The following is a 71,334-nucleotide window of genomic DNA, read 5'->3' on the forward strand; positions in this document are numbered from 1 at the left end:
TTATAGGCTATTTTATGCAACCATAGGAATCTTTTTTTTCTTTTCTATTTTATTCAATTATTTAACGTAGTTGATCATTGAGTTTTTACTCTTTCATATACTCTTTTCCATTATTTTTCCACATTATGCCCTTTGACTAGAATCAAAAGAAAAAACTCTCTAATTATCTCCCTCAAATTAATCAAATCCACAAAAGTGATCGAATCCGTCAAATTATACAATTATAGATGCTAATAATTCTCGTATCGATCAAGTAATAATCATTCTAATTCTTAATTTTTATTAATTATATTATATCAAATTGAGGAATTGCTTTACACTAATTAAATTAGGGTTTGTTTAAACTGTCGCCGGTAAATTAAATTTACCGGTATCATAAAGTATATACTACAATCTACAGTAAGGATTTTGAGTTACAAATCAGCAATACATTAAACCATAAAGGTATATCCAAGAGTAGTGTTCAGCCATTGTAGTTCAACGGATTCGTTTCTTTTTTCTTTTTCTTTTTTCAATTTTGTTACAGGTTTTGTGGTGGCATCGGAGGAGATGGACGATGAGTACACTGTCCGGGGTGGTCCGGTGGTGTTATTTATGTCGCCGTCTCGATGGTGGCAGAGGGTGTTTGGGTTGTGTTAGGGAAGGGGATATATGTGACGGGAAGTGGATCTGTGAGATTGTTTGATGGCCGGTTTGAGGAGGTCATTAAGACCCACCAATGGTACAAGGGAGGTGGCGGTGAGGGTGGTGGATGGTGGTTGACGGGTAGTGGTGGTTGGTTGGTGATAGTTGGAGTGAGAAAAGAGTAGACGAAAAAGATAGAGAGAGAAGGAAAGAAGGGTAAAATGAAAATCATTAAAATAAAAGGAGTATTATGGTCATTTACGTCCATGAAATAGAAAAACTCGTCCATGAATGAGCACCACCCTTATTTAAAGTCATGCAAATAGCAACTGAATATTGGGAATTAAATAAATCTGAAGACCAGTCATGGCATTCACACATTCACATAAGGCATGAAAAACAGAGCTTCTCCACCTGGAAAACATTCTTCAAAATGTTCTCTTGTTTCTTCGTCGGTTACCGGCTAAGCTAGCTGACATCTGCTCATTCTTCAAAATGTAAAAGTGATGAAACAGATTATTTTGCACTCGTTTCATATTACGAGAAAACGTTGCTCAAATTGGACAATGGAGACCAACTGATTACCGAAAGTTAGAGAAGGTCAATATATTTCAAAGGCGTCTTTCTCAGTGATAACCTATATATTATATGATATGCTAACTTTCACTAGACATGCAGTTCACAGGAAACTTCAGTCACACATATTTCAAAATCAAAACAACAAAATCGTCAAGACGGTTGTTATCTGCACAGGAAGCTTTAAATATAAAGCTTCTGCTCAGTAAGGTGTCGCCATGTTCTACGCTGTACAAGAGTGTAAGACTATCTTTCAAAAAGTAAAAAAAAAAAAAGTCCATTTAGTTAGAACCTTTTTTCAAGTAGGACGACCACTGATGGGTAGATGATCAATGGAAGAGCTGGAGGACGCAGGTTTCTTCGGCTGAACCAAGATCATGGTCATGTTGTCGCAACCTTCTCCACCAGATGAAGGAGCCAAGCACTTGTCAAAAACCATCTCACATATGGAAGAAAGCTTACTTTGCTGAAAAATTTGAATAGCTTATTGATTAATTAAGACGTAATCCAATACCCACCCAAAAAAAAAAAAAAAAAAACAATAGTTAACTCACTGATTTCAGTTGTTCTCCCACAAAGTCTACCAGTTGTTGGCTTGACATACAGTCCCTGCAAGAGATTAGACATGATTTTCAATCTTCATCAATTAAAAAAAAAAAAAAAAAAACTCGAGAAACATGAAATAGAACTATGAGGGGGCTTATGTGTAAGTTTGGGCTATATTGGTGTCTTTTCAGTAGCAAATTGCAATACTCCTCGAAACAACAATAACCAAACCTGACAGTGAGTTAAAGCACTGATGAGGCGTACCATCAAGATGATAATAAAATATAGCCCGAACTTACAGAAAGGAAGAACTGTTCTAAAAATGATTTACACAATAGGGAGTTAGAGCACTGATGAGGCGTACCAAATACCATCACATGCTATTGCAATGAACTCCACGTCATCTGAGAGCTCAACCTGAAGAGGTGTACCATCAAGATTATAATATCAGATTTAAGAAAGATATACACACTCCTACGCAGCCAACTAACAAGTTTTCAAACTATCTAGTTCAAATGAGCAACAAAACCATCCATACAAGGGCCAAAGATATGACTGTTTGAATAGACTATACCGTGGTTATGTCCGGATTCGCAGTCACTATCTGCTCCTCTGCAGGTAATACTTTGTTGCGCTTAAACTCCATATCTCCTGCTCACAACATGATCACATTAACGTACATGACACTGTAGTAAGGTGCTTGATAAAAAATACGTAAACAACATAAACATTATACTAGTAGCTAGCCCTCGAATGTTCCAGCTTATGGTGGGTAACAGAGAGTCAGACATACACAATCTTTCCCTGTCTAGTGATCGTTTATGAATTATGCAATATTGGGTTGTAGATATTTGTAGATTGACTGCTACTTCATAGAATAACAGGCCCGGACAATTTAGTGAACCATTTATCTGTCGTAAACCGTAGGCAAGGTCAGAGAATAGTGTATATTTGGCTTCACTGGAGATGAAAATCAGAAACAGGCATATTTACAAAAATTACTCGGGCAGGATAATTTATAATACCTATTGCTCTTGCCAAGTTAAGACATCCATTCACACGTCCACCATGAATGAAACCGCCTGCTTTTAGAATTCTTTCTTGTTCAACCTCGAGTTCAGGCTTGTGATCCTTGGATAATTCAAGGGCCTGCATAATATCACGGAAGTGAAGCAAGCATTTTAAGGTGTACTTTTACCTCCATATGCAGAGCCAAAGTTGTTTTCGCTGAATATTGAGAAGCAAAGTACAAACAACCAAAGCACAGCAGAATGTTCTTCAATGTACGACAGATTGAAACACAAACTACTTTCAGTGTAACAGCTATCAAAACCTATGCTGTGTGTGTGTGAGGAGGGGAGAGAGAGAGAGAGGACTGACTACCTGTCCACCTTTGGACATTACACAACGAGAATCACCAGCATTAGCTACAAGTAATTTGTTCTCACGAATTAATAAAGCGCAAGCTGTGCATCCCGAGGATGGCTCCTCTGAATCAGAATCAGCTTCCTGGTTCAAACATAAAAGCAAAATATAAGTTGCCTAATTTCACAGAATAGATGCAGCTGTGAAAATAAGTGATGACACCGCTGATGAAAGATCTTTGCATGTTTTCACATTTAGAGTTGATACTTTCAGGGATTAGTTAGCTTCATTCATGGATAGATTCGACAGCCATAGTAGGTGAATTTGCTTATGTAGCTACAACATGATAGGTTCAAAATGGGGAAAGAAAAAACATTCCAGATTCGGCAATTAAACCTTTAGTTAGTCTAGGTTGAACATATGTCTTCGGGTGCAGACTATTTTGATTCAGCAATTAAATCTTTCGTGGTACTACGAGAAAAACTTGAATATTTGCATAAGCACAGAAGCACAATCACGGCCAAATTAATTTTAATCAACAATTTAAGTTAGATGTAACTTAACATCTCTTTGATTAGCGTTCAAAGAGATAAGAGTTTCACCGAAACAGTAAGTTGAATCTTCCGAGTCTTTGAAATAAAATTTAAATTCTCTCCATTACATTGCTCCCTTTGGCTTTGGCAATAAAATTTGACAGCTATTTCTAAATATTTGGAAAGATTTAACCGTCATAGTTGACTATGAAAGTCAAATGGGTACAATATAAGCTAGCGTATACTTATCATTCATTGCTAAAAGGGTACAGTATTAGTAGCAACAATATGGAGGAGACTGAGACTCTTGTAGAAAGAGAAGTTTGACCAGAATTCTAAAATTGTCACAATAGTACGAGAACACCTGTATATTTTTAACTAGTAGTCATGTAAATTTGAAGCCTCTACGAGTATACGACCTATATTTAGCTACAAAAACCCAGTCAGATTGCACGTCCAAGGGTACGATCCTTGAAATTTTAAGAAAACTAGGGTTTTCATTAGATCCATAATGAACCTGTAGAATCTCCATTACCAAGACACCATGTGAAGTTCAGACTTATGTAGCTAAACGAAAATGAATGCAGTACCTAGTAGGTTAGTAACCGAGCAGCAGTTTGTGGGAAGAAGAGGTTATTAACCAACAATGCATAGAGATCAGTATTACCCTATATGCATATCTGCTCCATACATAAGCAGCTAAAATCAGACAACACTAGCACATGGTACAGGATTTTGGTTTTATACTTGAGTTTGAAATCAGGCTTCGCGTTCTGATCTTGATCGATGCACTATAAATACTCCCGATAATGCCGCAAAAAGCAGTCCCAGGAACGTGATTGTTTTAAAACAGTCTTGAAAATTACCAGGATCGCATTTTATCATATTTAGAGACTATATTGGCCACAATTTACGATATTGGGCCGCAATAGCTGATAGTGCGACCATGACCAAAACTAGGACTTAATACTATGGGCGAGCAAGTGCCGAATACCAACAGTTGTATTTTTTTTTTTTTTAATTTATAGTAGAACGTTGTACTCTTCAAGAACTAAAATAGAAAATTAGACATGCAAAGAGCGCTAAAAATCACTACTTTCTAGTCATCTAGTTATCTCAATAAAACGAAAAAGTTAGGAAGCCAACAGTCAGAAACCAGGATACTCACACGGTAACACCACCTCCAAATTCCAAAAACTTTAAAAATCTGCATTGATAGCAACAACTTCACAGTTCATGAACATGCGACGACACAAGTGAGAAGTCTTTGTACAACACATTGCATTTTGTAGAGAGCCTTTCAAGAGATTATATGGCCAAAAAATTGAGTCAACCCCATACAGAGCATCACAATGATAACAGATTTAAAAGGAGAGATGGGGGCGTTAAAGCCTAGCTATCAAGTATGACAAGATACTGAGAAAAGTTTCCAAAAAGTGGAGGTTTATAATAATTGCCAATTGCCATCTCCTACAACAACAACAAAAACAGTAACTCATTGCCTCAAACAGCTCCCGCAAATGAATGATTGTTCACAGAAAAAGAAATGTAAAAAGTTTGGTGAATGTGAATCATTTTGTTTTATTACCTCATATGCAGAACCAAAAGACAATGAGTCTTTAACTTCATTAAAAATAGAAACTAACTAAGCTAGAAAAGGTCAGAAAGCACACTTGATTTTCTGAAGGTTAATTGCATTCCAACGATGCCGAGATTTACAAAATTCGATTTAGATCTTATGAGATCAATGATTTTAACAAAAGGTCAATTTAGTGGGGTGGTTAGTGACTATGTAGTTGTTCACTTGTTCTAGTTGGAACGCTGTAGAAGGACATAGAGACTGAGATGAAGTAATATATAAACAGAGGTCACACAAACGAAAATCATCAGTGATTCCCTTAGAGCAAAGCTAAAAACAGAATGCATAAAATATTGAGCTATATCAAAACATCAAGTAGCTGGTGCTTCCACAACATGGTTTGAACAAATAGAGCTAGTGTTTAAGAAGATACCAAGACGCTAGTTGGGCCCATTACAGGTTACAAAGAAATTTCTATGCATTATCTAAGGCCCCATATTTTATGAACCTATGAGGCTCACAATTGACCGCTTCCAATGCGAGAAGGCCTTCAAAATATACTCCCTCCCAGAGTCCTATCCAAAAAGACGACCTCATTTTGACTTTACTCAGTCTTTAAGACAACACATTGATTGTATTTATTTGCACATCTAAATTGATTATTTTATTAAAAAATGATTTTACGAAAGATTTATGATGACAAATTTATTTTATTATCATATAATTTATTTTACAGCTTTGACCTTAAAAAATGAAAGAATTCTGCTTGGACTGAGGACAGCCGAAGTACCTCTTTTGATGATCCATTTGGCGTACCCTCTCTTCCACCACTCTTGAAATGTAATTCATCATCAGTCCTGGCACCTTTTCCATCATCCTTAAGTAATTTTTTCCAATTTGTATTGGAACGCATCATCTCATCCATTCTGCCGAAAAACCAAAACCAGAGATATTAGCTGAAATCATCCATTGAAGACATTTGAAATTCAAAACGTCAAGATTGATCCCAAAAATATTTCAGAGAAGTTAAGAGACACTAGACATGACTAAAAAGTAAATTCAAAATATATCAAAGAAAAGTATTCCACCATGGTAATAGGCCACAGACATTGAACTTACATATTCATCACAACAATTTTTCAGAAATAAAAAAGAAAATGAACATGACAAAAACATTGATTTCAAAATTTGGAACTCGACATGGTAATAGGATCCTAGGCATAATATATATGATCACTGCCATTTGCCAGCATAATCCACCAATATACTCTGTCAGTCTCACTAAAGATATGTTTTCACACATTTCAGATACCAAAGTTGCCGGTTTGCCATTCCATCAAAAGCAGTAACCAGATAATAGTACTTACACCCTTGTGCATCCATTTTTATATGAACTAACTAAATTTCATTTGTGCGATATACTACGTACCTCAACAATTTCTACACCTTTATGGCTTCGCCCAAAAAAAAAAAAAAAAAAAAAAAATCATCACCCAACAGAGATCCGATACATGATCTTTCAAGAATACAATAAATTATCTTGCTAAATGTACCCAAAATTCCGAGGTCTGAAATATGAAATACCAATATAATAATTGATATTTACAAAAGTGCACCCTAAGGCAGTGCCTATATCAAGAATCTATTAGACATTATTGCATAAACTAGACGAAAAATTGTCAATAGACCTATTCCCTAATATGTAACGCTTTTACAAATTAGTACCTATCTAAAAAGAAACTTCAAAAAATAAATACCTAAAACAAGTTTGTTTAACTGATTGCTTTTTTCGGTCCACTTTTTCCCACTTTCCAACAATTTTGTTCACTTCTCAAGCATTATTTTCCCTTTCTTCCCAAAATATCCCTCCACAAAATCCACTTTTTTTCCCCTCCATTGAAACACACAAATAGTGCCCATTCAACTTCGTTTCTTCTCTCCATTAGAATACAAACTTCAACTCTATTCATTTCTTTGATCCTATTTTAAACCTCATCGTCTCCATTCTCCATTACAACCAGAAATTAAGTTGTCTCCTTTGTCTCTACTTCCTATTACTCACATTTTTTCTCATCTACTTTAACTTTACATTTGAAATCTAAAATTCACCCCCAAAGTTCATCTAAACCCTCAATTTGTACCGTCAATTTGTATAAATCCACAAAAACCAAAGATTTACAATCTTAATCGAGAAAATAGAGAATGGAATTGTCAAACCCAGTTAATGCAAGTCTGCAACTAATTCAGCTTACTATGGTGAGAACCTTATGAAATTGTGTTGTAACTCTTCTCACCTGATTTTTATTCTTAGTCTACATTAGTGACTAGGCTCACCAAATCCTTAAAAGAGGAGAAGACATGGAGAGAGGGCAGAGAAGAAGAAAGATGAAATACTTTTTATGCATTATTACCTTCATTTTGCTGATCTTAGTCTACATTTCAACTAATTACCTTCATTTTACTCAATATGAAGTAGTTTGGTAAAATGAAGATGAAATGGAGAAAGAGAGGGAGGGGGGAGGGAGGGAATGGGAAAATGGTTACATGGTTAGAGATGAAAATGGGAAAGTTCCATTTTTTTCGCTCGAAATTCTGACTTGGTATCGACTGTAAACAAAGGACACTTTATAGGTGTTAAGTTTTAAATGTTTTTCAATTAGGTACTTATTTGTAAAAAAGTGTTATATATGAGGTAATAACTGACAATTTATCCTAAAATTAACCTGAATACGCTCTAAAGGTTGAGGAACCAGATTGAGCATCTTCCACATTCGCAGTTTGTAAAACCCATTAGCCAAAATGGTTGTTGCTATAGGAAGTAAGATAAATCTATGATATCAGCACAAAAAAGTTCTGCAAAACATGACTAGCTTAACGATAATAAGTGCTGAGTGTCACTTGGGGAAATCTAAAGATTGTATAGCTACATAAATAAACAGCTGGAATTGAACTACAGTAACAAAGCGTCCAGTAACCTGAGAAATACTCTTCGAATAGAATTACTTAAATCTCCAGCTTTGTATGCTTCATCAGTAAGTAGCTCTTTGTGAAGAAACTTTGCACAGAACTTGGCAACTGCTTTACCTGCAAACACCGTAACATAAATTTAACTTTATCACAAGATCCCCTCCATTAGCTTTGAATAATAATAATATTAAAAATTAAAAATTAAAAAAAAAAAATCTCTGCATTAAATTCGTTATTATTCCTAATTATTTCACATTTCCACAACAGAGAGCAGCATAGTAAGTCATCATAAGTTCATTAACCCCACCTCATCACCCTTATTTATTTAGAAAGCAACACACTGAAATTAGATTGGTGTAGTCCTGTAGACACAACTAGAAAAACAGCCACAATAAAAGAATGATTAAAATACCTCCATGGCCATCATATACAGCAAAGAAAGATGTGGAACTGTCCAAATCCGTAATGGCAGCATGCTGTGAACCAAGTTGAAAACAGAATACTAATCAGATTTCAAATTAGCAAGGAATTACATGCTTCTAAACAGTGACCTAACAATCTAGAGAAAAAAAAAAAAAAAAAAAGAGCACTCTCTTTCATATTAGTGGCAAGAAGCAAAAACAAAATTTGCAGTAGAGCAAGAAGAGCAATTAACTTTTGGTCGTAAGGATGAGGGATAAACTATGTGATTCCATTTAATCACAATCTAGGCAAACATATCAATCTCTCACGTGACTAACGTATTCAGTGTCCTTTTTCAGCATCTGATCACCTTTGAAGATTACTTGGTGATGATAAGCTCTTCCTCCATCACATGGGGTAAAGATATATGATACTATTAAATATGCATCTGTGAACTTCTCCAAAACAACTAGATTGAATCCCTTTTTTATCAGCTCCTGGCCTTGTGACTGAAGGTTAGCATTTCATAACCTTCTCAGCATATGCATAGACAGTAAGTTAACGACCATTCAGAAATGATAGAGATTATGGTTACTGATGATGATCCCTTTTCTAAAGTCTGGTGATCAAGACAGTTATTAGTAATCAAAAAATAGTTTGCATGATGTCACTTTATGTTACTTCTATGTGTTTTTATCTTCGTTTACTCTGGCCGTCTCATCTACTTATTCCAATATAACAGAACAACAATTGAGCATCACAAAAAACTGAAAATACCACTTGATAATTGGCATTAAATCATTCAAAGAGTGAGGAAATATATTATATTCGTATGAAATAACTCTACTAACCGCATCTTCCATAGACGAACGCCATCCTTGCATGGAAGATAATCCATATCTCAGTCTGCAATTGTCACCATCTTCAGACACCTTCTCGGTTTTAGGTTTACTGAGATATGTACCCATTACGTCAAACTGAACCAAAAAAATAGCCATAGATCAGCATACAAGAAATAAAAGGAGCTCATCGAAACTCAGCAAGCTACTAAAAGTAATAACCCACTCCGTAATACATTCATCTGAAACTTAATCCCATCACTCTTTTCACTCTATGTTGTGTATAGCCAGTTAGCCACCCCATTCCAACACCTAAGCAAGCCAAAAACGACAATATTGCAATATTTGCAGTGTTTAGAACATTTCACTACTCGTTCATCAACCGTCAACATACTCTCCAACCACAGGCACAACTTCAACTGAACCTTAATCTCCTCACTCTTTCCCCTACGCTGTGCAAAGCCACCCAATCCCAACACCTAGGCATACCAAAAGCGACAATATAGCAACACTTGAAGTGTTTAAAACGTTTCACTGCTCGCTCATCCACCTTCAACATACTCTCCAACCACAATCACAACTTCCTAAGCATTCATCAACTCAGCTAAATACTCTTACCACAGCCTACGCCCCTAAAAGTTCGTCAATAGAGCAGCCTAATAATATCTACACAAACACAATATTCCCTGTCTTCTAAATTCAATACTCCGTAATATACAAGTACAAATTAGCAACGTCAATGAACAATCTAAGTATCAGAAATGCTTCATTTTCAAAATTGCGCGACTTCGTCAATCATTTGTACCTCTCGTAATGAATATAAAAGGTAAACAAATGACTGAGACGGAAAGCATAGTTAGACTTAAATCAATCCAACACAAACAATTAGACTAATTTAACTTGCCTAATTCGATTCGTAACTGCATCATCAAAAATAAAACATCAAAGAAAAAGAATAAAATAAGAGAAGAGAAGACATTATACATTATTATGAAGAATATAACAGTTGTTGAAATGCTGATGCTTGTGATTTGGAGCTTGAATTCTTCAATTAAAAGTTGAATTTGAAATTTTTAGGGTTTTGGTGTTAATTTTTCCGGCGATTTCTGTGGGTAGAGAATCTGGAGATAAAGAGAGCCGATAGCGAAGAGCGGTTATCGCACAAAAGAAAGAGGTGAAAACTTTTCTTCTTTCCGTTTCCTTTCTGAAAGGGACGACAAAATTACATACGTGGCAGCCAATATTTAATTCACAAGCTGTTAAAAATCCACTGTTACAAAAACCAGGTTTTAAATTAAAAAAACTCATCTTAAATCAGTGTGCTACGTGGACGATGTCGTAGTAACTTGGTTGTTTTAAGAGTTGGTCACTCTTCGTACCATTTGGCCTGAAATAATAAGACGGAATTTTGTCAATGTTCCGGGTGTAATTCCAGAGCAGATATTCGTTACCACTCGTAGCTTGTAGAATGTCGTCTTTGGTTGAATCCTTCTTTCCTTAATTGTTCTCCGGCTCTCTCGCAACAATGAAGAGGCGAGGGCTTGGCTTTGTGCCAAGCGTCTTTCACTCCGACGCCTTTCAAGTCGGTAAACTTAAGGGATAAGTTGTTCTTGGTTGAACGTATATTGTAGAGAGATAAGGAAGATAATACAGGATGAATAGTGTTTTTAGGTTAAGTTGTGGATCCTTTCCTCAATGAAGGTTGAGGAGTATTTTATGCACTTTCACCTTTTGTCACGTAGTGGCCAAGTGGCCAAGTGGCTAGCGGTGGAAAGATCGATCTACCCCTACCGAGGGACCTATGGTAGGCGGCGGGCCTGTTGACTCACCGCCGAGGGGTCTTGGATATGAGTACGCGGGTATGCGTCCCGGTGGCAAAGGTTGCCATGCCGAGACCAGCCGACAAAGCCGATGGGTCACGGCCAGGCCGCCTAAGTCGTTGACTTCTTGTGGATATCTTTGACCTTGCTCGATATGTTGACTTGGTCCGTGGTGCGAGAATATGCCCCATCAATTTGCCCCAGCCGTAGTCTATGCCGTGGTATGGGCTCCGATGTACGTTGAGCGTATATTCTGCGCAAGTAATTTGTAAAAAAATTTCTGCATCGGCTTCTTCTGCGGCGGCTTCTTCTACCTCGGCCTGGTCTTTCTTAGGCCGTACCATATCCCCCCTCCACATGGATGTGTAAAGGGCATCCGATGTGGAAAAGAAAATGACGCTGGCCGAGACCAGGGTTGAGCGTGCCGGTTGTTTTTGACTGCCCCCGGCCGGCGCTACCTACCTTGGTTGATCGTGTGGCCGGCGGAGAACAGATGCTTGGGAATTTGTTGAGGAAGGTGAATAGGCGGAGAGATATGAATGGGCGTGTTGAAGACGCTTGGTCACTGTTGCATTGATTGACGTCTAACTGTTGCAACGATTGACATCCCGTGGTTGCATGTCCGACACGTGTCCGCACGATTGATTGGTTAACGCTTCACGGGTCGTTTCTCGATTGGTCCTTCTTCATGGGCTTTTCCTATAAATAGGGCAGTTATCCCGTGAAATTGGCCACCAATTTCATTCTCCAAAATTTTCTTCTCTCTAAACTTTCAAGGGCTTCTTTGTCTTCTAATTTTTAGAGTTGTTACTCGTGGTGTTTTTCTTCAAGGTAAACAAACAAACTTTCCAATTTCTTAACTTTGTAAGTTTTTATTGTAAACATGTCTTCGCTGATGTCGGCCTAGTAAACCGGCGCGGGGGGTTCCCGTCGCGTCTTGATGAGGAGGAGAAGTTGGACGCCCTCCCGATAAGGCACGGGGGCCCTAGGTCACCTTCTCCCGAAGTTGATCCTCGAATTTTGGAGGAATGGGAGGATGACGATGATGTTGATGATGACGCAGACGATTTTGGTGATGATGCTGAAGAGGCTCGTCCCAAAGAGGGGAGGCAGTACGTTATGGATCACGGTGACGCTTGTAAGGTACGCGTTGACCGAGCTTGGACCCATAAGTTAGCCAGTTGTTCCGGTGAGACATTTTTCGAGGGTCATTTCTTCTTTGGCAGGGGATACAAGATTGTTATCCCTGAGGAGGGTCAGGCCGTCTGTTGCCCTCCACCGGGCCATACCGGCGTATATATGCGACACTTGGAGTACGGGCTCCGGTTTCCGCTGAATGAGTACGTCATGGCCATCATCAAAGCTATGAACGTCGCTGTGGCCCAACTGCATCCGTTGGCCATGAGGACGATAGTCGGCTTTGTGTGGCTTTGTCTCTTCAAGGGGGAGGCCCCGACGGTGAATTTATTCCGCCGGCTTCATTATCTCCAGCCGTCAATCTCTGGCGCGTCATTCGGTTGGTACGGTGTGCACATGGAGAAGGGTTATGTCTCTGTTGACAAACTTACTTCTTGCAAAGACTGGAGAGATCGGTGGGTGTACGTTAAGGTCTTGGGATGACTATCCGCCGCCCTCATTGCTTTCAAAGCACCAAGTTAACTTGCGGTGTGAGACTAAGGCGGAACATGACAGATGGGTCACCCGGAAAAAGCTCAAGATGGATGCCAGCAAGGTACTTCTTAAAGAGGATGAGAAGTCGCGATGAGGCTTTTGAGGCGGACAAGAGTGGGGTGCCGAAAAAGATGGATTCCCCAACGCAGATCATTCTTCATGATGAGTCTTTCTGCCATGTCGGCCTCATACCGCCTTAGCACAGGTGAGTGGGGTCGGTATGAGGCCCATCACCGCCGATCAATGTTCTGTTTTTCGAACTTCGATTTATTTCTTCTACTTAATTCTTGCTTTATTTCCTTCGCAGACTACTTTGGACCGGATTTGTCCGAGGATATCCTCGGAGAACGGGCCGCACAAAGACAAAACCGTTGCTAACTTGCATCCCAAGGCTCGACCCATGACCGGGGACGTCGCCGAATGATCTTATGGACCAAAGGTGAAAAGCTTGAATGCGGTGAAGGCCTGTGCGAAGGTTGTTAGTAACATGCCGCGCCATACGCGAAAAACAAAGCCTTCGGCGGTGATGGCGTCGACATCGGCTCCGCCTTCCATCCCCCTGTTCAGAAGGAGACGGTGGAGATCGTTTATATCTCTAATGGGGATGACTCGAGTGAGGAGGAGGGGTCGCCCCTTGTCCGTAAAAGAAAGCAGACGGCCTTTACTGCTGCCGTTGCTTCGCCTGCCGACGAGGAAATGCGCCCTTGCCAAGAAGGCCAAGCACGGTATTGATCTATTCGGTGGCTTTTATTTAGCCGGTTCATCAGCGCCGCCGATGACAAAGCTTTTCGGCATGGCTATGTATGTTGATACGATGCTCTTTTTTTTTTTTTTTTTTCTTTTATTTTGTAGATCGCCGCTGCCGACCGCCGCTCTTGTTGAAAGCAAAAGTGGAGGAGAACCCCGCGCAGCCGGGTGATCATAACGTCGCCATTGACTCTTCATCCCGAAGGTTTCCCTTTCCCGACCGCAGTCGGTGATCGAAACGTCGCCACCGGCTCTTCATCCCAGAAGGCTTCCCCCTCCCGCCTTGTAGCGGAAAGCGAGGTTGATCAAGAGATCGGCGAGGTGGAACGAGCCGACCGGTGCTCGTATCATGGAGCGGGAGAAGGCCGTGGCTCAATCCGCTTTTTGAGCTTAATGCCACTAAGAAGGTGGCCGCGAAGGCGAAGCTGGATCTTCTCAATGAGCAGAGGCTTAGGGGGAGGCCGAGAAAGCGCTCTTGGCCGAGAGAAAGCTCGGGAGGACGCCAAAAGGAGGTCCTTCGCGAGAGAGCCAAGGCCGAGGGCTGCGGCCGAAGTTTGAAAAATTTCTTTGGCGAAGTGTGACCTTGTTCGAGGCACGCCGACCTTTATCTCAAGCAGAGGAATGAATTCGTGGAACGGTTTGAGATCCGGGGAAGGTGATTCGGAGCAAGGAGGCCATCATCAGGCAAAAGGAGGACGACATTGAGATGCTCCAAACCGACATGCTCCCTAACATGTGCGCCGAATTCGGATCCGGCCGAAGACGCTGCGCCGGGGAAGTGATTGGGAACTCTTCCCTCTTGAAGGTTCCTTCCCGTGGGGGCGATTTAACGAGCCGTTTGACGACAAGCTCGAAGCTAAGGAGAATGCCGTGGAGGAGAGAGCCAAGGAGGCGGTGAGGGTGAAGATAGAGAAAGAGGCGGCCGAGGAGGCAGCACCCTTGCCGAGAAGGCAAAGACGGCCAATGAGGAGGCCAAGAGAATGAGGGAAGCCGAGGTCGCCGAGGCAAAGGCCGAGGCCGCCGGCCGAGGCGCCAGAAAACCGCCGGGTTGCCCATCGAAGGAGATCTACCTACATTCTCGATGGCGAAACAAAGAAGACATAGGGAGATGATATCTGTACCCTTTTGCCTTTCTGTCTTTGTATTTTGTACAACTTTGGTAGGTTGTCTTTTGGCTGACCCTTATGGGGACGGCCGTCGTTTGTATTTCTTGTAATTTGTTGAACATATTTAATAAGAGCTCGTTTCTTCGCTCCGGCTTGGCGAGGTCTTTACCTCATTCCTTTTTTTGGTGCTAATAGTTGAGCGTCTCAATCTGCACTTAACGTTTTCACTTTGTCTGGCTCGGCCGAGGTCTTTTCGTCCTTGTCTCGAGTTTTTCTCATATCAATTGGGCGTCTCCTTTGTTTCCGCCTTGGCTTGGCCGAGGCAGTCTAGAGTGCGTTCTCAACCGTAACGCTTCTAAGGCGTTTTGATCGCTTTGCAAGTATCAATCGCGCTGGTCGTGACCGTCGAGGTGTTTATTTCGAGGGTGATTGACATTCTTGCCGGTGTGACGGTGTCGGCGAGTACTCCTTGTTATTGATCGCCGTGGCGTCTACCACTTGGAGGACTGCGACGGCGTCAAACCTCTTGGGGTGATCGCCGTGGCGTCTACTACTTGGGGTGACTGCGACGGCGCCTACTTCTTGATGGAGACTGCCGTGGCGTCTACCACTTGGAGTGACTGCGACGGCGTCAAACCTCTTGGGGTGACTGTCGTGGCGTCTACTACTTGGGGTGACTGCGACGGCGCCTACTTCTTGATGGAGGCTCGCCGTGGCGTCTACCACTTGGAGTGATGCGACGGCGTCAAACCTCTTGGGGGTGGCTAGTGGCGTCTACTACTTGGGGTGACTGCGACGGCGCCTGCTTCTTGATGGAGGCTCGCCGTGGCGTCTACCACTTGGAGGATGCGACGGCGTCAAACCTCTTGGGGTGACTTCCGTGGCGTCTACTACTGGGGTGATCGCGACGGCGCCTACTTCTTGATGGAGACCGCCGCTCTTGTCGGTATGACAGTGTGAGCGACGTCGCTTCATCGATAGAGATCGCCGCTCTTGTCGGTATGACAGTGCGAGCCGGCGTCTGCTGCTTCCTAGTGACTATGGGGAAAATGAACATTTTGATGGAAGACTTGGACGATTTTTCATTAGATAAAAACATGCGTCGGGGTGCCCACAGCTGTTTTGGACACCTCCGCCGCTACGTAGTTTTCCGAGATTACCGGTGTCCTAACGGTTTATCAAAGGCACACCTTCCCGGTCAGCCGCTAGCTACATCCATGAGGTCGCCCTCCTGTTGTAAGGATAGACTTTTCCCTTTCTCTGATTTCTTTGCCACTTTGAGGGATTGCATGTTGCATCCTCTGGCAGCTATCTGGACGTTGACCACCTCGTCATTCTCGTCTTTGGAGACGAGCTTATGCGCTTCCCCCCGGTCCGAGACATACATCAGTGTTAGGGCCCGGATGGACATCACTGCGTCAGCCTCGCTCAGGGTGACTCGGCCTATGAGAACGTTGTAGGCGGACGAGCCGTCGATGACCACGAACTCAGCTAGGACATTCTTAGCCGCATTCTTTTCGCCGAACGTCACCGGGAGTCTGATTGATCCCAGTGGTACCAGGCCGGCCCCAGAGAAGCTGTATAGTGGGTTGGTGCAGGGGCTCAAGTCCTTGACTTTCGGCCGAGGCCGAGGAAGCACTCCCGAACATGATGTTCGTGTACGCCTTTGTGTCAATCAGGCACCTCTTGACCAGGTGGTTGGATATGTCCAAATTGACTACAAGTGGGTCGCTGTGAGGAGCGATGACTCCTTCGTAGTCCTTCCTTCCAATGGTTATATCGGGGATGTTGGAAGCGGGGATCGTTGTGTTGGGCACAAAGTTGATGGCCTGATATAGCTCGTTCAGGTGCCGTTTGTGCCCATGAGCGGACCCTCCGTTCTCGTTGCCCCCGATGACAACATGGATCACTCCTATCCGTTCAAGACGATTTCTTACCGAATCGCTTGGCGTCGGTCTTTGGCCTTTGGCAACGTACTTGCCGAGGCTCCCCTTCCGGATCAGCTCTTCAATGGCATTCTTGGATGCGGTAGTCGTTGGTTAAATGGCGGTGTGGCCATGGTACTCACAAGATCGCTCGTGTCACCGTCACTTTTTGGCTTGGGGGTCTCTCCCACTTCGACCCTCGTTTTGCTCGGGCGAAGACCTCGCGGGCGATACGACGAGAGGGGTTTTATCATTATACCGCCTACGGTGGTACGTTCTGAACTCCACCGGCGCCCGTCGAGTCTGTTTCTGGCGATTTGTCCGACCGTGACCTATTATTCTCACGGCGTCTTTCATCGGACCGTGACCCGTTGTTGTCACGGCGTCTTTCATCCAGGTTGTCCTCCCGGCGGCTCTTCTTTTTTCGAGTGCTCGGCCTCGGAGGGCCTACCCCAGGTCTTGTGATAGTCCTCTACCTTGATGGCCTGGTCGGCCATCTTCCGAGCGGCATCAAGCCCAGGCCTCCGCACTTGATGAGCTCATTTTTAAGTCTCCCCTTCGGAGGCCCTTCATCGGCCGCCAAGGCCGCCGATTCGGGATTAATTTCTCGAATCTCTTGGACCTTTCCATCGAACCTCTTCACATAGCTTCGTAGAGACTCGCCCCCCTCCTGTTTGATAGTTAGGAGGTCTGATGTCTCCACGGCCCTTCTCTTGTTGCAAGAGTATTGGGCTAGAAAGGCGTCCCTTAGGTCGGCGTAATAGTATACCGAGCCGTCGGGAAGCCCCTTGTACCAACTTTGAGCCATCCCATGCAAAGTTGTTGGGAAAACTCGGCACTAGACCTCATCGGGCTGCTCCCATACCGACATGTAAGACTCGAAAGCCTCAGCGTGGTCGGTGGATCACTTTCCCCTTTGTATGATATGGGTGGCAACTTGAGCTTAGTTGGCACCTGGACTTCTAGGATGTAGGCGTTGAGGGGCTGTCTGACCACGTGTCGAACGACACGTGGCGATCGGCTCCTCGCGTTCCTAATCCGGCTCCTCCCCTCGTAGCGGGAAGGACTCCTTCTTCGACTCGGACTTCTTCTCCAACTCTGCTGAGTCGGACTCCTCTGGCTCCTTTGGGGTAAGCCTCGTTCGTGCTGCGGGGACGCTGTCCTCCCATGAGTACGGGAAGGACTTAGGTCTACCACGCCCACTTTGGGCTCCCCCGGCGACTTGACTGGGTCAGCTTCTCCTAGTGCTCCGTTCAAATTTCTCGGAGTCACATTTTGGGCCCTGGTCTCCTGGACGGTTTCCGTCGCTCTTGTCGGCGTGACAGTGTGAGCAGGCGTATTACTAATTAGGTCCAGGAGCATTTTCAGTTTTGCTACGTCAACCACATGTCCCATGATGGTGACCTGGTTGGCTGGCAGCGGCGTGTCTGGTATTATTGGCATCCGAACTCCGGTGGATTACTCCGCCGTAGGTGGAGGGCCGCACGACTCGTAATTGTTGAAGGTATCATCTTGGTAGAATGCGGTTTCGTCGGTCACGACTGCGTCTTGTTGTTTCGACATCTTAGCTTTTTGGGTGGGTTTTTGTGTTTTTTTTTTGTTTGGGAATGAATGTGACTAGCTTCTAGTAGCGACTCCCCACAGACGGCGCCAATTGTTCCGGGTGTAATTCCAGAACGGATATTCGTTACCACTCGTAGCTTGTAGAATGTCGTCTTTGGTTGAATCCTTCTTTCCTTAATTGTTCCTCTCGGCCTCTCCTGCAACAATGAACGAACTGAGGGCTTGGCTTTGTGCCAAGCGTACTCACTCCGACGCTCAAGTCAGTAAACTTAAGGGATAAGTTGTTACTTGGCTGAACGTATATTGTAGAGAGATAAGGAAGATAATACCAGATGAATAGTGTTTCTTAGGTTAAGTTGTGGATCCTTTCCTCAATGAAGGTTGAGGAGTATTTATAGACTTTCACCTTTTGTCACGTAGTGGCCAAGTGGCTAGCAGGTGGAAAGACTGATCTACCCCTCGGCTGAGGGACCTATGGCAGGCCGGCGGGCCCTGTTGACTCACCGCCGAGGGGTCTTGGATATGAGTACGCGGGTATGCGTCCCGGCTGGCAGGTTGCCATGCCGAGACCCAGGCTGACAGGCCGATGGGCTGCATCGGCTAGGCTGCCTAAGTCGTTAACTTGCTGTGGATATCTTTGACCTTGCTCGATATGTTGACTTGGTCAGCGGTGTAGAATATGCCCCATCAGTCAAATATGACCATTTTTTAGAACAATATGTCTCATTTGTGATGGATATATCTGTTACAAGTAGGGATGGCAACAGAATCCAGATCCTACGGAGCGGATATGGATCGCGATATTTAAGATCCAGTGGATAAGGATATGGATATGGATCGTACGGTCGGGATCCAAATCCTACCCTTAGATCCATTTTTATTTCATTTTCTTAAAAAATAAGTTCAGCTAAACAAATAGTAAAATTATATGCTTTGTTCTTTTAATTTTTTTTATAAATCAAACCATGATTTTTTCTGATTAACATTTTTTGGTTAAAAAAAATACTTTTTTAGTGTGATTGTAATTTCATAAGACTTTATTTTTATACTTTTAGAACTTTAGCTTTATTATTAGTATCTAATAAAGGAAAATAGTATATTACGTCGTAGTAAAATACAAAAAATAATATTTTCATATTTTAAGAGGGACTTTTCTTTTATTATCAAAAGGATATGGATATATCCTGATCCAATCCAAATCCTGCGGATCCGGATATGGATATGGGAATTTCAGATCCTGTAAATATGGATCGGATCTGGATCTTATAAGATCCTATCCAGATCCTACCCATTGCCATCCCTAGTTACAAGCTTATAACGGGTCAAGTATCAATCACATGGGTAGATAAAACAAAAAATATAATGCATAGGGAATCACAAAAGACTTGTCTTTATCCTCTCATGTGGATTTTATTTGACCCGTCACAAACTTGTGACGGAATCGGCCGTCACAAATGAGAATTTGTGTTTTGAGAAATAAGTTACTATAAGTCTATAAGCGGTAACATTGGTATTGGTTGAACCATTATGGTTACATTCAGACCTGGCAAATCAGGTCAACGGGTCGGGTTCGGGTCAGACCAATTCGGGGCGAGTAATTTTGGGTTTCTAAAATATTCAGGTTAGTTTGGGTCGGGTCGAGTCATTTCGGGTTTACGGGTCTGTTTCGGGTTTGTTGGTCGGGTTGTTTCGGGTCAAGCGGATCGGGTCATTTCAGGTCAGGTCATTTTCGGGTCAATGATTAAGAAGGAAAAAGACATTTCAAGTCTTTTGGGGCCAATTAAAGTTATTTTTCCGGGTGTAATTTCGGAGCAGTGTTTTGTGACCACGTAAGCTTGTTGAATGACGTCTTTGACTTGTCTCTTCCTTTCGCTCTTTCCTGTTTAAGATGAACAAACTCAGGGCTCGGCTTGGTACCGAGCGTACTCTCTCCGACGCTCAAGTCAGTAAACTTAAAGAGGTTAAGTTGTGTGTTACTTGGCAAAGTATATTGTAGAGAGATAAGGGAGTTTATACCAGATTAATAGTGAGTTTTAGAATGAATTCTGGATCGTTTTCTCAATGAGGATTGAGGAGTATTTATAAACTTTCACCTTTTGTCACGTAGTGGCCAAGTGACCAAGTGGCAGAGCAGGTGGAAAGACTGTTCTACCCTCGGCCGAGGGACCCATGGCAGGCCGGCTGGCCTGGTTGACTCCATGCCGAGGGGACTGGATGTGAGTACGTGGATTTGCCTCCCGGCTGGCAAGTTGCCTAGCCGAGACCCAAGTGACAGGCCGACAGGATGCGTCGGTTAGGCTGTCTAATACGTTGACTTGCTGTGGATATCTTTGACCTTGCTCAATATGTTGACTTCGGTCGTGGTGCGAGAATATGCCCCATCAATTTGCCCCCAGCGTAGTCTATGCCGTGGTATGGACCTTCGATGAGTGTTGAGCGTATTCTGAGCAAGTTGAACTTCTTCCCCGGCTTCTTCTTCTTCGGCTTGGTTCTGTTCAGGCCGTACCATATCCCCCCTTCACATGGATGTGTAATGGACATCCTATGTGGAAAAGAAAATGGCGCTGGCCGAGACCAAGGTTGAGAGTGCCGTTTGTACTTTTGATTGCCCCCGGCCGGTGCTGTCTTTGCTTTGTTGATCAGCTGGTCGTTAGGAAGTAGATACCAAGGAGCGTGTCGAAGAAGATTTGTAACTGTATGTCGATTGACATTCCGTGGCTGCATGCTTGACATGTGGCTTGGCATTGATTGGTCGACGTTTCATGGGCTTTGCCTTGATTGGTCCGCTTCATGGGCTTTGCTCTATAAATAGAGCAGTGTGCCCCGTTTTTTTGCCATCAAACTTCATTTTCTCAAAAAAATATTCCTCTCTCTTAGTTTTTCGAAGAAACTTCTCTCTAGTCTTCAAAGCGTTACTCGGCGTAGCACTTTTCCAAGGTAAACAAACAAATTTTTCCAACTTTTAATTGTCAAGTTTTTGTTGTCATTATGTTTTCTGCGGATGCTCAACCTAAAAGTACCTCTGCTGTCAAGGGGGGCGAACCGTCGCGTCCTGATGAAGAGGAGCCACTGGTTGTCACCCCGATAGGGTTTGGGGGGCTCAAGCCGCCTTCTCCTGAAATTGATGAGCAATATTTGGAGGGTTTTGATGATGATGATGATGAGGCGGCCCCTTCTGTCGTAGAGAGGCCGCGCTTTTCGTGGCACGGTGATGCTTGCTCGATCAGTCCTGATCGTGCCTGGACGAATAAGTTCGCTAGTTGCTCTGGTTCTGATCTTTTTGAAGACCATTACTCCTTCGGCAGGGGGTATAAAATTGTTATCCCGAGGAGGGTGGGCCGTCTGTTGCCCTCCCGAGGGTTGTATCGGCGTATACATCAGACACCTGGAGTATGGGCTCCGGTTTCCTCTGAATGAATACGTTGCTACCATAATTAAAGCCATGAATGTCGCCGTGGCCCAACTGCATCCGTTGGCCATCAGGACGATTATTGGCTTTGTATGGTTGTGTCTATTTAAAAGGGAGGCCCCAACGGTGAACCTATTCCGCCGGCTCCACCATCTTCGGCAAGCTACCCTAGGTGGCACGGGGTGGTATAGCATACAGACCGAGGCGGGTTATGTTACCGTTTCCAAGTTGACGTCTTGCAAGGACTGGAAGGGGCGGTGGGTATACGTTGAGGTTCCGGAGGACTACTCGCTGCGCCGGTCCTTTCAGAGCCGCGTCAATTTGCGGTGTGAGAATCAAGGGGAGCATGACAAATATGTCTCCCGGAGTAAGTTTAAGATGGACGCCATGAGGGTCTATCTTAATGAGGACGAAACGCGGGCAATGTGGCTGTTTGAGGCTGAGAAGGATGGCACGCCGAAGGGATGGATGCCCCCGACGCAGATCGTTCTTCAGGATGAGCCGCTCTGCACGTCGGCCTCATACCAGACCCTCGGCCCGGGGGTGAGTAGGTCGGTATGAGGCCCATCTTTGCTTTTTATGTTTCGTATTTGAATTTTGGTTTATTTCTTTTACTTAACTCGCTTCGTTTTTCTTGCACCGGACCGATTTGGCAATCGCCTTTGTCTCCGTTCTTCGCAGGCCGGGACTTGACGAACGGGAGAGTTGTTGAGCTGCATCCTAAGGCCCGCCACGTGATCGCAGACCGGCTCCTCACGAACTTATGGAGAAGCGGCGATTGAAGGCACCGGATGTGACGGCGGCTCGCTCAAGCGCAGATTGCGTGCGTGTCTGCGCGCCGGAGACCAAAGACAACGTCTACGGTGGCAACGGCGTCAACCCCAGCTCAATGTGCAATCCCCGTTGTCCAAAAGGAGCAGGTGGTCGTTGACGTTGAAGAGGAGGTCACCGTTGTGGAGGGTCCTCCTCCTTCAAATAAGAGAAAAGAGGCCGAGTGCCGCGCTCGTTACATTGAGGCCCGGAAAGAAAAGGGGTCGTCGACCCCTCTATCTAAGAAGGCCGGGACCGTGCGGATCTAACCTGGGCTCGGATTTAGCGGGCTCTTTAGGCATTCCCGATGACGAGGCTCTTTGATATGTCAATGAGTGTTGACATGGATGCTTTGTCCGAATTTTTGTAGATCAACCGCCGCTTGCATTGTCGGTCCCACCGAGCAGCAATTGGAGAAGCGGCTTTGTGCGGACGGCAATCAAAATGTCACCGTCGACTCCTCATCCCTCGAAGGTTTCCTCCGCTCGGCTTGTGGCGGGGCGCAAGGTTGTCCAAGAGGTGGCGAAGTGGTGAACTAGCCGGCGCTCACATTACGGAGCAAGAAATGCTCGTGGTCGAGGCGACTCCTGCGCTCGAACGGCTTAGGCTTGAGCTTTCGCTTCTAAGAAAAGAGGCCGAGAAGGCGAAGAAGGACTTCGTCGCCACCATGGAGAACTTCCTCACTCAGCGAAAGCTTAAGGAGGAAGGCGAGAAGCGGGTCCTAGCCGAGAGAGCCAAGGTTGAGGTGCGTTGGCCGACGCCGCTAAGGCTGCGGAGGGAGAGAGAGAAGCTTGGGGCGGTTACGATGCTATGGTTGAGCGAGAGGGAAAAATGGAAGTCCCCGCATCCGACCGAGACGAAGGAGCACAAGAGCACAAAGGCCATCCTTGCTCGGAGGAGAAGGACATTGAGACGCTCCAAACCGTCATCATCCACGACATGTGTGCCCGATCACGGGACCAGGCCGAAGATGCTACCTGGGGATGTAATTAAAGAGCTCCTTCCCGAAAGCTCCTTCCCGTGGAAAGATTTTGACCGGCTTCTTGATGAGAAGGCGGGCTGCTATGAGGCAAAGCGTGCTGGGAAGGCAAAGCGCGAAGGCCGCCGAGGAGGCCGAGGCCAAGGCGGCCCATCTTTGAAAAGGTGAAGGCGGTCGGGGAGGAAGGCCGAGAGGGCAAAGGGTGGTGAAGCGACCAAGTCGGCTTCGGGTCGCCCACCGATGGTGATGTGCTGCTGCCGGTGGCGAGCAAAAACAAGCATAGGGAGACGGGCGGTCGTCACCGATTCACCTGCCCTTCGCATGACGACTTCACTGTTCGGGGGCCAACTATTGAGCCTTTCCTCCCTGCCATCCTTTTGGCGCTTCAAGTCTTATGTCTGTAACCTTTTGTTGTACTTTTTTGTTTTTGTTAAACTTTTGGTAGGTTGTGTTTAGGCTATCCCTATGGGGACGGCCGTCGACTTTGTTTTGCCTCATATTGTAAACATCTTTAATAAAGTTTGTTTATTTTGCCTCCATTAAGTTGTCTTCTTACGTTTCAACATATTGAGTGCTTTTTCGTTTTTACTTCCGGCTTGGCCGAGGCAGTTAGAAGGCGCATCTCAATTGTACTTAAACGTTTAAACATGTTGGCATGTCGGTCGCTTCCTTCACCACCCCCGGTCTTAGCCGAGGCGGTCAGATTTGCGCTTCCCAACCACCGTTGTGAACATGTTAGCGTATCGGTCGTTGTGTCCCCGTCGCCCTCGGCTTTGGCCGAGGTAAAACGAGGTTACGGCTCGACAGCGTTCGTATCTGTAGACATATTGATCGCTTCCTCTGCCGGGTCTTCGGTTGGCCGAGGCGGCTAGATTTGCGTCTCAACTGTACTTATACGTTCCTATTAGCGTATCGGTCGTTGTGTCCCCGTCACTCCCGGTTTTGGCCAAGGCAATCGAGGTTACGGCTCGACAGCGTTCGTATCTGTAAACATATTGATCGCTTCCTCTGCCGGGCCTTCGGTTGGCCGAGGCGGCTAGAATTGCGTCTCAATGATACGTGCATTTTATATAGTCTTTTTAGCCTATTTTATGCACGTATTTCTATGCTTTTATCGTAGTTTTATGCTACGAAATGCCCCGAATATGCTACTTTGGTGTATTTTGTCTTAATTGCAGGAATGGACCAATAAGTAGTAGATTCAAGCCTAAAACATGTCCCTACGCATGCATTTAGGAGATGAGTTGAGTCGGAGCTTGGAAAGTACTATTTTGAGATGCGCATTGGAGTAAGGAAGTTAGGCGAGCCAAGAGAGTGCTTCAATTTGCTAGTTCCTGATTGTAAGAGTCATATCTCGAGTTCTACAACAGCTATTAAAGTGATTACAGTTGGAGGTGAAAGCTTATCCTCTTAGCTTTCCAACGCCACCAACCACGCCCTATTTGCCCAAGTAACGAAGGAATGGCAGCCGTTTGAAGTTCGGTCGCGAAGCGGAATTACGCTGTGGCCGAGAAGTGCTCGATCGAGAACTATTTCTATTCGATCGAGAGCCCATTTGCTCGATCGAGAGCCACTTCTTCTCGATCGAGTGGTTTAGGATGAATAAGTACTCGATCGACTATTTTTCTTTTCGATCGACCAGTTCCTTTTATGCCTTTGCTCGATCGAGTGATTTAGTTACTCGATCGAGTGGATTTTGCTGACGGGCTGGGCTTTTAAGCTTTATTTTCCGCAATTAGGTTAATAATCCTATTTTTCTTATAAATAGGAGTGAGGTCGTCAGTTTATGCATCTCTTTTTATCCGGAGACACTGGGACTCTCTCTTTTCTCTTGGAACGATACACTGTTACTTTGCTTTTTATTCCGGATCATTATTTCAGTAACATTTCTTCCCTTTTCTTTCTTAATTTAATGTTTAATTCTCTTTTAATTCTTGTTCTTGTTTATTTTATCATGAGTAACTAATTCCCCTTAGTATGTTAGGATTAGGGAAGCCGTGGTAGCAATGTTTTAACTGACTTATATAGATTAGTCTTGCGATAGGAATTGTATTAGGCAATTTAATTGTTATCCGGTCAAATGAATGCATGCAGGAGACCATAAATTTAGTTAACCCCGACCTGGATCGAAAGATTGGAAGGGAAGGCTTGCTTAATTACAATAGGGTATTGCAGTGAGGGCGAAAGTTAAGTCATTTTTTACGCTCTAGGGCGGTTTAAGGACCGAAAGGTGACGACCATAGCTCTTCTTATCAATAGTCTAATCGCTTTAGTATTCATGATAGTATAAGATCGATAGTTGCCACGGTAGACCGACTCTAGCATACTTCCTTCCTCTTCTTTGTTAATTCTCTTATTCATTTCTCTTCTTTAGCCTTTTTAGTTTAGTCAACACAATCAATTCAACCCCATCGTGACATTAGACAGATAAATAGACAAATAGATAGTACACCGCCTCCCTGTGGAGATCGACCCTACTTACCGCTGACTTCTGTTAGTAGTACTTAGGTATTTTATTTTTGGTACGAAACGACAGTATCACTCAACTGTACTTATACGTTCCTAAGCATGTTGGTCGCCTTCGAGAGTATCAACTGCATTTGGCGTGACTGCCCGGCTTTGGCCGTGGCGTCTATTCTGGCATGACTATGGAGGGGACCAGTATTTTGATGGAAAACTTGGATTATTCTTCATAAGGTGTAATCATGCGTTGGGGTGTCCACAACGGTCTCGGACACCTCCACCGCTATACAAAATATTTCCTTAAGTTGTCCGTGTTCCAGTGGCTCATCAAAGGAACACCCTCCATGTCCGTCGGTAGGTATGTCCCCGCCTCATTTCTTCAACCACCTTGTAGGGTCCTTCCCAGTTGGCCGTCATTTTTCCATGGACGTTTCCTTTGTTTGTGGCGGCCGACTTTCTTAGGACTAGATCTCCTACTCTTAAGTCCCTTTTGTGGACCCTACGGTTGTATGCTCTTCTCATCCGGTTTTGATACCGCAAGTTGAGCCGTGCCGTGTCTCGACTTTCTTCGACCAGGTCTAGGGAGGCTCTCAGGCCTTCCTCATTTTCGACTGGGTCAAAGGTTTGTGTTCTGAATGTCGACACCGCTGCTTCAATTGGCAGGACGACCTCAGACCCATAGACTAGGTGGAATGGACTGTACCCCGTTGCTTCTTTCTCCGTGGTTCGAAGTGACCACAGGACGCCGGGTAGTTCATCAGCCCATCTTCCCTTTAGATCTTCGACCTTCTTTTTTAGCCCGTTCAGGATTGTTTTATTAGTCGCGCTTCCGCTTTGCCCGTTGCTCGAGGGTTCTGAGACGGAGGAGTATGCAAATTTGATTCAGAGCTCCTCCAACCAATTCATCACCATGTCGCTCCAAAACTCTCGACCGTGGTCAAATACCATGACTTGGGGTAGCCCAAAACGAGTTATGACGTTCTCCCAAATCACTTTTCTTACGGCCGCCGTGGTCTTGGCAGGTACCGCGACAGCCTTGACCCATTTGGTGAAGTAATCAACGGCGACAATTAGGTACTTTCTTCCTCCGGAGGCCGTCGAAAATGGCCCTAGTAAATCCATCCCCCACTGTGCAAATGGAAGGGGACTAAGTACCGGTTGCAGGTCTCGGGAAGGAGCATGTATCACCGGAGCATGCATCTGACAATTCTTGCACTTCTTGGTCTTTGCTTTGGAATCCTCAAGCATGGTGGGCCAGAAGTAGCCGGCTCGGAGAGCTTTGTGGGCTAGCGTTCTTGCCCCCATGTGATGTCCACAGATGCCTTCATGAATCTCTGTCTGTATTAGCTCCGCGTCGGCTGGGCCGACACATTTCAAGAGTGGAATTATTACAGACCTTTTGTATAACTCTCCTTCGAACACTGAGTACCTTGCGGCGATCCTTCTTATCTTCTGCGAGAGACTGCGGTCCTCCGGCAACTCATTTTTCAGTTTGTATTTCATTATCGGAGTCATCCACGTCGTCTCGGCCTCGATGCCGCCCACCATGCCGACGGTCTCAGTGATGCTTTTAGCGTTCCTGATATCTACCAGCACGGTTCGACTGACATTCTTGATGCTTGAACTGGCAAGTTTTGAGAGAGCGTCGGCTCGGTTGTTCTCAGACCTGGGAATGCACTGTATCCGGAAAGATTTCAATTTTGAGGTGTCGCTTTTACCCTCTCCGGATACCTTATCATCCCATCGTCTCGAGTCTCATACTCTCCTCGGATTTGATTAGCCACTAAGAGTGAATCATCTTCAACACAACATGCTCCGCCCCCGCAGCTCTAGCTAACTCGACTCAGATTATCACCGCCTCATATTCGGATTCGTTATTTGAGGCCGAGAAGGTAAACTTCAAGGCGTACTCAAACTCGTCCCCGTTAGGGTTGATGATAAGGATGCGGCTCGAGAGTGTTTGCCGTGGAGGACCCGTCGGTGTATACTTCCCACACACCGGGATGTGATTCTTCTTGGTATGTGCACTCGGCTAGGAAGTCTGCAAGTGCTTGCCCCTTTATCGAAGGCCTCGGCTTGTACTGAATGCCGAAGCCGGATAGCTCCACTGCCCATTTGATTAGTCTGCCTGATTTTTCGAATTTTTCTAAGGCTTTCTCCAATGGCTGGTCGGTTAAGACCGTCACGAGATGTGCGTCGAAGTAGGGTTTTAACTTCCTTGCGGCAACGACGACGGCGAAGGCCGCTTTTTCAATCAGTGGGTAATTTCTTTCGGTGGGCAGCAGTGTATGGCTGATAAATTAGATTGGGTATTGCTGCTTATTTTCTTCCCTGACAATTACGGCACTGACCGTGGCCGAGGTAACTGCTAGATATAGGTATAGCGTCTCCCCCAGCGTCGGCCTGGACAGGGTCGGGAGAGTTAGTAGGTGGGCTTTCAGTTGCTTGAAAGCCGCACTCTGATCCTCCCCCCAGCAAAAGTCTTTATTCCCTTTCAGCACCGTAAAGAACGGAGTGCTCTTGTCGGCTGACCGAGAAATAAAGCGGGCAAGAGCCGCCATCCTCCCGGTCAGTATCATAACCTCTTTTTGGTTTCTCGGTTCCGGCAGGTCTAGTATCGCTTGGACTTTCTCTGGATTGGCATCAATTCCCCTGGCACTGACAAGCACGCCGAGGAACTTGCCGGCCCGGACACCGAAGTTGCATTTCATTGGGTTAAGCTTCATCTTATATTTCCTTAGTGAACAAAATGTTTCGCTCAAATCGGCCAAGTGCTCGCTGTCAGACTTGCTTTTTACAATAGCATCGTCGACGTAAGCCTCGATGTTTCGCCCTTTTTTATCTTGAAACACATTGTCCACTAGCCTAGTGTAAGTTGCGCCAGCGTTTTTCAAACCGAACGGCATCATTTTATACATGTATGTGCCGTGTATGGTGATGAATGCGCACCTAGGCATGTCTTCCTCGGCCATGAATACCTGATGGTACCCCGAGAAGGCGTCGGCGAGCTCGCTCAAAGATAGTGTAGCCTGCCGTTGCGTCAATTAAACTATCTATTCGAGGCAAGGGATAGCAATCTTTAGGGCATGCTTTATTAAGATTGGTAAAATCAACACACATCCTCCTCGCCCCTGATGACTTCTTTACCATTACAACATTTGCTAGCCACTTAGGGTAAGTACAAGGCATGATAAAGCCTGCCTCTAATAGTTTATCTACCTCGGCTTTGATGGCCTCGTCCTTCTCGGCCGAGTAGTTCCTCATCTTCTGCTTGACAGGGCGAGCGGTGGAGAGTACGTTCAGCTTGTGAACGATAACCTTCCGGCTCACGCCTGGCATCTCGGCTGCTGCGTATGCGAAGACATCTTTGTTCTTCCTCAGCAGGTCTAGGAGATCGGCTCTGAATTTCGGCTCCAGGCCGACACCGATAGTTACGGTGCGCCCTGGGTCAATTTCCACTTCTTCGGTCTCGGCTCCTTCGACCATGCCGACGTTGGTGTGCATCGGATCACCCTCCTGCTGTAAGGATGGGCTCTTCCCCTTCTCTGATTTCTTCGCCACTTTGAGGGATTGCATGTTGCACCCTCTGGCAGATACTTGGATATTGAAAATTTCGTCTCTCTCGTCCTTTGAGACGAGCTTTTGTGCTCCCCCCCCCCCGGTCCGAGACATATATCAATGTCAGGGGCCGGATGGACATCACAACATCGGACTCGCTCAAAGTGACCCGGCCTATGAGGACATTGTAGGCGGACGAACCATCAATAACCACGAACTCAGACCAAACATTTTTGGCCGCATCTGCTTGGCCGAACATCACCGGCAGTCGATTGACCCTAGGGGTACCAGCCGGCCCGGATTTGTACAGCGGGTTGGTGTGGGTGAGGTCTTCAATCTTGAGACCGAGATTGAGAAAGCACTCCCTGAACATGATGTTCGTGTAGGCGCTGTGTCAATCGGGCACCTCTTCACCAAGTGGTTGGCTATGTCAGGTGGACTATGAGCGGGTCATTGTGCGGGCGATGACTCCTTCGTAGTCCTTCTTTCCGATGGTTATATCGGGGACGGTGGAAGCGGGGATCGCTGTTTTGGGCACAAAGTTGATGGCTTGGTATAGCTCATTCAGGTGCCGTTTGTGCCCATTAGCTGACCCACCGTTCTCGTTTCCTCCGATGACAACCTGGATCACTCCCATCTTCTAGAATACCGATTTTCTATTCGCCCCGTCGGAGCTTGTTTACGGGCCTCCCGGCTACATACTTTGCCGAGGGCCCTCTTTCGGATCGGCTCCTCGATGGCGTTCTCGGATGCCGACGGTTGTCGGTCTTATGGCCGGGTTGGCCGTGGTAGTCGCAGAAGCGGCTAAGGTCGCCGTCCCCCTCGCCTTGGGGGCCTTGCTCATTTCGCCTTTCGTTCTTGCTTAGGGCAAAGACTTGCCGGTGATTTAACCAGGGGGTGAGACCCGTACCGCCGGGGTGTATGGTCCCGAACTCCCCGGCGCCCGCCGAGTTCATTTCCTATTAAATCTCTCAGGTCGTGACCTATTCATGTCACGGCGTCCTTCGTCTACGTTGTCCCGGCGGCTCCTCCTTTCTGGGTGCCAAGCTTCACTGTGGCCTACCCAGGTCTTGTGATAGTCCTCCACCTTTATGGCTCGGTCGGCCATCTTTCAGGCGGAGTCTAGGTTGAGGTCCTCGCACTTGATGAGCTCATTTTTGAACTCGCCTTTCGGCGAGCCTTTCATCGGTGCGAAGGCGCCGATTCGGTGTTGACTCACGAATATCCGAACCTTAGCGTCGAATCTCTTGGACGTAGCCGGAGGGACTCGTCCTCCCCCGTCGGATAGTCGGGAGATCGATGTCTCCACGGCCCTTCGCTTGTTGCAAGCGTATTGGGCTATGAAATTGTCCCTCAGGTCGCCATAACAAGACACCGAGCCATTAGGTAGCCCCTTGTACCAACTCGAGACATGCCATGGAGGGTCGGTGGGAAGACTCGGCACCACACCTCATCATTTTGCTCCCCACACCGACATGTACGACTCTAAAGCCTCGGCGTGGTCGGTTGGGTCGCTATCCCCTTTGTATGATAGGGCGGCGATTCGATTTGGTCGGCAGGGACTTCGAGGACAAAGGCATTGAGGGGTTTGTATGACCACGTGCCGAATGACACGCGGCGATCGGCTCCTCGCAATCCTAGTCCGGCTTCTCTCCCCGTGGCGGGAAGGGCTTCTTGTTGTCCGACTTTGGAGAGTCGGACTTCTTTCTTCATTTCTTCGGGGGTGGCCTCGTTGTTGCCGCTGGCGACGCTGTCCTCCCACGAGTGGGGAAGGACTTTGGTGCCACCGGCAACACGGGCTCCGCCGGCGTCCTTGCATGCCCGGCTCCTTGTATTACTCCGGTCAAGTTGTTCGGAGTTACTTTGTGCGCCCGGTTTTTGTGGGCGCCGCCGTCACCGTCGTCGTGACGGGGGTGACCGCGTACCACCCATCGAGTCAGGAATAGCTTCAATTTGGCCGCATCGACTACATGTCCCATGACAATGACTTGGCGGTCGGGCGGTGTTCGGCTCTCTTGGCATCCCGTACTTCACCGGCTCAATCACTCGGCCGATGGGGGATTTGCCCGATCTCGAATTAGGGAACGTGTCATCTGGTAGAATTCGGTTTCTACACTCACAAGTTAAAATTTGTTTTGACATCTTCTTAGCTCTTTGAATGGTTTTTTTTTTTTTAAGGTAGGTGACTAGCTTTTAGTATCTAATTCCCCACAGACGGCGCCAATTGTTCCGGGTGTAATTTCGGAGCAGTGTTTTGTGACCACGTAAGCTTGTTGAATGACGTCTTTGACTTGTCTCTTCCTTTCGCTCTTTCCTGTTTAAGATGAATAAAGCGAGGGCTCGGCTTGGTGCAGAGCGTACTCTCTCCACGCCTTCAAGTCGATAAACTTAAAAGAGGTTAAGTTGTGTGTTACTTGGCAAAGTATATTGTAGAGAGATAAGGGAGTTTATACCGGATTAATAGTGAGTTTTAGGATGAATTGTGGATCGTTTTATCAATGAGGATTGAGGAGTATTTATAGACTTTCGCTTTTGTCACGTGGTAGCAAGTGACCAAGTGGCGGAGCGGTGGAAAGAGCTGTTCTACCCTCGGCCGAGGGACCCGCAGGCGGTAACTGGCCTGGTTGACTCCATCTTAGGGGATTTGGATGTGAGTACGTGGATTTGCCTCCCGGTGGCAAGTTGCCTAGCCGAGACCCAAATGATGACGACAGGATGCGTCGGTTAGGCTATCTAATACGTTGACTTGCTGTGGATATCTTTGACCTTGCTCAATATGTTGACTCGGTCAGCGGGTGCAGAATATGCCCCATCAGTTACGATTTGTCGGGTCATTTTCGAGCTGGTTAGTTTCGGGTCGGGTCATTCCGAGTCGGGTTAATATGGATCTATGAAAGCTCGGGTCATTTTCGGATCGGGTCGGGTTAGTTCGGGTTTCGGGTGTCATTTGGGTGCGGCAGTTCGAGTCAATTTCGGGTCTCGAGTCAGCCTTTTCGGGTCAGGTCAATCGGGTCGGGTTGATTTTGTCAGGTTTAGTTACATTTGACCAAAAATAGTCACAAAATCCCGCCTTATTGTTTCATACCAAAATTATCGTCTGCGACAAGAATTTGTATTGTTTTAAAATAACCATTAAATATCTCCGTTAGTCTTTTTAGGACATATCTTTTATTTTTCGCAATGAATTCTATTTTTATTTTTTTTTCATATGGACAAACCTCAATAAGATCTGATTCTTCGCTCAAGTAAAATAAAAGTAACGTACAATGTAGATAGATATTAAGGCAAATTCTCATTTAAGACGGTATTATTATTATTTGATAGTTTTATATAATTATTATTATGAAAAGTTTGTTTTATAGAGTATAATTTAAGATTTTCAATAGGCAGTTAGTAAAAAAAAATTCATAAAATGGGTCTTTAACAATGTTTTTTTAATAATTGACATTGACATGTTAAAATGAATATATGATGTAAAAGTCATCTCCACTCCACCACCCACCATGTAAATTTTTTGTACATGCCCACCCCACCACCCGTCAAAGTTGTACTTGTACCTGGTACCCGCTCTAATCGGAGCTGGAGTGGGTGCAGTGTGGTGACGACTTTATCCTTCCCACATAATATATCCCTAATAATAATTGACTTAGATCTCAGGATTGTTTAGCAAATTAAGGCCTACGAATACTACAATCAAAACTTGAAGGGCTAATTTTACTGTTGAACAAAGTCTAGGGGCTCGATTACTACATTAAACATTTTTTAGCGATCAAGTTAATGAAATTCATAGATTTTGTACCTTGGATGCTATGAATTTCAAACATGAATTCAAAAATCCAGAAATTTTTGTACACATTAGAGAAGATTTATTCAAACATCTATTCATTTACAAGTATGTACACAGAATGAAAAGCTCTACTTGCAGGACCAACATCACCAAATAGGTAGGTCTACAAGTTCACAATTCACAACTAGAAATACACAAACAAAGACAGGCCTTGTTATTCTATGTGCAACATTAACCTCTTTAGGTTAACGGTGGTAAATGGTAATCGGGAATTAGGCTCCATACATCAATTGAAAAACTTAGATGTATGGATTAATGTGAGAAGTGTAATCACGGATTCCGGCACCTTCCCAGCCCATCCATTCCTCCCACATATCCCATTCTGAATCATGCATTCCTCTGAATGAATCGTCTGAATCGCAGTTCGCCTCTTCCTGCTGTATCGTTGCTTCGCCTCTTAAACTACTCATCACCATCTGAATCAAACACCAATACATCATATCAGTTACAAGAATCCAGAAATTTGGTAGGCCATATACAACTAGAGCCAAAGCCAAAGCGACAACCGACAACCGATACAACCCAATTTATCCCAACCCAATCTCAATCGACTTAAATAACCCATGACCCGTCACTCGGTTCAGATTTCAGAATAACATAGGTTTCGTATTGGTCTCAACATAAGTCATAACCATTTAGAAAAAAGTCAATATCAGCAGTAAAGGACAGGAAAATCAAAAGGTTGACAATTAATAACACTTCATTGTCATGTATGTTGTATAATTGTATACAGGCCTCTGAATGCATATAAACTCCGTCTGTCGCAATCATTTGTTTCACTTTGATTAAACGCAAATTAAAACAATGATTTGGGACAGAGAGTAATCAATACGCAATATGTTTCGACTTTAGAGCTGTCAAGCTTTTGACCCGACCCAACCCAACCCGATAGAACATGGTAATACAAAAACCCGAAACTGCCCCCTTTGGGAAACACATAACCCGATTATCAAAGACCCAAACCCATTAGACCCGATATGAATGACCGAAAGCTGACGATAATCCGACCCACTAATGGCCCGGCCCAAACCCAAACTGACCCATCAATTTACCCGAGATGATCCGTCCCAATAGCGAGCCGAAAGGGTATGTTGACCAATTATGGCTTGAATCCGATATAACCCGTTCACTATTTACCGGATCCAAACCCGACCCGACAAACCCCCATTAATTTTAGCTAATTTACTTCTACAGATAATTGAACAACAGGATGATTTATTAAAAAAAAAAAAAAAAATAATTGAAATATTCAAAGAAACAAAAAATGTTATTGAGAAAAAAAGATTAATGGCGTAATGCTTACATCATAGGCTTCATTGATCTGGTAAAACTGGACATTACAATTATCTTCTTTGCACACATCTGGATGATACTGCAACAACATCAAAATCAAAATCAAACAACTTTCAATCAATTCATCCAAACACAATTTTCAGAAATTAATTCAAACGTATTATGGTAAAAAAGACGTTTCATTTTACCTGCAAGGCAAGTCGTCGGAAGGCCTTCTTGACCTCGGATTCAGACGCATCACGACGAACACTAAGCGTATCGTATGGATCAGCGAAACCCGTCCTTGACGAAGCTGACACGAACCCGACACGACTCGATCTGTTTCTCGTCGTACCACCGTTCATTCTCAAATGCTTGTGTCGTATGGTAGAAGATAGGTGTGATGAAGATGGGGATATACCTACTGCTGCTGCCGCCATTGATGTTTGGAAAAATTTGGATAATGTTTTGGTTGAATTGGAAATGAAAGGGTAGATTTGGATAAGATTGGTAAAATCTGGATAAATTTGGATGAGGAAGAATTGGTAAAGTTGGGGGTTACTTATAGAGAGGGAATTGGGGAGGGAGGGATTGTATTATTTGATTTGAATAGAATATTCGGATAAAATGGAATGCAAACGTGGAATTTGTGTTTTTTGTGGTGCAGGATATGACAAGGGAGTTGGTGGTAATTATTGGCAAACGGGTTTGAATTGACCCAATTCGAGTGATCTAATTCACACGTATTCTTATTTTTCAAATTTTATTTAAGACGGATATATTCGTCTTGAGTTTAAAACCGTCAAGTATGTTCATATATGATGAATAAAATAAAAGATAAATACATTGAGAAAACAAATGACTTGTCAAAAATTCACGTGTGGATGATATTTAATCCGTTTTATTATTAAGACGATACCTCCGTCTTAAGGAATACTAGTTTTTACTTAAGATGAATAAAAACAGTTAAGTGAGTTAAATAAATTGATGAGGTCGAAAAAATGGCACTTTCTCGTCTCATTCACATATATGAATATTATTTGACACGTTTTTATATAATACACGTATAATATTGTAACCATCTTAAGAGAAATTAACTAAAATTTAATTTAATAGACGCATCTAAATTGATTGAAATTTTGGATTGACTTTATAAAACCTTGTTTGTTCACAATTTTGTTGGTCTTATTATATTGTTTTTATACCTCACAAAATATATCCAAATCACAAAAGAAACATATCTATATCCAAATTACACATATATGGAGTACCCCATTTAATTTAAACTTATCCATTTGTTTGCATTGTTTCTAAATTTACGGGGACAAAGGGAGTACTCTTTCGTCCGATGTATACTTTTTTAAGATTCAATTAAGTTAATACGAGTATTTTTTTTTTTGTCTAATGAAAACTTAATTGCATTATAATAAGGCAAATTTAACAAAAATAACCCAACCTTTTTGATAGTCTTCGAAAAATAACCCAACCTTTTAACTTAAACAATAATAATCCAATCTTTGTATTTTTGTCACAAAAATATCCCAAAATCTCACCTAAACTAATTTCTACCTAATATTGAGAAATGATATTTTGTAAAATATCATTTCTACCTAATAAAGATTTATGAAACTATTTTACAAAATATCATTTCTCAATATTAGGTAGAAATTAGTTTAGGTGAGATTTTGGGATATTTTTGTGACAAAAATACAAAGATTGGATTATTATTGTTTAAGTTAAAAGGTTGGGTTATTTCTGGAAGACATATTAAAGGTTGGATTATTTTTGTTAAATTTGCCTTATAATAAAGGGATTCCTATAATAAATAGGGGATAGATTTAAATTTAAGTCCTACTTCCTCCGATCCAGACAGATATAAATATAAGCAAAAAGTGGTTATTTAAGCAAGGGTGGAAAAGTGAGGGGTAAAGTAGGAAATATTGATTGGGCCACATGGATTTAGGTGGATTAAATAAGTAGTTGCTGAGTGGGTGGTAAAGTTGTAAATAAGTAGTGGATGTAAGGGTAATTTAGTTATTTTTCATGTCAAATATGGTATGTTACCATTGATATGGTTAATTCATCTCAGACAAGTATTACCATCTGTCTAAATCGAAGAGAGTATTATTTATGATAAATCCATCCAAACCATTAGACTATAGCGTCCATCTAGGTAGCACGGACACTCCTCCTAATCGGCGTTCCCGTGTCGGACACCCGTGTCGGATACGACACTCGTCGGACACACACGTCAAAACGTGTCGGACAATTGTAAAGCCGTGTCTAACTTTCATCTTTTATTTGGGCACGTGTCCGACACGTGTCCATGGTATTTTGAGCTGTGTCCATGGTATTTGGACACACCTCCAAACGGAATCAAGTTGAATTTAAGGTAAATGGCGAGAATTATTATATGGTTGAATTTGGTGGGAAAATAAGTTGAATTGGAGACAAATGATGTTCTTTAGACTAGTAATGAGATGTCGAAATAGATTGATTATAAGTTGGTTTTTGGTTTTGGAAATGAGAATGAGTTATAATTAACGTAAGTTTTACCTTCACTTATTTAAATTTAATATTCAATACTTTTTCAAAAATAAAATCACACATATATAACTATAAAATATATATTTTATTAAATTTAAATGACGTGTCCCGTATCCTAAATTCCATGTGATGTGGTATCGGCGTGTAATAAAATGTCCGTATAGTGTAATCGGTTAATAAAATTAATAAGGTGTTAAAGTTTTGGTCTTACCTAGGCATCCATTACATGATAAATTGGATATACTCCGTATAAATTATCTTAGATAACCGAATTTTACAATGGCCAACAGTCGACGCACTAATCTACATCTAATTCTTATCCGGATGGCCCGAATTCAGTTGGGTGGGGAGAGCGGTGGCGGAAGTTGCGTAACGAGTGAGAATGAGGTTGGTGAATGGAGGATGAGTCATCAATCATAAGGACCTTATCCTCGTTTCCTTGTCGCAGCATTAACTAGATTGGGTCCAATCATTGATTGAGTCTTGTCCCTTTGTTTTGGGTTCGTTACTTGACTGTTGGCCACGTATTTGATTCTCAGGCGCTTTTTTCGGTTTGGATAGGATTCTTTTCTTTTTCAATTATTATTATCATTTATTACTTTTTGTGTTTTTTAATTTTTATTTTTTTTAATTAGGTTGATGAGGATAACCTATCTCATCTTTTCGAATGAAGAGGTAAGTTGAACTGTTGAAGCACTGGCTTTCAACCACCCCGAAAGGGTTGGACATAGTCACATAAATGTCCAATAGAAGCCATGAAGTCAGCAACATTGTTGCTTCACGGTCTAATTTCACATCCTTTAGTTGGACATCTTCATTTTAGGGCATCCACAATAAATCAACCTCTAAAAAGGTTTGTCATATGACACATCACCAAATTAGCAAACATCTCCAATAACAAACGTATACATAATAAACAAACCTTTTGAGGTTTATGTTATAAGGGACCCACTTCTAATTATCCATTTTTGTCTCTCATATATTGGGTACATTTTAGGGATCATCACTTGACGTGTCATTTCACAAACATATATACAAATATGTAATCATTCTTATTTATGAATCTCAACCTTCATTCCCAACAACAAAGAGATTTGTTAACAAACCTCTAATGACAAACCTCTAAAAATTACACAAATATTTGTTGACAAACCTCTATTGTGTATGCCCTTAAAAATAAATATTTTATGACTATCCAAACTTCAAAGTAGGGACATGAATTACTTACGAGTATATTAGAGCATCACCAATGATGTCTTATAAGAATTTTGTGGGTAATATTTGTAAAATAGCAAGTAAATAGCAAGTAAATAACTTATCATTGGAATAAAATTGATGTTGTTTTTCTGGGTTTAATGTGGCTAAAGTAAACTAAAATGAACTGAAACGAATTGAAATTTAGTGAGATGAATAAAGTTGAAATACGTTGGGCTGAACTGAAGTGAGATGAATTGAGCTGATATTAAGCCGAAAAGAACATGGCCTAAATAAGTGTCGTTTATAAGCATGGTAGCTCTATCAAGCTAATGGACAGCTCTACAAGTCACGTAGCTTGGGGTTTAGGAAAAAAAAAAAAAGCAAAGTTTTTCAATGGAGCACAACTTTAACGTAGGACCCATAAAGATAGAAAGTGTTATCGCCAATCAATGGAGCGGTATGTAGTCCATTTTGAGATGCTCTTGCTCCCTTAGTTTCATTGTAGTTTTCTTTTATTTGTTTTTTTGTTTTAATAACGTTGATATTTGCATCTATTATCAAGCGATAATTAATAACAAAAGTAACAATGATTAAAATATAAAAAAAATGACGATTAACAATGAAAAAAATTTAAACGGTCATCACTTTATACTTGGGCGTATGTTTTCAGCGATTTTTTTCCCAAATCACTCGATCATCTCAATCACAAAATGGTTAAATTCGTTATTAGATTAGAAACTTCTTCAGTTCTTCATTGAGAGTTAATTATGTTTTCGACTTATGAAATATATTAACGAAACGAGGCTACATTATTAACTTTGGTATTCATTTTTAGGGTGGTTGTTCGATTTGAAATCGTAGCAGAGACAACAATATTTTCAAAATTGGGTTTGAAATAACGGGTGAATCTACGCTTTTTCTAGGAAGAACTTTTTGCCTTTTCTATAAGCATAAAATCTTCATCCTCTTGATTTATCTTCTTTAGAAAAATATATGCTATCTAGTTGAAAGATCTAACCATTGAGCAGTATAAAACGAGTTTCATATATGCTGATGTGGTATGGCATTCGCCGATTAGACGCTTAAAAAAGTCGCATGAAGTTCTTACTATTGTTATTGTCTTAAGTTGTGGTACCTGTGGGGAACGTTTTTATTTTCAAGGCCTAAAGGGAAAAAAATGTTCCAAATAAGGGTTGGGTGAGAAATTATTTGTACGGAGTAGGTCTAAGTGACGACTTTACTATATACTCCCTCGGTATCAAACATTTGTCTATCCTTGATTATAATACTTTTTACATATAATAAAACAAAAATGAATGAGATAGAGGAAGTACATAAAAGATAACACAATAATGAAAACTAGTGTAACACCCGTGAAAATTCACGGGATTATTTTAAAAAATTTAAATAAAAGCTCTCTAATAAACATGTAAAATAAATGTTCGACTATAATTTGCGAGAGACGTTGAGGCACTGGGATAATGTTGTTACCGATTGTCGAACTTATTTAATTGTTTTCTTAGGCAAATTTACCAAAATAACCCAAATTTTATTCATTCTTCTCATAAATCACATGCAGAATAAATTTCGGCGAATATAAAATTTAAATTATTTGGGTTATTACGAAAATCTCATTTTGAACAATTTTGCAACCATTAATGTAAAGTCTGAAGGTCATCGAAAGAGCTCTATTAGTAAAAACACATGGTGCATAACAATTGCAAGGTATCTTCAATCTCAGTGAAAGTCTAGAGTCAAAAGATGTTCTTTCTTTAGAATTTGTGCTTTAGGAAAGGCACTTGCATTCACACAAATAATTGATAATTGATGACCAAGAAGGGAAGTATGTTATCACCTTTGTTGACGGTGGGAAGAAAAATATTCATCTACGGAGTAATATATTATATGTCATGTGAGTATGTGACTATATACAGTATCATATTGATCTTCAAATATCTGATCCATACAGAAATAAATCATACCGTAATAATTCAAACATTTAAACCCAAAGAAATGACATTGTAAGTGGTGAGATACCCGTAAAAAGTAGTTTATCTCATCTTTTTGAAAGTTTGCAAATCCTTATTACATAAGAATTATACTGGTTTAAAAAAAATTCAGCACCAAATTGGAAAATACACAAATGAAAAACGAATGTTTTAGCGGATCCGCTACTGATTGTGAAATAGGCAGGATCCTATTCATCGGCTTCTTAATCACACTTCACTCCTATAGGAGATAGAATGATATGATTTTATTATGAACATTCTTCATTTGCTTTCTTTGACATAGCGTTCTATGCGTACAATCAAGTCATTAACTCATTTATTAAAGGAGGTAAATGACGCGAAATAATGTCGATTGTATGCAGCATCGGTCTCATATGAGTTTACGTCTAAATGAATAAGAGGGAGCAAGCAGCCAATCACTCACAAGTATTCCCTCCCTCATATCCTCGATGACCATTTGAAACTTTTGCCACTTCGAGATTGCTTAGGCTGATCTCCAAAGTCCGAACTTCGTTTTCGTCCCTTCAAAGACAACCCAAGCTCCTTTTAACTTCACTGTAAGAAGAAGTCCAAACATTAGCAGAGAAACTAGCATGCAACCCGAGGGATCTAAAAATTACTGAGGAAAAAGATTCGATCAAACCTGTGATTCATCCGAGTTTCCATAGTGCATAGTTGATTTTCCTTTTGGATGAGGACATGTATTGGCATCCGACACTGCAAAGGTGCAAGTAAACATGAAACTTTTGTGCCATCACACAAAAAATAATTACAAATTGCATAAGATGACCGACTACAAATATTTAACTACCTGCAATTCCGATGAAGCGATCAAAGCATGGTGTGAACATTTGTGAACTTGGCCGTACATAATGTTCCTAGTCCTAGAAGGTACTAAAGTGGCTGGACTATCTTAGGCTCTTAGCAACAAATACATCGTCAAACATGCTTGATATCATATCAAAGATAGTTATTTATCGAAGATTAAATAAATTAAAATAAAATACGCTTCAAATTCCTTATATGGATAAACAGAAATATGTATGCACATTTTTTTCCAGGAACATTGATATTCTCAAAGGAATACATAGACAAATCCGACATCATAAAGGCCCATGAGCTTTTCTCATAGGAACACAGATTTTTCACTCACACATAGTCGTATCATAGTTCCAACAATCTAACACCAAAAATGTAATTAAACAACAAATCATTTCATAATATCAATTATAAAACATTAAAAAAACAAAAATAAGAACGAATCATCAATAGTTCAATACTTACTTTTGAGCTTTGATATTTTGGCTTTGAATAGATAAAGCAGGATCCAAGTTCCTCCATTGATAGTTTTCAATGGTTGTTTCTTGTTCAATCTCCATTTTACATGGGTTTTCTTTCTCCTCAACAATTACTTGCTTGAATTTTTTTGGTTTTCTTCCTTTACAATATGAGTTTTTTTTTAGGGTTCTTTGAATGTCTAAAAGTTAGAGATTATTGTAAATTGAAATTTTATTTTGAGTAGAGAATTGATTTAATGAGAATCCTGAGATAATAATGGTGAGAGTGTGTGGTTAGAAGTTCTATAGACTCTTTTATGAAGCACGCTCCTTCTTCGGAAATTGGACTTGGTATAAGTGCAGCAAACAGCATTGCAGTGACTTGGGTTCAAAAGGCAATAATTGGACCTGTAGATTGATAAACAAATGTAATACCCCGGATAAAATTTGTTTTAAGATATATATATTGTAATAGGAGTACCCTGAGACTTTATCGACTAGACTCGTATATTTAAACGAAAATGACTTAATCTTTACGGATCTACGAGTACATGAGTCGGGACACGTATTAGAATAACCCGTAACATTTTTGTATGTATGACGTTTATTTACTAATATAGATACAATTGGTCTCCCTTGTGACGGGTTACCATTTGTGGCGGATATTTTGTGAGATAAAATGGTAACAAAATGGGTTAGTGGAGAAAGGGGACCACATGAATAGTGTTTTAGAGAGAGAAAAAGTGGGTACTTTGTGAGGTAAAATGGTATCCGTCACTCAAGAGTGACGGATATGTGCCGTCACAAACAAGAATTTGTGATATAGATAACTATGGAAAGGAAAAAAAAGTAAACAAGAGTAATTTCTTTAGCAATCCACGTAGACCCCTAATTGTGACTCACCAAAGCTAGATTTTGGGGTTGAGAGTCCTAGAGACACATATAGTCATATTCTACCTAAAGTTGAAACAAAAGGGGGATTTGCGTAAGATAGAAAAGCATGATACCAAGGAAATACGAGGGAAAAAGGGTGATCAAAGATAAGAAAAGAAAAACACCACCACCTACAACTGCTTCTTGCACAATCCGTCCATAACTTAACCTAAATAAGGTATGATTTCGGACCCTTTGTCGATATAAGTAATTATTTACCTTTATTTACCTTGAAATAAGAGATTAGAAATAATCCGTTATATTAGTTTTATTGTTAATTTTATCTTGTCATTGTTATACCGTCTCATGTTATATTTATGTTTTATATACCATAGTGATTGTCATGTTGGTACTGTAGTTATATTGCATAATTGGCCAATTGTAGCATTCGGGATACGATTATTGGTTTGAGATGACATTACATGGGAATAAAAACTGTGTACACAGTAGGAGCGTTGACTCCATACAAGGGAGCAACGTTGGTACTATAGACGTTGGCTCCAGGGCGTTGGCCCATATTAAAAAGGGAGCATTAGCTCCAGGGCGTTAGCCCATATTAAAAAGGGAGCGTTAGCTCCAGGGCGTTGGCCCATGAGAAAAAGGTAATGTCTATATCTCTTCAGTAATGGTATACCGGTATTAGTGTCATATGAATATATATCCTGTTGGTATGGTAGTCATATAATGTTTATGGGATGCCGGATTGGTCCCCAATACAGGGAATATTGTATTTTGGTAAGTTATTGTATTGAATGATATGGTAATAAGGAGAAATTTATGAATATATAATATGACCTAAGACCGGTGGAGGGAACTGGAGTCATACTCACTGTGGTGGTGATTCCGTTACTTTCACTCTTTTTCAGGTACAAGTATCGGGGAAGGTCAAGTGTGAGGAATTGACATTATAGAGGATAATAAGTATAAGTTGTAAATAGTTTTAAGCTTTAATAGTTTATTTATTTTATTGTATAAGCCTTGTATTTTCCGGAGGGAAAATACGGCGGTGACGCCCTATATTTCCGCTGCTGTCTATTATTAATAAAAGAGCTATTTTGAGCAGCCTGCTTGTTTTTTCGGGGCGTTACAACAAATTGAGATCATTCTGTTAAGCTTTACCAGTAAACTCAAACTGTATAGCAACAATAGGACGTGATGACCAGTTTCGAGATTATGATTGAAACAATTTTTTTTTTTGTGGTGATAAAGATTGAAACAAATATGTAATACCTGTTTGGATTCATTAATCTCATTAGTTTACATATTCATATATGTTCGAATTTATTTAGTCATAAAATAAAGGGTTTTTTGATAACTGCTACCACGTATAATTCAGATTTTACCAACTGCTACCAAAGTAAAATTTCTTTAAAAACTGCTACCAATGTTGTTGGTTCGGATTAAAACTAACTACCAAATCAGGTTAGGAAGCAAATAGAAATGATCTCAGCCATCCATTTCAAATTCTCATCTTAAGTTCAATTTTTTCTTCCTTTAATGCCCTTACCCCCTCCCTTGTGTGTTTCTAATTCATTCTTCTTTCATTCATCTTAAATTTCACCAATTTCAATTCTCATTCTCACTCACTCTCTCTTTTTTCCATTCATTTGACTTCATATTTCAACCTTTTCATCATCAATTTCACATAATTTTTCTATCTCATCTTTTTTCTTCCTCCATTTCATATACCCATAGTATATTATCAAATTAGGGTTCTTAATTTTTTTCGTTTTCTAGATTTGTAGCAATGAATAATTAATTGCCAACTCCTCACTTTACTTGCTCTTCAATCATTTTCTCACCTCACGCTCGCCGCTATCCGTCTCCTTCTCTATTATAGAGTAACCTATTGCAGGTGAGGTGGGTAATATTGTTGCACATTGTTCTTTGCAATATCTCTTCACTTATTGAGTTTCCGCTCTTACTTTTGTGCTTATTCCAAACACCACTATAGCTTAATGAAACCCCGTTGCATCCATTTCCAGATACGTAGCCATTGGGAATGAACCCTTCCTTAATATTTGTGGGGGTGCCAACTACAAAAAGGGACGAATTTGGGGATTCTGGGATTGGAAAACATTGGGTTCTTCAGATTGGATTTAACTCTAATCAGGGATTTAGCTGATTTGGAGAATAAGGTTTAGACAATTTTAGGTTGCAAAATCCCCAATTTAATTGGGAGTAAAATAAGAAGTTTAAAGAATTGTGTTTAGGTTGATTAATGAGTGATGAGTGAAGTAAATAAATTAAGTAGGTTATAAAAAGAGGGATAAGTTTGGGTAATGGGATGATATGAGTGAGGAGAGTGTAAAATATGGGTAGTATTGTCTTTTCATGCGTAAATAGGAGGTTCGTGGTCATTGGGTAGTTAGTTTTAATCCGAACCAACAACATTGGTAGCAGTTTTTAAAGAAATTTTACTTTGATAGCAGTTGGTAAAATCTGAATTATATGTGGTAGCAGTTATCAAAAAACCCTAAAATAAATACAAGATCTTATGCATGCAAACTAAAACAAGATAAGAGAAGAAATTCTTACATTGAAGCTTCGGATATTAGGGCACCAACAAGATCTCCTTCTTGTTAGTTCTTGAGCTTTCCAAATAATGGATGAACAAAAGGTCCAAAATAGAACCTCTCCCAAAAGTATATACCCAAGGAAAACCCCTAATAACTAATATTATTTTGTACTAGAAACAATACAAGTCTTACTTAAAATTTGACACAAAATAAATTTTGTTTTCTCTTGTATTTTTCGGTCAAGAGAGGAAAGATTTATGAGGTTTTTATTTCAACCATAATCCCCTCTAATTTTCGGCACATATATAAAATGGGAGGTCCATTTTATTTTGTCATTTGTCAATTGTAACATATGTGACATGTTACTTGACATATGAAATTGTAATGTATTTTTAACATATTAAAAATCAACATACTCATAAAATATGTCATATACAAAATCGACTAATAATTCGTAATTAGTTGTACCGAAACGGTTTATCAAATTATAAATTACAACGTCTTGTATTTATAATAAATTATTCATTCAATTTCAATTTCAATTGTTTCGTAAACAATAATTTTATCCAAGTAATAAAACAATTCGATTACTTAGACCGTATCCAATTTAATCGAATTATAATAAGACACGTTAATCTTACTCACAAATCATCTGTCAATTTTAAGCAATTTAATTAACTCGTATCAGCATACGATTAATTAAATAATCAATTAAGAGTATTTCCCTATAGGTATGACCTAAGGGGATCAACTGATTACCACCGTCGCACGACAGTAATGTCAAACTCTAGACAGCCAATCATTACCGATATGTGTGGACCAGTTGACTGTAAAATATTACATCTCACATGTATTCTTAAAATGAGATTTAAACATGTGATCATTATGATCAACAGTTGTGATCGCATTATTGTCGGAGGACACATATTCCAACAATACCATGATACTGAGTACAAATAGGCAAATAGCGGGTGAGAGATATGAGAATATGAGCTATGTGACTTCACTTGAACTTTAAGATTACTATAGTTTTGTAGTAGTAACCAAAAACAACTCCTCAAATCAGTATACTACTTCCTTCGTCTCATATCAGTGAGTTGTTTATCTTCGATTAAAACACTACTCACAAAAAATATAAAAGGTAAACAAATGAATGAGACGGAGGGAATATAAAATATACTACTTAATTGAGGACGTATTCTCCAAGTAGTGTGGAAAATATCAGAGTGATAAATAGCTCTTAAAAAAAAAAAAATTGAAAGATGATATGCTCTCTTAAAATCAAAAGTAAGAAATAGATAAATAAGTCAAAAGGCTAACCTCATATACTCTTAGAGTCACACAATGCCATTAATCGTGAAGTTGTTTTCATCGTCACATAGCTAAAAACACCGTATTAGAGTGCAAATCCTCTTCGCCACTGAAAACAAATTTTAAGCAACAATTTTATCAGAAATAGCCTTCAAAGTAGACGAATGAAATAAGAGTTTATGCTCTTTTATGTATAAAAATACATTATAAAAGGGACAATGTGTCTTAAAAGAGAATAAGATGAAATATTATGTTCATTTCCATATGACGACCTTCTAAACCTATTTAGACCCAAATTAATAATGTCAAATTGTAATCAATAAAGTTGTATCAAAATCATTAGTGATTTTGTACATACCAAATATAAATTTCAATATCACCTACGTAAAAGTCCCTTTAAATTCCATGCAGCTCTGCAGTCCGATAAATCTGTTAAGTCATCATTTTATTACGAACTAAAGTTCTGGAGTTTTAACAAAGTAATCTCTTTGGTGTGACTTATGGAGCCAAACATTCCAACTGTCAAAGATGTAACCCACAAGCATTATGTTTACTCCTTCTTTTCTTCCTTCCTTTTTTTCTTTTTTTGTTACTTTTAATTTACAGTATTAGTAATGGGCAAAGTGTCTTTCAGGTTTATGATCCAATATTCGTTGCTAGAGAGAAAACAAAAGACACATTTGATCTGGTAATATCCTTTACCTCAAGGAGACTTAATATTCACTCTCTTGGTAGAACAACAGAGAGGACTCGTATCAATATAAAGGGAAGAAATTAAATGTTATCAGAAACAAAAACAACCCGCTATGAAAATAGAAAATAACGAATTGATTAATAGCCGTAAAAACATTAAGTGAAAAATAAGAACTGAGCCCATATAAAGGTATGTGGAGCAGATTACCTAGAATTTATCAGTAGAAGAGGTAGTGAAATTTGAGAAAGAAAAGCCAATAAAGGATTAAGTATATATTAATTCGATGTAATGCGAATACCGACAGAGAGACCTATTCAAATCAATAATATTAAAAAGCTATCCAACACAATTGATCAAAGATCTTAAGGATCAATATTTTTGAAAAGATGTCAATTGAAATAACTTACTTGATAAAATATCAATCTATGGTAGAATTGCCCTTTTCTTCAAATTGTTTCTCCAAATTTATCAAAGTTGTGAACAAATCTATTCTTTCTGTAAATTAGTCATTGAAAGTTAAAAAAAAATCAAAGACTGGATTGAAATATAAACTGAAAATATTAAAAAAAGAAAAAAAATTGCAATGAAGACTTACCGCAGATTGTTGATCGGAAGGGGGAATTCAGTTGTACACAGTTCAGTAGACCTTCGATGAGTAGCAACGAAAAATTGGAGAGCTCGACATAGAGATGAAAATAAAGAGCTCAGGTCAGAACACTTTCGGAGTTAAGAAAATACAAACCTCTCTCGAATACTTATTTGGAAACATCGGTCAGTGTTGATGGCTCCTTAACCACCATATTTCTTCTCATCAGAAGTCAATATCATCTATGCCAAAAATGTAGTAGTTACAATAACAAATAAATACATAAATAGAAATTTTCATATGAGAATATGAGATGGTGTTAAAGACAATTATGATACTAACCCATATTGTACTATTGTAGCTAAGAATGAGAAATAACCAAACAAAATGAAACCAATGTCTTTGTCAATACACAAAATAGCGATTATGATCGAAATCGAGTCGAATCTTCAAGAAATCGAATAATCGCAGGAAAAAAAACTATTAATAAACAAACCCACAAACTTCAACAAATTTGTTCAAGGATATAACACAAAGATAAACACGCTCTCACCGGACTTGCTGGCTATTGCTAGAAAATCTTTCACAATATTCGCCGGCAGTGAAATCCAAGGGATATAATTGACAGTAGGAAAACCTAATTGGAGTTTATTAGAAGATAAACATGGGAATATTTTTTGGATTTCCTATTGGAATTCATATTAGGAAGATGAGTTGCCTTGCTCATATTAATGGGGAAAGAGTCTGGGTAAGAATGTACGGGTACTCCATTTGTTGATTGCGCCGCACGCTTGCCTGGGTAATTGGGTAAATATTTTGAGGAGTTAAAGAGTAATGAAGACCCCTCTTTTTTAGGAAATTGAATTTGCACAGTAAAGAGATGGACTCTCTGCATCAGATTAATTGTTCATTCTCAAGTAGCATAGAGAATGACAAAGGGTTAGGTTAAAGGTACGTCAGATTTAATTGGACTTTGATTTTTTTTATTGCAAAACCATGATTGGCTCAAACAAAACTGATTTTGTGAGGTTGAATGTGAGGGCTGCATTACCTTAATTCTCAAAGGAGATTGTGCCACCTCAGCGGTTTTACAAGATTCTTTTATATATATAATGATGATAATGATGATATGAAGTAGCGAATTTAATCTCACTTCCTAAGTGGACTCATCCATTACAAATACTAATATCTCCACTAGAGGCTTGGGCTAGCAAGTCTGACCCCGCTCGTATGACCCATCCCGAGCCCAAGCACACCCGACCTGATAGCACCCAAGAATGTTGCAAACCGAAATCGACTCGACCCGATCCGACGACTAGCCGATAAACAGCGAGCTAAACACGAGCCGACAATTATTAAGCTTAATATTGATTAAAATAAAAGAGATTTAATATTTAGTGTAATACATTTGAGAGTCCGTTTTTGAAATAATGTTCAAAAATAAAAGAATTGTCGTTTTGGGTCGGTTTTGAAAATAATTATCGAAATGGTGTCCACGTAGGCTCGTTTTTGACGAGCCTGTATGGGGTTTAAACACGCCATACGTATTGGCGTGTTTATTTGAAAGAACACGCCATTACATATGGCGTGTTTAGGCAGTCCAAAATTTAAACCCAAGTCAGTAGCAACATAAGGAAACAAAGGAAATACGCCATTACGTATGGCGTGTCTTAAGATGGAAACACGCCATTAGCTATGGCGTGTTTTTGACAAAATTCCAACCCAAGTCCAGAAGCTGGGTTATTGGAAGGAAATAGAACACGCCATTACGTATGGCGTGTCTTACTCAAGAAACTCGCCAATACGTATGGCGTGTTTAGTCAGATTTCTTTTTTTTTTTAACAAATGTTGTATTTCCGTCGTCACTTTCTACCAAATAAAACATATCATTCACCATCTTCGCCTCACAAACACCAAGTGCGATAGAACAAACCTCACTCCCCTTCTTATTTCTTCACCTCACACTCATCTCCGTGAATCTCGGCGTATCTCGAGCATTATATTGGGTTTTGCTTTTCAAATTATACATTCTACCTAATTAGCAAGGTAATTTAATTCTTTTAACTTATTTAATTTCATCTTTTGAATGTAGATTTTGCTTATTTTGTCTTCATTGTTGGTAATTATGTTGTTTTGTGCCTAGATCTACAACTTATATGTGTTAATTTAAGGTTGTTTAAAAAAAACCCCAAATTTTCGCAACCCTAATTAGGTAGGATGAACGATTTATGATTTTTAATTGTTGTTTAGGTATGTATTTTAGGGAAATTAGGTTATTGGTAGTTGATTTATACTAAATTTGTTCAATTTTTTTTTTATAGAATGGAAATTTGTGATTTTCCTCTTATTTGTTATTGGGATGGAGAAGTGTTGGAGCAAAATGGATGTGTAACTTATAGAGGAGGGAATCAATGTTTTATTCTAGCTAGTACAAAGATGACATATCTTGAATTAGTTGAAGAGATTTATAAGGGAATCGGTGTTCAAAGTTTGGATACTCAATTGAAGGTAATGATGAAATTTCCGAGTGCCGGGTGTTTCAAAATTGTTCCCCTTAATAATGAGGGAGCCTTTAAAGCGTTATGGGCAAGTATTCGTCATTCACATGCTCCTTCAATGGACATATTTGTAGAAGTTTCTACTAGTCAAATTGTCACTCCTACACCAAGTATTAGGCTAGATGATGTTGCTCAATTTGTTTCACTTGAAACTAATTACGTAAATGATAGGAGCTTCGACAAATGCCTCTTGAGGTGCCTCCTCATTTCCGGACAATGGTTTCACACCTACGGGACTACTCCTCTCAATCGCTTGAACATGTAGGCTATTCCCATCTCCTTCAACCAACCGTAGAACCAAGGGAAGAGAGTTCACCAATGGTTCAAGAGTCCCTCGACTCAATGAATGTGGATGACGATGCACCATTAGTTCAATACACTAGGAGGGCTAGACACTCTAAGTCATCCATGCCGGCTAGACACTCCATGTCTTCAATGCCTTCCATGTCTTCAATGCCGGCCATGTCTTCAATGCCTTTCATGTCTTCAATGTCACCCGTCAATGAACAAGGTACCCCGGAGCCTAAGAAAGGGTTTTGGAGTCGCATTCGAGGAAAAAGCAAGAAGAAGACTTGAGGACTTGATGTAATAGTTAGAGGATTAATGGTTTGTTTGACATTTTAGATGGTTAATTTGTTTGACATTTTAGTTGTAAAACTTAGAATTTAATCCCCTTGTGCGAAGCTTATGTGGTGTGTAAACTCGGTTTTTATTTATAATAGGCAATGGTTTGTGTTGTCCTTTGCATGGTTGAGCATTGTTGAGTTTGGTTTTTTGTTTTGGCAAAGGAAATATACGAGAACGAAGGAAATTTGTGCAGCAATGAAAAAAAAAAAGAAAACTGGCAAAACACGCCATAGCTAATGGCGGGTTTCAAGAGAAAGACACGCCATTACGTATGGCGTGTTTCATATTTGAGATTTTGCCAGCTACTTGAACTGGGCTAAAAATGGAGCTGCTTAAACACGCCATAGCTAATGGCGTGTTTTAATCTGAAGACACGCCATACGTAATGGCGTGTTTCCTTTCCTTACATTATGCAGCTACTGACTTGGGGTTTCAATTTTGGACTGCCTAAACACGCCATATGTAATGGCGTGTTCTTTGAACTAAACACGCCATTACGTAAGGCGTGTTTAAGCCCCGTACAGGCTCGTCAAAACCGAGCCTACGTGGACACCATTTCGATAAATGTTTTCAAAACCGACCCAAAACGACAATTCTTTTATTTTTGAGCATTATTTCAAAAACGGACTCTACATTTGACTTAATAATAAAGTAATTAATGAAATAATGGTAAAAAACTAATTTTAATGGTAAAAAATTAAAGTTATGCGATAAAATAACTAGACCCATTAATGACCCAAACCTGACCCAACACGACCCGGGACATCATCTGACGACTGACCTGAAATGTCCCCGGCCAATCCCGCTTCGACCGAATCGGATGTGATCCGTCCCCACCCGACATGACCCGACCGACGAACCCGATTGCCACTTCTAGAATCTGCACTCCTATTTGCAATTTTTTCTGCCTTTGATCTTTTTGCAGTTTTAACTAGATTTACCCGGTTTGGAGGTAAAAAAAAGCTCAGGAGCAACCCATTATGTGATTCAATACAAAATTTGAGGTAGAAAAATGGCAGCAATGCGACGGTTCCATCAAAAACTACTCCGATGTCTCATCTCACCTGCCTCCACCCGCATTACCCTCCGATTTCTCCAACCCCATAGCTCTCCCTCCCCTTCACCCTTCTACTACAACACTAACTTCTCTCAGACATTTCATCGAACACTTTCCGCGCTTTCTCAATTCCCCCCACATTCTACCAATTTTCCACAATTCCAATCGTCTTCACCACAATCTCAATACGACCCAATTGATTTCCATGCATTAGACGGCAAAATCAGCCAAAACAATGTACTGGGTACTGTTGAATTAGTGGAATTAGTGCAGAAAACCAAGAGTTTTGCGTCCAAAAAGGAAGCCATTGATTTTATTACTGCTTCTTATATTAATACTGATGCTAATCAGGTTTATTTTGCGATATGGGCATTGAGGAATGATTGGGAATTGTGTTTGCTGGTTTTGGAATTGAATGAAAAATGGGGTTTTGTCAATGAGAAAATATTGGGTTTGATTGTTTGGGTTTTGGGTAGTCATCATAAGTTTGATATTGCTTGGAAATTGATTCGTGATTTTCATAGCGTTGTCGATACTCGAAGAACAATGCTTGTAATTATTGAAAGGTTATCTTTCCTTGCTTCTTTGTTAATGTATATATCCCTTCATTATGAGTAGAATTGTTGCCTTTCCAATCGACTCCAGCCAATATGCCAATGGCGCCTATACGCTTATTGTCCCCATTCGACTTTGGTGGCCAACCGTGTCAACTGTCGAACACAACACGGTGTCGATGAAGGGAATATAAATCTAAACTGAGCTGACAATTTTTCACCATAAATTGTTCAATTCTTAGGACATTCCTCCTACCCTGCAATTTGCGGGAGCCATTGGGGTCATGTTGTTGTTAGGACATTCCCAACAGTCGAGTGTGGGATACAATTATTTTATGAAGAAGGTCCATGTTTTTGAATCATAATAGAGTGTTGAAGTGTTGTGTTATGTCGTAAGGTCGGAGTGTGAGAAACATGGTTGCCACCAGAGTCAAATGCTGAAGTAACATAGGGTTTTGAGTGGTTTATACTTTCTACTCCCAAGTCCTAACTATTCTTAATTCCTTATTAACATACTGTCATACTGATTAATGCGAGTGGAGGGGATAAATTATACTCCCTCCGTCCCAATCATTTGCTTACCCTTGATTAAATAACCCTCAGTAAGAATATAAAAAGGTAAACAAATGATTGGGACGGAGGGAGTAGGAAATTGTGCTAGGAGTTGACTAGAACATCATGTTTGATTGTGTTAATTAGACATGATTATGTATCCATTATTTGTTTTTCTAATTTATTCGTGCTGTTCCTACTTCGTTGTCGAGTATATGGAATCCTATTCCTGTCCAAGACTTCTAACAAATTATCGGTTTCTATCTGAATCATGATTGATTTGGTCAGATATGCAGCAGCAAACTGTCATGAGAAGGCCATTAAAACCTTTGATTTTATGGAGAAGCTATCAGTAAGTCCAGACCAGAATTCATTATATTCTCTCGTGAGTGCGCTGTGCAAACATGGGAATGTTGAAGAGGCTGAGGAGTTTATGCTAAAAAATAAGAAGCTATTCCCGCTTGAGACTGAAGGATTCAATATCATTCTTCATGCTTGGTGTACTATTTGTATTGATTTACTGGAAGCTAAAAGAGTTTGGAGGGAGATGGCAAGTAACTGCATTACACCTGATGCCATTTCTTATACACATATGATCTTCTGTCATTCTCGGGTTGGAAGCCTTTTCGATTCTCTAAGGCTATATGATGAGATGAAGAAAAGGGGGTGGGTCCCTGGCCTTGATGTCTACAATTCTTTGATGTATGCAATGACCCGTGAAAACTGTCCGAGTGAAGCTCTCAAACTGTTTGATAAAATCAAAGAGTTGGGCTTACAACCAGATTCTTTGTCATACAGTTGCTTGATTTGTCCTCTTTGTGAAACTGGCAAGTTTGAGGATGCCAGGGCTTTGCTCGTTTCTATGTCAAGGGACGGTATTAAACCGACACTTGAAACTTATAAAGCTTTCTTGACTGATGGAGATCTTGATAGTACTTTAGATATTCTACGGAAGATGAAGAATGATAAAGTGGGCCCTGACAGCGGTACATTTTTAGTAATTTTTGATAGGTTCTTCAATCTAAGACAGCCCGAAAATGTTTTAAAGGTATGGGTGGAAATGCAATACTTTGGAGTTCATCCTGAAGCTACACATTACTCTTCTCTTATACGTGGCCTGGCAAATTGTGGCTGTTTAAACAAGGCTAAGGAAATGCATACTGAGATGATTTCAAATGGATTTGTAGATGATCCACAATTAAAGAAACTATTGCAAGGACTAGAAAGAGTTAGTCATCAAGGAAAAGTTGGATCAACTCCTGCGAGTTACGCTGGCAAATTAAACCCCCCGTCTGCGTCCCGTATTACGCCACATAGAGGAACAAAAAAACGGGGTAGTATAAGTTTAAAGAAGAAACAAACGGTCGACTAGAGCCATGATTTAAGGCAATCGTGATGCCTATTCAGAGTTTCAGACGACTCCGTCTGTCACTCAATGCCTGTGGTATTGTTGGGATCAATTGGTTGCATTAAAGGACGGCAAGGTATAATGCAAGCTAATATTAAGAGTGAATGTCCAAGGATTGCCTTACCTTGACCTATGTGGCGCACGTTTTTCAGCTAATAGTATCAGGTATGTTATCAGTTATTATTACTTATTAGTATACTATTTACTCCATAAGTAATATCAGATTTTAAATTTGCCTATGTTTTGGAAATAGAATGATGGTTTTGTGTTTTTGGAAATATAGTCGTCATCTTTTGTTCTTCTTTCTATGATGTAGCCAAATCCTTATATTCTAAATGAATACTTTTTGAGAAATTATCGACTGTTAAGATCATAATTCAGATAAATCATAGCCTCATAGGTCCATCCGTGTCTTATAAGTTGTGATAAGTTAATTGCATATAACATGTGGTGCACATCCACCTTTGCTTCAAATGTTTTTTTGGTACATTCCGTTGCTTCAATCAAATGTAGAAAGATTAGTTTCAGTAATCAACATTTTTGGAATGATCAGCAAAGCAGTAGGTTCTTCGCAGTGAGATACTGAGGTATGAGGGGATCGAGAATCCGAATACCTAATTGAACCCAGTTTGCATCCGTATAACATGCTTGTTATGGGAATTATAAATTTGATAAGTCAGTGCACCCTTTGCAGTTATCCTGGGTTAACATATTGCTCTAGGAGAGGGATTGGTAACTCTTTCATTCATGGTGGTGGAAAGCTATTTACTACGATCCCCCTCTTCGCGTCCACCATCATAAGTTACGCTCACAAAGTACCTCCTCATTTGGCTCCCTGATTGATCTTTTGACATTGATGGGGGATCCCAGTTGTGTTGGATCTTGGGGAAAACTGCTATCTAGAAAAAGCTAAAAAGTACAGCAACCAGAGAAGCGCCAAAGTAGACACTCTCAGCCAAAGGTGAAAACCATAGTATACGAATTACTCCAATCAGAGGGTCATGGAAATAGATATTGACCTTCGTTATTGATCCTACCAACACTCTCTTTTTCAAGAAATTTAGTCAGCCTTGTGGGTTTATTCTGTGTTAGGCCCTTTTCCCTCCCCAGGTTAATCCGAACTTGTATTATTGGATTGTTGAAATTGCTTGCCCTCTTGGATATAGTATACTTAGTTGCAAGTGATTTAGGCCTATGGTCTAAAGCCGGTATAGGATTCTCCTCTTACCCGGAAATGAAGAAAGACCTTCACTTTATATAACGTGTTCACACATTTCTCGAGATGACTACAAGTTTCATTCTATTGTTAATAAACTGAAAACATTAGATTTGTTGGGGAAATAATTCCTTATGAGTGTTCTTCCATAATTTGTTCTTATATATTGTGCTATATATATTGAAGGTGTCTTGAAATAAGAGTGATTCGAGGGGACTGCGAATAGGAAATGACAACAAGAAATACCAAGCTTCAGGCCTTGTTTGGTTACCAAAATAGCAGGGAAAGGAAGGGGAGGAGGAACGGGGTGTGGGTGTGTGGATACAATATCCCTCCCAATTTTTCCTACGGTGGAGGGATTTTGATTGCCTTTGAGGAGGGAAAATGGATCCCTCCAAATCCCTCCCCGTCCCTTTCACCCTTACTTGATATCCAAACAAGGGATTCTAAATCCCATACTCTCCCTTCTTTTCCTATCCCTCCAAATCCTTCCATCCAAACAGGCCCTCAATGCCAAAATGTTTGGGGATCGCCTAATATGACCTGTCAAAGGAGACTCCAAATCCCTCCCCGTCCCTTTTTCTTCACCCTTATTTGATATCCAAACAAGCGATTCTAAATCCCATACTCTCCCTTCTTTTCCTTTCCCTCCAAATCCTTCCATCCAAACAAGCCCTCAATGCCAAAATGATTAGGGATCGCGTAATATCACCTGTCAAAGGAGAAAAGCATTCTAAAAGGGTGTACGAGATAAAATAACAATGAAAGGTGAGAAATGTGAAAAACCAAAAGGAAAAAACGGGTATGTGGAAACGAACGAATGAATCCGTACACAATGTGATCCAGAAAACCTTATCAAAGAGAGATGAAAGAAATGTGAATCATATATATGCCTCTAATAAAGACATAAGGGAATTCACGAATTCATTTTGGTTTCGAATAAAATTGACCTTCTCTTGGTTTTTTGATGGTGGTTTGATAACTTTATTTGCCAAGATATTTGATGATCGATGTTGTTCTAGTAGTGTTAACTTTATCTGCCACTATTTGATGTTTCCAACAAATTTTACCAAGGGTTTTTGTTAAAGTAGTTCAGATTAAGATGATTATTTCACTCTTTGTTTCAAACCTAGATAATCCAATTCTTTCGAGTTTCTCTTATGAGTTTTGTGAACATATGTAGCTAATGATAATAGCAAATTATCTACAATTTTGGTTCCGAAGAATAAATTGACACTCCATTTCATTATGGGTGGCGGGTTCATAGATAAAAGTGCATCTAGCAATTCTGACTTATGTTTCCGTAGATTAATTACAATCCAGACCCGGTAAAGTTTTTTTTTTTTTTTTGGTAATGAAAAGTGTATTTGGTTCCTATTGCAAAACTAGTTGTCGGCTTCAAGTTTGCCTTGTGGCTTTGGTTAACTCGGTTGTTTGTATTTACTTCTTCCAAAATTTTATGAAAGATACAAGTATAGGGATTTGTCGTTGAGCATGATACCGTCTTCAACGAGACCCCATGTCAACTTGACATGGAGTCCCGTGGAAGAAGGTATCGCAGCGGACGGAGCCGTGGAATTATCTGCTCCCTAAACAAATTTGATTCTTAATGCAGACAGAGACTGGGGAGATTGGGGCCACGGATAGGCATGTCTACGAGTGGGACAAAAATGACAAGACGAGAAGACGAAAGAAGAAAGCAACTTAGCAGTGAGCATATTGAACTGTAGATATGTTGTGCAAAGGCGCTTTGGTGTTATTCCAAGTCATGCGTGTTTTATTTGATGTTACATGTCTGCAGTTGAAAGCGCATTTGTATTGTGTGGAACCTCAGGAATCAGAAATAAAGAAAAGAAAAGGCATTTCAAAACAAAGCTGGGTTTTCTGCGTACTACTCTATATTGCTTTGTTTTTATACAAAGTTGGAGGGAAAGAAAGGTAAGACTGGACAATGTCTTGTTATTTTTGTCATATATTTTCCACTTTTTTTTTTGAGGGGTTTTCGGATTGTTTTAGATTATTGGTAAATGGTTGTTCTAGCTTAATTAGAGGTCACGAGTTTAAACCTTGAGAATGTAGGTGAAGACGTGAAGTCATATTTATATTCATTTAGCTTTGAATTATCTATATTTCATCGTCATTTATTTAAATTATTTCATTCATCTTATATAATTTTTTTCATTCATCTTCACCATATCCACGGGGCGTCAGGGCCAAGTGTGTAAAAGTGATCCATGTTGGTCTTTTCCTTTTTCCTTTTAAAATTTAAAATGGTGTGAACGGGAAATATTAGAGTCCTAGACAGGGGCGAGTCCACCTTATTAAATGGTGTAGCATGTGCATCATTGTTGAAAAGTCATGTGAGAAATGAGAATTGACTTTTCTGTTACACCATTAATTATGCTTTGACTCTTCAGTAGTTAAGTTTGTCAATTTCCTAAAGTAATGCATTGATACTCGAAGATGTTGAGTAATAATTTTCCTACACCATGTTATAAATCCTGGACTCCCCTCTAGTCTTAGAGACAATAAATAAAACTCGATAAGAGCGAAATATTTAATTAATGTTTAAATCAAACCAATTAACAAATGGTAAACATGGAGTACTACATATTGGAAATTTGGAACGCAAGTTTTAAATTATATCAAATATATGTTCTATCATATCACAATTTTAACGTAAATGATCAATAGTTATTTAATTTCTTATTTTAAATTAATTATTATAAATACTATTATTTTAGGCTATCTTACATGAACAAAAGATGTTGACAAGTGATTTATCCATGCACTAAATGGATTTGTCCAAGGCAATTAGTGTAAATGATCATTGTCTTGGACAAATCCATTTAGTGACTTGGATAAATCACTTTCCAAATATGTTTGTTGATATTGTATTTAGGGATGTCAATGGGTTCGGGTCGGGTGAAGCTTCATCTGTCATCCATCCGTCCTTTTAAAATCTCATCCAACCCGTCCGTCATCCGTGAAACATATCATCCATCATCCATGGATGAAACGGGTGGATCGGGTGATAAACGGGTGTTGTGTATTTATATGTTTCAAGTTAAAAAAAATGATGATTTTTTATTCTCTACAAAAATAAAGTTAGATTATTATTTTAGTTTAACGGTCTAGTGGATAGGTTCACAAAATATCTATATTGAGAGTATAAAAATATGAAAATTTGAATATTTTATATCTTAATAATGTGTTATATGTAAAAAAAACATTAAATAAAACGTAATAAAATCGGGTGATGGATGGATGGCGGGTGAAATTTCTTCATCCAACCCATCCGTCATCCGTTTCATCCGTCATCCATCCATCATCCATTTAAGTCGGGTTTTCATCCGTCTTTTAGAATCAGGTGGATCGGATTTCGATCGGGTGCGGGTGAAATTGACATCCCTAATTGTATTGAAAGAGCTTGAAAACTTGAATTAAATTCTTGGAATCATTGTGTTGAAGATAATTAATTTTGTATGCACAAATTCTCATTACAAGTAATTTACACCGAGAATGTAATGAAACAAACATTTATTTAAAAACTGAAAGTAACCGATGAGAGGTGTACTTTAGCTCCTCTGTATTGACCAGTGCCATATTTGGAGCTATTTTATACTGTATTTGCAGAAGCTGGAGACTTCTTTCCCCCCTTATATACAGTACACGTTAGTAAACAGAACTACAGAAGGAATATATCAATATCTGTGTGAGTGTGAATATCTCTGGAATACACTACTGCATTTTTTGGGTACTTGAGTTACCCTGTTATATTTTTGAACTCATATCACCCAAAAAAGTGAACTAATTACTTCAAAGTTCAAACTACTGCATCTTAAAGTGACCTTTTATGCTTTTTATTTGGCGATAATCATTTTTTTCAGTAATTATTGCATGAGACGGTCTCACACTGTAGATTACTAATAATGTACCCAAATAAGAGCACCGTAGCGGATATTCATCAAAGACAAATACTGCTTTGGAACTCAAACAGAGCAATTTAGGGTAAAAGTAGGCAAATAAAGTTAGTACTACATTCTCTTGTAGTACTAATGATGATGATTGTTGAACTTAATCAAAAGGCTTTATGTTAAAGTCAAAAGCCAAATCCCCTTTTAAAATCCTTTGGCGCTAATGCCGCTTCTACGCTCACGTAATTACTTTTACTTATCAATTAGCATTGATGCTGCCTCTGTTCATCGTCTTTAGCTTACTAAGGACTTGTTCAGTTGCACACTGCTTATTGAAGTCTAATTCATCCCAAGTTCATCACTTTTAATGATTCAGTACTATTTGTTCGCTTCATCTGCGACAAAAATATACAGAGTATTACCTTATCGTATAAGGGAACATCGACTGAACGTATGCAATCGTACAGAGCCTTGAAACTTTGAAGTTGTTATTCGATTTACCCTTAACATTTGACAGAAAGCAGTTCTATTTCGCTTTACTCCGTTACTTCTCAAATTCTCAAAACCACGTATAGACGAGTCTTTAGTCGCGTTAGAAAGGAGAACAAAACAATCATTTAACTCATATACATGCCTAATTTACACTCAAAATTACAAAACTATTGCCCCTTCATTCCGATACCTTTTTTTATTCTGTACGAGGGGTATTTCAATCAAAGGTAAACAAATGACTGAAACAGATGAAATATCTTATTCACCATTTTTTCTCCCGGACCTACTGTAAAACTTAGAAGGCGGAGAGGGAGAGAATTCATAAGGCAGAGGTGGAAGTTCCATATCTCCTCTTAAAATCCTCACAATATCTCCAATATCCGGCCGTAATTCAGGCATTCTCTGCAAACAAGCCAATGCCAGATGAATACACAATGTCACCTGTTCCTTATCATATGCATCCTTCAGTTTTTCATCTACAAGTTCTAGCACATTTCCGCCTTGCGCTAAATGTCTACACCAACTTACTAAGTTAGCTTTCTCGAGCTTCATTGGCGAGTTCAGAACATGTAAAGGCCTTCTACCCGAGACTATTACCAGGATTAGTACACCTAAACTGTAAATATCACTCTTTTCCATTAAGTATCCACATCCTCCATATTCCGGAGCAACATAACACAATGTCCCTCTCATGCTTGTTGTGCTACTCAATTCCCTACTGAACAAATCTCCACTCATCTCGCTTCCCATAGAACGCGCATGCTTTCTCCTGCAACCCTTCTTAAAACCCATCTCACGATTTTTTAACCCGTCATCCAAATATTTATTAGGATCCCTTGATCTTCTTCTAAGAATGTAAAATCGCCGACCTAAACTAAACTGAGCCATTTTCATTTTCGTAGTTTTCCTCATCTTACTTCCAAGGGTTTTTCGCTTGCTACCCTTTTTGTTCATTTCGTCAAGCTCCTCTTCTTTCCACCAATCTAGCATTTTCTTAGGTTTACTTTTGCGAGTATTTTTCTCCTTACACCCCTTCTGTTCAAAACCCTTGGCATCAAGACATCCAGACTGAAATTCAGACACTAATTCCGACACTGGCTGTTCTGTCCCTTCTTTCAAATTATTCAACTGAGAACATTCATCCAAGTTTAAATCCATTGGTGATGAACTCACATTCTCCCAATCTCGATTAGTCGTTGTATCGACTTGAGTACCTATCCATTCATTAACATATTCTTTGGCTGACAACTCACCACTGTCATCCTGCTTCCACCACCAATCCTTCCCCCATTGTTTAACACATCCATTATCATCAATTGAAATCGAAACATTCAATTCAAGCTCTTTACTATGATCAACACTAGTAGTTACCACCTCTTGATCAATTACATCAATATTGTGATCCTCCACCAAAACTTCTTTCCCTTTATTATTATTATTATTATTCAAGCTGCTTTGCAATCCTCGACTGTTCTTACAAGAACTCGAGGCTTGCAAAGCAAGCGCAAAATCAACCTCACCCCCACTACATTGACCTTCAATCTGATTTAAATTCCCGGACAATTCTTGACTAAACATATCAATACCAACACCAACACCAACACCAACACCAACACCAACCTCTTCCTCAACCTTAACCCTAGACAACCCGAAATCCGACAATTTGGCCTTAAACTCCCAATCAAGCAAAACATTACTAGGCTTAACATCTCCATGAATAACAGGAGGCTCACATTCATGATGCAAATACTCGAGCGCTTTCGCAACATCTTGTACAACAAGAAACCTCCTATCCCAATCCATACAATAAGTTAAACCAGCTTCATTACCAAACAATCTCTCTTGCAAACTATGATTAGGCATATACTCATAAACTAACAATCTCTTCTTCTTTTCAAAACAATAACCTAATAAAGAAACAATATAAGGTGATTTAATATTACCCAATATAGTAAGTTCACTTTGAAATTCTCTTTCAGCTTGTAAAGAAGATCCAGCATCAAGTTTTTTTACCGCGACAGATTTACCGTCTCGTAAAATTCCTCGAAAAACGGTCCCTGATCCTCCTTTGCCGATTGAGTTTTCTGTATTGAATCCGTTTGTTGCGGATTTGAGTTCTTTGTAACTCAACTTTTGTAGTTTTTTCAATGTATGTTGACTTGTGGAGTCAAATGGGCTGGTTCTTGACCTACCAAATAAACTATCCCATAAATAATAAACGATAAATAATATTGTTAACAGGAAAATAACTGTTGCTGAGATTGTTATACCAAGAAGAATGATCCTGGATCTTGTATTTTGGTTAGTTCTCTGGGTTGGTGAAATGGGTCTTGAAGGCATTCTCTTATTTAGAATATTAATATCGGAATTGCTATATCACGGCCCCTATTTTACGGGTTTTATTATTTATTTGAATGAATATGAGTGTAAATGTGTAATGTATAGAGGAATAAATGATTGTGTTTGAATGACAAGTGATGGAAAGTGTTATAGTTGTAATTATAATCAAGATGTTTTGGAGATGAAGGTGGTGGTGGCCGGTTCATACTCATTGGACTCTGTATACGAGGGAATTTTTTTAATGTGTGCTTTACAGTTGGATAACCATAAACAAATTAGTTATTGGTTTGTTATTTGATTTGATTTTTAAACAAAAACAAATACTCCGTGATTATTACGTTATATTGATTGACTCAGTGTTAGAGTGTTGGAGCAATGTTTGTAGGATTGAGATGATAATGAGCTGCGTCGACCACGAACTTGACCTTGGTTAATTAGCTTGTGCTCGTGAAACAAAACTCGAGCTCTTGGTGATTTTAAACTTATCCGAGCTTGAAAATATTGAGCTCATTACCATGCTCGCGAGCTTTAACCCGAACTCGAACTGAGATCAAGCTCAACTCGAGCCTATATATAATTGTTAAATTATTGGATTTTTTTTCCTGATATTTTCAAATAAGGATTTAAAAGTTATGTATTAAAATATTGGGCAAATAAAGTAAACATTTAATATGACCAACTTTAGCTCGGTTTGCCTTGTTAAGTTATCGAGCTGAGGCAGAGCTTGAGCCAAGCTCACACGAGCCGAGCTTTGAGCTGTTTGCTAATTATCTCGTCTCATTATCACCCCTACCACCAAATAAAGTCTTTTTTAAGATGTAGTATTCTTTTTCAGATGAAAAGAAGCTGAAGACGGATCAAATATAGTTCTACTTTCTTTTGTTTTATCTACTATACTTGGGATTCGTTTTAAGCTTAAGCTAGCTATTACCGTCTTAAACAAAACTTTGTGTACTTCTCGGTATCATTAGAAAATTGAAATACTCCCTCCCATCCACTCTTTTGTTCCTCTTTGAAGTGGGCACGGAGATTAAGGGTGAGGAGTATAATATTGATAAAGATATGAGTGAGTTTGGTAATTGGAGAGAGGTATGAATAATTAGGATTAAATATTAATAAAGGAGATTGGTGGGGTTTGGTTATTGGAAAGAGGTAGGAATAATTAGAATTAAATATTAATAAATGATATAGTGGGGTTTGATGAGTGGAGAGAAATAGAAATATAATATTAATAAAAACTTTCTCAAAAAGGAAAGGGGAAGAAAAACTGAATAATCCGTTTTAGGAAATAGGGAAGAAAAGACTGAATGGGAGGGAGTATATCGCAAATTGGTTCAGCATCATCCCGCCGCGTGGGCAATTATTCTAGATTCAAAAATGCTTTAATTTTTATTTTTCTTATATACTCTGTAATCTGTATGATGTATAAGAATTGATATTTTGTGTACACAAATTCTATTTAAGACAACATTATCCGTTTAAGCTTAATACAGGTCAAATATAATATCATTTGTGTATATGAGAGAAGTTTATTACTTTTTCCTGTGCATTCTTATATACACAAGTGATATGTAATTAACCCGGTTGAAAACAGTTAATACCGTTTTAAGGGATACTTACTGGTTTGTGTGAGACTTATACTGAACAGTCGTATTTTAATATGCAGCGGGATTAAGCATCTGTGATATCACTTGTTCAATCATTCAAAAAATTCAACACCATAAAGAAATAAAATAAAATCAGGAAATGGCGGTATTAAAATGGCTGTATCTGAGGTCGTTACGAAATTAAATTGAATAATAATGATGTTGTATGACATGGATAATCGAGAAAGAGACAGACAGAGGAGACTGAGTAGTGCGATGTAAAAGATGCTTTTGACTAATTTCAGATTTATCCGACAAAAAGAAAATGAATACGTTAGTTTTGGAGGGAAATGTTGTTGGTGGGCTTTATTCTCATTATTTCATTCATGCAATAATTGCAGCTTGGCAAGTCATAAGCTTTGGGTTTTATTATTGCACTTGGAAGTTTAAACATACATACTAGTACGCCAATCTACCTCATTTCCGCCCATGGGCTTAGTCACTCTTGAACCTAGGCTAAGATGGACTGGTTGTCAAATGTCCATTAGGGGCACTAGTATATAATCATAGTACTCCAATCTACCTCACTTCCTCCCATGGGCTTAGCCACTCTTATAATTCACAAAAAATTCTCGGGAGGAATTGAATAAGCTGAAACGAGTTTAACTGAACTGAGCTGAAATTGACTGATATGAATAAATTTGATATAAGCAGAAGTGAGCTGTACTGATATGAAATTAAGCCGAAAAGAGCGAAGCTTTATTGATTTTGGTTAAGGCTAGAAATAAGTCAACAACTATTTATACGAAGAGTCGAAGATAATTCAACATTGATCACTCGGCTTAAAGTAGAATTACAACATATTCGTTTTAGTGAAAATCCTGTCGCTAATTTATTTAAGGCGCTTCCAAGCCAAACATTCTAAAAATTAACATGGAGTTTGGTTGAATTTCTTTGAATGGATAATTGGAATGAATTTTATTTATTCTAATATTTGGTGAACAATTTTGGAATGAATTTAAATTTATTCAATGAATTTTAACTCTTTTTCATATTTTCGAATCTCATACCCACCTTTCCCATTTGATTTCAAAGTCTATTCTTTTCTCTTTACAAATTTAGAATGAACCAAACAAATTTAATTTGATTCCACTTCTTCATTTACATAATTCTTAATTTATTATGGAAGAATTTTTCCCTATCCCTAAATTATGATTACTAAAGCTAGTTAGCTAGGTAGCATGGACACTCCTCCTAACTAGTTGTCCCGTGTCCGACGTCGTATTGGACACCCGACACTCGTCGGACACGCGCCTATAGTTTATACGAGGAATAAAATGTCAAAAGAGATTGATTAGAAGATGGGTTTGGCTATGAAATGAGAATTAGTTAGAGTCAAGGTCAAATTTTACATTCACTTATATAAATTTAATACTAAATGCATTAAAAAAAATAAAATCATACGTTATTTATAACCATAAAATATATATTTTATTAAATTTAAATAACGTGTCCTAAATTTCATGGGATGTCGTATTACGTGTCTGTGTCGTGTCTGTTTTGGTACTACCTATTACTAAAGTATTTACGTACGTATGACTGTAGGGGTGTTAACGAGCCAAGTCGAGCCCTAGCTTAGCCTAGCTCGGCTTGTGCTCATAAAGTAAAACTCGAGCTTGAGTCAATCTCGAGCTTACCCGAGCTTGAAAAAATTGTGCTCGTTATCAAGCTCGCGATCTTTAACGCGAACTCGAACCAAACTCGAGCCTATATATAATTGTTGATTTTTCGTTTTTTCTCTCTCGATATTTTCAATAACAAGGCTAAAAAGTTTTATATACTAATATTAGAAAATCAATGAGACATTTTTTATACGTGCGATACAAATATATAATCATGATAAAATATTGTTATAAAATATGAGTAATATCTTTTCTAATTACACAAATTTGAGCTGCTCACGAGCTTTTCGAGCCGAGCCAACGTTATCACAGCATGATTCGTTAAGCTCTCGAGCCGAGTTCGAATTGCTCGCGAGCTATTTTATCTCATTAACAGCCACCCTACGTATAAATGGTAATGCATAATATGTCACCAATATATCCCATAAATAAATGGACATAATTGAATTCTATCTTCTAGCCTCTGCCAAGGTACACATTTCTAAAAACATTTACTCCATAATCAATACCCAAGTTTACAAACTACTCATACCAAGTTTAACGAAGGGCAGACTTTTCTTTCATTATGATATTTCAAACAACTACCAAATCATCACTATATATTTTCTTTAAAAAAGAAAAGAAAAGGAAACAGAAACAAAAGTCATGCAGTAGTTTCCTAGGTTCCCAAAATCACTCAACTGATAACCTTTCTTTAGATCACAATCTTTACAAATTACTTCTATTATTAAAAAATGACTGCTCATCAATTTAACTACTCCTCCATATCTACTATCTTTCCATTTTACCCTCTCATTTTACATTAAAATCTCCAAACTCACTCTTTCTTCTCCACTCCCACTTCTCCTTCCTCTCCTCCTCCTCCTCCTCCTCCTCCTCCTCCTCTCTCTTCCTAAAACAATGGCCACAAATTACCATTTTATCCTTCTCCTCCCTCTCTTCCTCCTCTTCTCCTCAACTCTCTCCATTCCCAACACCTTCACTTCCTTCAATGTCTCCTCTTCTCTCCACTCCACCCTCTCTCTCTTCTCCTCCTCTAAATTACCAAACTACCCTCACCACCACCACAACCCCCACCCCCACCCCCACCAAGTACCACTCACTTTCACAATCCACTCACGTGCGTCACTCCACGCGCCAGCTACCACTCACAAAGACTACAAATCCCTCACAGAATCCCGCCTATCTCGCGACACTTCCCATGTCAACTCTCTCACCTCCAAAGCTGAACTCGCTACCCGCGGACTCACTCATGCTTCACTAACCGACCCGGTTGACGCTGAGCTAGCACAGTCGGATCTTACCTCGCCGGTTACTTCGGGTACAAGTCAAGGATCCGGGGAGTACTTCTCCCGGGTCGGAATCGGGTCACCCGCGAGACAATACTATATGGTGATTGATACAGGTAGTGACGTCACTTGGCTACAGTGTAACCCGTGTTCAGACTGTTACCAACAAACCGACCCGGTTTTCTCACCTTCTTCATCCGCCACGTACTCCCCTCTCACGTGCTACTCCCAGCAATGCACGAGTCTCGAGGTTAGCGCGTGCCGAAACAGCGCGTGTCTATATCAAGTCTCCTACGGAGACGGGTCATACACAGTTGGGAATTTCGTTACTGAAACGGTGTCGTTCGGTCCGTCCGGGTCTGTTCCTCGGGTTGCCATCGGGTGCGGTCACGACAACGAAGGGTTATTCGTTGGCGCGGCCGGGTTATTAGGTTTAGGTGGTGGGCCACTCTCGTTAACCTCCCAACTCAAAGCGACGTCGTTTTCGTACTGTTTAGTAGACCGCGACTCGTCCAAGACGTCAACACTCGAATTCAACGCACCAATCCCGACCGGGCAAGTAACCACAGCACCAATGTTGAAAAACAACCGGCTCAACACATTTTACTATGTCGGTCTGACCGGGTTCAGCGTTGGCGGTCAGGAATTAACTATCCCGCCATCGCTTTTTTCAATGGATGATTCCGGTTCAGGTGGAGTGATTGTCGATTCAGGAACAGCGATTACTCGTTTACCAACACAAGCGTATAGTTCATTGCGTGACGCGTTTACTAGATTAACTCAACACCTTAAATCGACAACAGGTGTCGCGTTGTTCGACACCTGTTACGACTTTTCGTCGATGAGTAGCGTTAAGGTGCCGACCGTTGCGATGCATTTCGCAGGCGGTCAGTCGTTGAATTTACCAGCGAAGAATTATTTAATCCCGGTTGATTCGTCAGGAACGTTTTGTTTTGCGTTTGCTGAAACGGCGTCGTCTATGTCGATAATTGGGAATGTGCAGCAGCAAGGGACACGTGTCCATTTCGATTTGGGTAGATCTTTGGTTGCTTTCTCTCAGAATAATTGCTAAACTGTGTGGGCCCGGCCCAAGGCCCACAGTTGTAACGGCCCGTGATGGATGCAATTATTGAAGGCTTTTGTGTTTTGATTTGGATTATTAAGCGGTGAAAATTATGAAAAATGTACAATTAATGAATTAATTACGGTTGTGTCCTTTGTGTAGGGTAGTATAGTTAAGAGAGAGTGGGGGGTAGTTGAGGAAATTTAAGGGAATGGGGGCCCAGATGAATAAGTTGATGTTGTGTGATAAGAGTGAATGAATGACCCTTTGTAGAGGGTATAGTGGTAGTAGATGCTATAGATGAGATGGGGATAGTCACGGATGGAAAGGCTTTACTTGAGCAAGATTGGTAATTGTAATTGTCAAATTAGCTGTAAAAGGGGTACCTTTTGTACTTTTGTTGTATGTGTCACTTGTTTAAATATCAAATATTCAAATACTAGTTTAAGACTTTTACATAGAGAGTATAATGCAGATGTTAATTAAAGGGTTATTCTATGCGGTAACCCTGTGTTTTTTTTAATTCTAGCTGGTAACCCTTCATTTTTCAACCACCCACATGGTAACCCTGAACTTATTAAAAAAAGTTCTCCATGACCCCCAACTTTTATTCCGTTAAAAAACTCCGTTAGTGTAACACCCCCATTTATTTAAGGGCCTGAACCAGGACTCCTCAGATAAAGAAGGGTGTTACCATCTCGGAAATCCGAGGCAGTAGATAACAAAGGGAAAGATAACAGTACTTTAAATTAAAAAGGTTATAATGTTTACAACGGAAATAACACATGTCTTAAAAAAATAAAGTCTGACAACTAAACAAAATAAAGGTGAGCTAGCTCTAAGTCAGGTGATCCATGCTCTCTCCCTGCCAGCTCCCAATGTCTCAACAACCTGTCAATCTGCTCCCCATTAAAGGATCATCACAGGCATACACGAATACACAGGGTCAACCGCGAGGTTGAGTAGGTAATACGATATAATAAAGAATGCAATGCTATGCTCCTCCAATCAACTCCATCACACACATCCCCTAAGACGCCTTGACCATACCGATCCCCGGTAGACTATATATATCGACCGTAGTCGATCCGCCCTTCCTTAGCCGGAGGACACCAGGGCAAGTCCTGCAGAACCCGCCTGGGCCTTAATCACAACAAACTCATCTCCTCCAACTCCAACTCCAATGCAAATGCAATGTATGAAATATATGAAGCAAAATGCTCAACAGAATAAATAAGGTAGTCAGGTATGTCATATAATTCCAAACATGTCACTCTTTATAATCATAAAATTCAATCAGCGTATTCCCCTACCTCAGTATTGCAGTCAAAAGTCGGGTGCTTAGTAATATTCCACAACAAATTCGCCCTCTGAAAGACAATAAATAATAAACAATTACTTAAACCATTCCCTTCCCAAAATAGAAAGTTACTAAAATTAGAACTTCTTAAAATGGAAAGTTTCCTTAAATGGAAACTTTCCCGATCTAGCAGTTTTCTATTTTACCAACCCGACTCAACCCGTCTCTAAACATTTAAATAACTCGGGAATTAATTAGCTAAACAAGGGTACGATATATTAAATGATAAAAACAAGTTTTTACATTTAAAGGAATTAAAAACAATACTCGCTAACACTACCAAACCCGCCTTTACAACCCGCACCTTCGCACTCCCTCACAACCCTCACGCGCCACCCTAAACCACCACGAACACCACCTGGCTTGCTCCCCTCTTCGACCCCACCACCAACAGTGACCCGGCCACTGTCGATCGCCACGGTGAGTCGAACAGAGCCGTCATTTGGCCAGTTCACCACCGTGCCTCACCAAACACCCCCTTCCTCGACACACGACCACCGCAGCCAATCCCTACCCCGCCCAAACCACCACGCACTGACGCCGTCGCCCACGCACCCAGACACCGTGACACCACCATTTCGACCTCCCTCGAGTCCACGGTGGTGCCACCCCAACCTAAGCATCTACAACCCGCCTGAAACCCCCTGCAAAGACCCGTGTGATCTACCCCGTCAACAACCCCTTTCGCCGCCATTCTCGCGCCAACAACCTCCCTAAACGCCACCAAAAGGGACGACCCAAACCACCCAGTACCATATCCCCGACACCAGACACCCACACCCCTTCCCTGAGTCACGACAACACCAACAAAAACCCGACGATGAAAACGAAAATAAAAGAAGGAGTTGCACCCATACCTTTTCCCGCCACCTAAACAGCCACCACGGCTAATCGTGGACGCCGACAACCACCCTAGGACCCTCCTTCTTTGCTCCGACAATACTCGCACCCACTCTCCCTCTCTCGATCTGTGTGTTTGATGGGGAAATGTGCCATTTGAAATGGGGTAGGCGTGTGAGGGGAATGGGGTTTTGTAGGGTTAGGGTAGAATTAGGTTAAATGTTTAATTGGGTCATGGGTAAATGGGCTAGGGTCAACGTGGTAAATGGGCTAGGGTCAACGGGAGGTCAATGGGTAAATGGGTAAGTGTAGAAAAGGAATTAGGTTACGTGATTCGCTCAATTAACCCGTCTTGACAAGTTTACGCTAACTTGATCGTACGATAACAATATAACTAAACAATTAACTCGACTCAATTAACGATATAAAATACGGAGTATTACAGTCTTCCCCCCTTAAAATGAACTTCGTCCCGAAGTTCACTCACCTAGCAAGCCCCCACACGCATCGATGTGGGTCCCAAAACAAATCCCCTGAGGTAAAAGACACATGAATCTAGGTCGGAAACAAAATGTTACATTCCACCCTCCTAAAAAGAAAGTTACGTCCCGGAACTTACCTCATGTAAAAAGATGTGGATAGCTTTCCCTCATGGAAGCCTCAGTCTCCCATGTAGCTTCCTCAACATTGTGGTTAGTCCACAAGACTTTCACCAATATTTGTCTCCCCATTTCTCGGTCTTTCTCACCTTCTGTCCGAGAATCTCCTTGGGTGTCTCTAAATAGGACAAGCTGCTCATCCACCTCGATCACCTCGGGACTCAACACATGTGATGGATCACTCGGTACCTCCGCAATCGGGAAACATGAAAGACATTGTGAACTCGGCTAACGCTGGTGGCAAAGCTAAACGATAGGCCACCTCTCCAACTCTGTCCAAAATCTCATAAGGTCCGATGAATTTTCGACTCGGCTTCCCTCTCTTCCCGAACCTCATGACTCCCTTCATTGGCGACACTTTGAGTAGTACCTTCTCTCCCACCTCGAAAGAGATCTCACTTCTCCTAGTGTCGGCATAGCTTTTTCATGTCGTCCCGAGAGGCTCTCATCTTTTGCACGA

The 71,334-nt window shown here is 40.6% G+C and overlaps 5 protein-coding genes and 1 long non-coding RNA gene across 10 annotated transcripts; 2 read left to right on the forward strand and 4 right to left on the reverse strand.

The window, feature by feature from the left end:
- Positions 1-1,233: 1,233 nt before the first annotated feature.
- LOC141652855 (putative protein phosphatase 2C 21) lies at positions 1,234-10,692 on the reverse strand. Of its 3 annotated transcripts, XM_074460460.1 has the most exons (12): positions 10,416-10,649; positions 9,444-9,569; positions 8,603-8,666; positions 8,199-8,307; positions 6,014-6,149; positions 4,813-4,851; positions 3,130-3,255; positions 2,772-2,895; positions 2,321-2,397; positions 2,111-2,163; positions 1,755-1,809; positions 1,234-1,666 (listed from the first exon to the last, which is right to left on the reverse strand). In XM_074460460.1, exons 2-12 carry the CDS (start codon positions 9,558-9,560, stop codon positions 1,499-1,501), a joined length of 1,068 nt encoding a protein of 355 aa, XP_074316561.1. In that variant the 5' UTR covers positions 9,561-9,569; positions 10,416-10,649; the 3' UTR covers positions 1,234-1,498. The 3 variants fall into 3 exon arrangements, with proteins under 3 accessions (XP_074316561.1, XP_074316562.1, XP_074316563.1); XM_074460461.1 differs by lacking the exon at positions 4,813-4,851 and having other exon boundaries at positions 10,416-10,692; XM_074460462.1 differs by lacking the exon at positions 1,234-1,666 and having other exon boundaries at positions 1,746-1,809.
- Positions 10,693-33,325: 22,633 nt separating this feature from the next.
- Positions 33,326-35,264, reverse strand: LOC141652856 (chaperone protein dnaJ 8, chloroplastic). Its single transcript, XM_074460463.1, has 3 exons — positions 34,811-35,264; positions 34,633-34,701; positions 33,326-33,745 (listed from the first exon to the last, which is right to left on the reverse strand). The coding sequence occupies exons 1-3, from the start codon at positions 35,039-35,041 to the stop codon at positions 33,569-33,571; spliced, it is 477 nt and encodes a 158-aa protein (XP_074316564.1). The 5' UTR covers positions 35,042-35,264; the 3' UTR covers positions 33,326-33,568.
- Positions 35,265-40,288: 5,024 nt separating this feature from the next.
- LOC141652041 (uncharacterized) lies at positions 40,289-41,071 on the reverse strand. Its single transcript, XR_012546951.1, has 2 exons — positions 40,998-41,071; positions 40,289-40,909 (listed from the first exon to the last, which is right to left on the reverse strand). It is a non-coding gene; the product is annotated as an uncharacterized LOC141652041 (long non-coding RNA).
- Positions 41,072-51,780: 10,709 nt separating this feature from the next.
- Positions 51,781-57,619, forward strand: LOC141652857 (pentatricopeptide repeat-containing protein At1g80880, mitochondrial). Of its 3 annotated transcripts, none has more exons than XR_012547263.1 (3): positions 51,781-52,482; positions 53,311-54,595; positions 57,262-57,619. XR_012547263.1 is itself a non-coding variant. In XM_074460464.1 (2 exons), exons 1-2 carry the CDS (start codon positions 51,872-51,874, stop codon positions 54,392-54,394), a joined length of 1,695 nt encoding a protein of 564 aa, XP_074316565.1. In that variant the 5' UTR covers positions 51,781-51,871; the 3' UTR covers positions 54,395-54,773. The 3 variants fall into 3 exon arrangements, 1 of the variants encoding a protein (XP_074316565.1); XR_012547264.1 differs by lacking the exon at positions 57,262-57,619 and adding an exon at positions 55,125-55,391; XM_074460464.1 differs by lacking the exon at positions 57,262-57,619 and having other exon boundaries at positions 53,311-54,773.
- A 2,526-nt stretch (positions 57,620-60,145) lies between these two features.
- Positions 60,146-62,673, reverse strand: LOC141652858 (putative receptor-like protein kinase At1g80870). Its single transcript, XM_074460465.1, has one exon. The coding sequence runs from the start codon at positions 62,393-62,395 to the stop codon at positions 60,314-60,316; it is 2,082 nt and encodes a 693-aa protein (XP_074316566.1). The 5' UTR covers positions 62,396-62,673; the 3' UTR covers positions 60,146-60,313.
- A 3,551-nt stretch (positions 62,674-66,224) lies between these two features.
- On the forward strand, positions 66,225-68,471 carry LOC141652859 (protein ASPARTIC PROTEASE IN GUARD CELL 1-like). The gene has a single exon (XM_074460466.1). The coding sequence runs from the start codon at positions 66,564-66,566 to the stop codon at positions 68,022-68,024; it is 1,461 nt and encodes a 486-aa protein (XP_074316567.1). The 5' UTR covers positions 66,225-66,563; the 3' UTR covers positions 68,025-68,471.
- The last annotated feature ends 2,863 nt before the right edge of the window (positions 68,472-71,334 follow it).

The sequence above is a fragment of the Silene latifolia genome, chromosome 4 (assembly GCF_048544455.1).
Source record: "Silene latifolia isolate original U9 population chromosome 4, ASM4854445v1, whole genome shotgun sequence".
In the NCBI taxonomy this organism is placed as follows: Eukaryota; Viridiplantae; Streptophyta; class Magnoliopsida; order Caryophyllales; family Caryophyllaceae; genus Silene; species Silene latifolia.

Bases quoted from the DNA above. Each gene is read 5' to 3' on its own strand.
- LOC141652858 (XM_074460465.1), bottom strand. From the start codon at position 62,395: ATGCCTTCAAGACCCATTTCACCAACCCAGAGAACTAACCAAAATACA.
- LOC141652859 (XM_074460466.1), top strand. From the start codon at position 66,564: ATGGCCACAAATTACCATTTTATCCTTCTCCTCCCTCTCTTCCTCCTC.
- LOC141652856 (XM_074460463.1), bottom strand. From the start codon at position 35,041: ATGGCGGCAGCAGCAGTAGGTATATCCCCATCTTCATCACACCTATCT. The intron at 34,702-34,810 runs GTAAAATGAAAC...ATGTTGTTGCAG, and splicing joins TCCGACGACTTGCCTTGCAG to TATCATCCAGATGTGTGCAA. The intron at 33,746-34,632 runs GTAAGCATTACG...TGTTTGATTCAG, and splicing joins AGATCAATGAAGCCTATGAT to ATGGTGATGAGTAGTTTAAG.
- LOC141652857 (XM_074460464.1), top strand. From the start codon at position 51,872: ATGGCAGCAATGCGACGGTTCCATCAAAAACTACTCCGATGTCTCATC. The intron at 52,483-53,310 runs GTTATCTTTCCT...TGATTTGGTCAG, and splicing joins ATGCTTGTAATTATTGAAAG to ATATGCAGCAGCAAACTGTC.
- LOC141652855 (XM_074460460.1), bottom strand. From the start codon at position 9,560: ATGGGTACATATCTCAGTAAACCTAAAACCGAGAAGGTGTCTGAAGAT. The intron at 8,667-9,443 runs GTTAGTAGAGTT...CTTGGTTCACAG, and splicing joins GTTCGTCTATGGAAGATGCG to CATGCTGCCATTACGGATTT. The intron at 4,852-6,013 runs GTACTTCGGCTG...CTATCAATGCAG, and splicing joins CAAATGGATCATCAAAAGAG to ATTTTTAAAGTTTTTGGAAT.